This window comes from Muscardinus avellanarius (genome assembly GCF_963383645.1).
Source record: "Muscardinus avellanarius genome assembly, chromosome: 7".
NCBI classification, from domain to species: Eukaryota; Metazoa; Chordata; class Mammalia; order Rodentia; family Gliridae; genus Muscardinus; species Muscardinus avellanarius.
The window spans coordinates 87400402-87463620 of NC_137793.1; the positions used below are offsets into that span (position 1 = coordinate 87400402).

The 63219-nt window shown below is 43.1% G+C and overlaps 2 protein-coding genes across 5 annotated transcripts; both read left to right on the top strand.

Annotated features, from left to right (window-relative positions):
• Positions 1-9197: 9197 nt before the first annotated feature.
• On the top strand, positions 9198-42279 carry KLHL12 (kelch like family member 12; the record flags this gene model as incomplete). 4 transcript variants are annotated; one of them, XM_080698592.1, is made up of 12 exons in its annotated part: positions 9198-9266; positions 11920-12159; positions 17630-17783; positions 21787-22004; positions 28492-28641; positions 31941-32055; positions 34502-34608; positions 36412-36607; positions 37448-37606; positions 38697-38795; positions 41336-41522; positions 42153-42279. In XM_080698592.1, 12 exons carry the CDS (start codon positions 9198-9200, stop codon positions 42277-42279), a joined length of 1821 nt encoding a protein of 606 aa, XP_080554718.1. The 4 variants fall into 4 exon arrangements, with proteins under 4 accessions (XP_080554718.1, XP_080554719.1, XP_080554720.1 ...); XM_080698593.1 differs by lacking the exon at positions 9198-9266 and having other exon boundaries at positions 11965-12159; positions 41417-41522; XM_080698594.1 differs by lacking the exons at positions 9198-9266; positions 34502-34608; positions 36412-36607 and having other exon boundaries at positions 11965-12159.
• Positions 42280-47044: 4765 nt separating this feature from the next.
• On the top strand, positions 47045-60641 carry RABIF (RAB interacting factor; the record flags this gene model as incomplete). The annotated part of the gene is made up of 2 exons (XM_080699389.1): positions 47045-47170; positions 60396-60641. 2 exons carry the CDS (start codon positions 47045-47047, stop codon positions 60639-60641), a joined length of 372 nt encoding a protein of 123 aa, XP_080555515.1.
• Between the last annotated feature and the right edge of the window lie 2578 nt (positions 60642-63219).

Here is a 63219-nt window from a genome sequence, read left to right on the forward strand (position 1 = left end):
AGAACTGCTTGTTCGCAGCAACTATTGCCTTCTTTTTCTGCCTACTTCTGGTTCATTTACTCCCTAAATTTCTGTTTAGGGCCTGCTACTTGCTAGATGCTATAGAATAAATACATGATAACAACACACTGGTGAACTTTGATGAAATAAAGTCCAAGAATAAATGTTAAGAATTTTATTTTACCCCTTTCCTACCAGCAGAGATGTTAATCTCCCTAATTCCTGCTTAGAAAAAATTAGAACTTTAGAAGCATTTAGTAAACCTAGATTATTGCTAAGACCCAGAGAAATTCTTGAATACCCTGTGGGTTAGTCTGGTCCTCAGGAAAGCATTTGCATAGATGAAATGTTCAAGGACTTTATGAGCAGAAATGTTTACATGTAAAGGAAAATAGGAAGGAAGCCAGAGAAGGCTGGAAAAGAAGAAGAGAGAGTAGGGTAAAATGTTCAAGAAGTCCATCCTGCAATCTAAGGAAGATTCAGCCAATCCCTTTGGAGGGAATGCAGGAGGAAGTCCTTTTGTCAACTGACAAGTCCCATCTGCCCTGTAGTGGGCCTGCTTATCTCAGCTGCCTGCAGTTATGGACGCAAACCAGCCCCTGAGAGGTGTGGCCCCAGCCTGAGTGCAAATTCAGGGAATTAATTTCTTTTTTTCTATTTTTCTGTTTTTTTCTTTTTTTTTTTTTTTTTTTTTTTGCAGGTCTGGGGATGAAACCCAGGGGCTTTCAACCTCCGAGCTATACCCCCTGCCCTATTTTTTACTCCTTATTTTGAAACAGGGTCTCACTAAGTTACAGAGTGCCTCACTAAGTAGCTGAGGCTGACCTAGAACCCCCACGATCCTCCTCCTGTCTCAGCCTCCCAAATGCTGGGATTACAAGCATGTGCTGCCACCACGTCCGCCTCAGGGAATGAACTTCTGAGCAGCAGCTGGGCCCCTGTTTGGATTACATGAAGTATCTGAGAGGTGCATTCTCATGCCTGCCACACTGGCAGTGAGAAAATGTGGTTGTAAGCCAGGCATGGTGGCGCACGCTTGTAATCTCAGCATTCAGGAAGCTGAGGCCTGAGGATAGCGCTTCACAAACAGCCTCAGCTACTTAGTGAGGCCCTCTGCAACTCAGTGAGACCCTGTTTCAAAATAAAGAAGCAAAATTGGCAGGGGGTGTAGCTCGGAGGTCATCCCCACACCCGAAGGAAAAAAAAAATGTGGTTGTATTTTGCTTGGCTGGCTTGAATATTTGACCTGCAGTCTATGTACTTGATCTAGAGTTTCAAGGCAAATTCCTTATGTTTCCTCAACTGAAACTGTTCAGTAGCTGTAAACACCCAGAATCACCTCCAGGCATCCAACCATACACATAAGATGACATATGGAAACTGAATGACTAATTGACTCGCCTTATCCAGACCTAGCCCTCAAGACTATACTAAAAAACAGAATAAACATGGCTCATAGAGTATTGGGTCAGATAGCCAATGACGAAATGTACTAGTATAGGAAGAACAGTGTCAAGACCATTATATGTTAGAACCATGTCTTTGTTGTTGTTTTACTGGGACTTAATCCCAGGGGTACCTACCACTGAGCTAAAATCCCCAGCCCTTTTATTTTGAGACGGGATCACGCTAATGTTGACAAGGCTGACCTCAAATTTGGGATCCTCCTGTCTCAACCTCCCAAGTACTAGGATTACAGTTGTGCCCTACTGCATCCATTTAGGACTACACCCTTGAAGACAGAAGCCTGAATTATTTCAGCGTGTTGACTTCATGCTAACAGCTGCTCCATCTTTTATTCTTTAAAAAGAGTGGGCAAGCCGGGCGTAGTGGCGCACGCTTGCAATCCCTGTGTTTAGGAGGCTGAGACAGGAGGATCACACGGGTTCGAAGCCAGCCTCAGCTACTTAGGCTTTCAGCAACTTAGTGAGACCCTGTTTCCAAATAAAATATAAAAAAGGTCTGGGAGTATAGCCCGGAGGTAGAAAGACTCTGGGGTCCACCCTCAGTACCACCAAAAATAAATAAATAAATAAATAAATAAATAAATAAATAAAGTGGGCATACTTTAAACAAAGTTTCTTACTAAGTTCCCTTATATGCATGTAAAAATCTTTAACAGGCAGAAATAGAACAATATCATTAAAGTTTTACTTTGTATCCAGAAAATAGGATTTTTTTTTTCCCTGCAGTAATGGAGATGGAACCCAGGGGCATTATGCCTCCAAGCTACACCCCCAGCCCTATTTTATCTTTTATTTTGAAACAGGGTCTCACTGAATTGCGGAGGGCCTTACTAAGTAGTAGCTGAGGCTGGCCACATGCAGGATCCTCCTGTCTCAGCCTCCCAAATGCTGGAATTACAAGCATGTGCCATCACGCCCGGCTGGAATTACTTTTACTTTTAAAGTATACATATTTGGCCGGGCGTGGTGGCGCACGCTTGTAATCCCCGCTCTTGGGAGGCAGAGACAGGAGGATCGCGCAGGTTCGAAGCCAGCCGCGCGCGCTGGCTTGGGAGACCCTGTTTCCAAATGAAAATGTAAAAATAGGTCTGGGAGTGTAGCCCGGAGGTAGAAGGGCTTCCAGGAACCCCAGTACCACCAAAAAAAAAAAAAAAAAAGTATACATATTTGTATTACTAATTTACTTGTTTATTTTTTGGTACCGGGGAATGAACCCAGGAGCCTTTTACCTTTAAGCTATATGCTCAGCCCCCAACCCCCTTTTGTGGTACTGGGAATGGAACCCAGGGACATTTTACCTTTGAACTACACTCCCAGCCCTATTTTTTATTCTTTTACTTTGAAACAGGGTCTCACTGAGTTGCAAAGGGCCTCAATAAGTAGCTGAAGTTGTCCTAGAACCGAGATCCTTATGTCTCAGCCTCCCAAATGCTGGGATTACAAACGTGTACCACCATGCCCAGCTTCTCCAGCCCTTTTATATATTATTTTTTTGTTTGTTTGGAACAGGGTCTAGATGCATGCCTAAAAGTCTGTGCTGCTGAGGCTGACCTCAAAACTGTGAGCCTCCTGGGGATAGAACCAGGAGCATTCTACCTTTAAGCTACATTCCCAGACCTATTTTTTTATTTTTTATTTTGAAACAGGGTCTCACTGGGTTGCAAAGGGCCTCACTAAGTAATTGAGGCTGTCCACGAACCCTGATCCTCCTGTTACAGCCTCCCAAATGTGATTACAAGCGGGTGCCACCACACTGGCAAGTGTACCTTTTTTTTGTGTGTGTGTGGGTCTGGGGATGGAACCCAGGGGCATTCGACCTCTGAGCTACACCCCCTGCCCTATTTTTCTTTTTATTTTTTTGAAACCGGGTCTCACTGAGTTGCAGAGAGCCTCACTTAGTAGCTGAGGCTGTCCGCGAACCGCGATCCCCTGGTCTCAGCCTCCCAAATGCTGGGATTACAAGTGTGCTCCACCACGCCCGGCTAAGTGTACCTTTTTTTTTAACTCACATGATGCAAAATTCAAAAGACATTAAAAAGAGTTGGATGTGGTGGTGCATGCCTATAATCCCTACTTGGTAGGCGGAGATAGAATTGCAGGTTCGAAGCCAGTCTTCGCAATTTAGCTACACTCTCAGCAACTTAGCAAGACCCTGTTTCCAGATAAGAAAATCAAGCTGGGGGTGTGGTTTGGAGATAGATGCATCTGGGACAGTTCCCAGTTCCCCCCCACACACATACAAGACATTAAAAGCTATAAGATAGCTGGGCGTGGTGGTGCACATGTGTAATCCCAACATTCAGGAGGCTGAGACCAGAGGATCACTGTTTGCAGATAGCCTCAGGTACTTATCGAGGCCCTCCACAACTCAATGAGACCCTGTTTTAAAAATAAAAATACTAAGCCAGGCGTGGTGGTGCACGCTTGTAATCCCAGCATTCGGGAGGCTGAGACTGAAGGATTGCAGTTCGTGGACAGCCTCAGCTACTTAGTGTGGTCCTCTGCAACTCAGACCCAGTTTCAAAATAAAGAGTAAAAAATAGGGCAGAAGGTGTAGCTTGAAGTTTGAATGCCCCTGGGTATTCAAACCATCCCCAGACCTACACACAAAAAAATTTAAAAATGAATAAAAATACAAAAAAATAGGGATGGTGTGTAAAAATACTAAAATATCGGGCTGGGGGTATAGCTCGGAGGTGCAATGCACCTGGGTTCCACCCCCAGTACAGAAAAAAAAAAAAAAATACAGGGGAAGCTGGGCATGGTGGCGAACACTTGTAATCCCAGCAAGTGGGAGGCTGAGACAGGGGGATCAAGGTTTGCAAACAGCTACTTAGTGAGGCCCTTTGCAACTCAGTGAGACCCTGTTTCAAAATAAAGAATTAAAAATGGGGCTGGGGATGTAGCTCGGAGGTAGAATGACCCTGAGTTCCATCCCTGGTAACACACACACACACACACACACACACACACACACACACACACACTAAAAAAAAAAGATACAGGGAGAGAAGGGCCAGTACTTGGGAGGATCTCCTCCTGTGACAGGAGAATTACAGGTTTGTGGCCTCAGAAACGTAGTCAAGTCCTCTACAACTTAGGGAGACCCTTGTTTCAAAATAAAATAGGGCTGGGAGTATAGCTCAGAGGTAGAATGCCCCCGGGTTCAATCCCCAGTACTAACACACACACACACACACACACACACACACACACACACACACAGGATATAGGGGAGGAAATATCCAGTTCATTCTGTTTCAGAAACAACTAATTCCTCTCTTTCAAAAAAAGAAGCTATCACTTTGTATCTTTTCAAGTACATTTTATTCATATTCAAATAAATATGAATATATTTTCCTACCTTTTTTAAGTGGTACTGAGGATGGAACCCAGGGACATTCTACCTCGGAGCTACACCCCCAGCCCTATTTTTTTTTTTTTAAGATTTAAAGAAGTTTATTAGGAAGATAGAAATACAGAGCCGGGCGTGGTGGCACATGCTTGTAATCCCTGTGCTTGGGAGGCTGAGACAGGAGGATCACACAGGTTCAAAGCCAGCCTCAAAGCCGGGCATGGTGGCGCACGCTTGTAATCCCCACGCTTGGGAGGCAGAGACAGGAGGATCGCGCAGGTTCGAAGCCAGCCGCGTGCGCTGGCTTAGGAGACCCTGTTTCCAAATAAAAATATAAAAATAGGTCTGGGAGTGTAGCCCGGAGGTAGAAGGGCTTCCAGGAACCCCAGTACCACCAAAAAAAAAAAAAAAAAAAAAAACAAAGCCAGCCTCAATTACTTAGTGAGGCTCTCAGCAACTTAGTGAGACCCTGTTTCCAAATAAAGTATAAAATAGGTCTGGGAGTATAGCCTGGAGGTAGAAAGCCTCTGGGCTCCACCCCAGTATCACCAAAAAAAAAAAAAAAAAAAAAAGAAAGAAATACAGAAAATAGAAATACAGCTCCATACCAGACTAGCATGGAGGGGTGACTCAAAATGAATACACCCCCCAGCCCTATTTTTTATTCTTTTTTTTTTTTTTTTGCGAGTTTGGTGATGAAATCCAAGGGCATTTGACCTCCAAGCATCACCCCCTGCCCTATTTTTTATTTATTTTTAATTTTTAATTTTTTTATTTTTGGTGGTACTGTCATTCCTGGAAGCCCTTCTACTTCTTGGCTACACTCCCAGACCTAATTATACACACACACACACACACACACACACACACGCACGCACGCACACGCACACACATATATTTTGTGTGGGGGGGGGGGTGGGTCTGGGTCTGGAACCCAGAGAACCCAGAGGCATTTGACCTCCAAGCTACAACCCCTGGCCTATTTTTTATTCTTTATTTTGAAACAGGGTCTCACTGAGTTGCGAAGGGCCTCACTAAGGAGCTGAGGCTGTCCCCGAACCGTGATCCTCTGGTATCAGCCTCCCAAATGCTGGGATTATAAGCACGCGCCACAACGCCGGCTTTTATTTTTTTGTTTTGTTTTGTTTTTTGTTTTGTTTTGGGGGGGGGGGTTGGTGGTACTGAGGTTCCTGGAAGCCCTTCTACCTCTGGGCTACACTCCCAGACCTATTTTATATTTTTAAATTTGGAAACAGGGTCTCTTAAGCCAGCAAGGCTGGCTCTGAACCAGCGCAATCCTCCTGTCTCTGCCTCCCAAGCGCGAGGATTACAAGCATGCGCCACCATGCCTGGCTTTATTTTTGAAACAGGTCTAAGTTGCAGAGGGCCTAAGTAGCTGAAGCTGTCTGCGAACCGCAATCCTCCTGTCTCAGTCTCCCGAATGCTGGGATTACAAACGTGTACCACCACACCTGGCCTTTTCCTACCTTTTTATACAAAAAATAGGCCACACACAGTGTTCACAGCTATACAGTATTAGATTGTGTGGATTGTACCACATGTCATTGACTTGGTCCTCTGGACACTTAATGTTGTACATACATCATTTTACATAAGCACGAGTATATACGAAGGATAATTTTATAAAAGAAGTAAATACATATTTCCAAATGTCCCAACAGAATTTATATTAGTTCTGCTGGGCTTGGTGGTGCAGGTCTGTAATCCCAGTACTTGGGAGGTGAGACAGGAGGATTGTAGTTTGAGGACAGCCTCAGCAAGTAGTGAGACACTCTTCAGCCTAGTGAGACCCTGTTTCAAAATAAAAGTAAGAGCTGGTGTGGTGGCGCATGCTTGTAATCCCAGCATTTGGGAGGCTGAGACAGGAAGATCACGGTAAGCCTCAGCTACTTAGTGAGACCCTTTGCAACTCAGTGAGACCCTGTTTCAAAATAAAGAATAAAAAATGGGGCTGGGGGCCGGGCGTGGTGGCGCACGCTTGTAATCCCCGCGCTTGGGAGGCAGAGACAGGAGGATCGCGCAGGTTCGAAGCTAGCCCCGCGCGCTGGCTTAGGAGACCCTGTTTCCAAATAAAAAAAATGCAAAAATAGGTCTGGGAGTGTAGCCCGGAGGTAAAAGGGCTTCCAGGAACCCCAGTACCACCAAAAAAAAAAAAAAATGGGGCTGGGGTTGTAGCTCGGAGGTAGAATGCCCCTGGGTCCCATCCCCAGTAATATAAAAATTAATTAAAATAAAATAAAAATAAGGCTGGGGGTGTAGCTCGAAGGTAGAATGCCTCTTAGTTCAGTCCCCAATGCCCCCCCACATATATCAATCCTGCATTCCCATTCATAATATGTAAATGTGAGAAACAGTTTTTTTTTTAAATTCTTTTATTGGTGCATTGTATTCCTACATCATAGTGGGGTAAAAAACTTGTGTAGAGCCGGGTGTGGTGGCGCACGCTTGTAATCCCTGCACTTGGGAGACAGGAGGAACGCCCAGGTTCGAAGCCAGCCGCGCTGACTTAAGAGACCCTGTTTTTATTTATTTTTTATTTTTATTTTTTTGGTGGTACTGGGGTTCCTGGAAACCCTTCTATTTCCGGGTTACACTCCCAGACCTATTTTATATTTTATTTGGAAACAGGGTCTCTTAAGCCAGCAAGGCTGGCTTTGAACCAGCCCGATCCTCCTTGTCTCTGCCTCCCGAGCACGGGGATTACAAGCTTGCACCACCAGGCCTGGCAAGAGACCTTGTTTTTAAATAAAAAGTATAAAATAGGTCTGGGAGTGTAGCCCAGAGGTAGAAAGGTTTCCAGGAACCCCAGTACCACAAAAAACAAGAACAAAAAAAACTTGTGTGTACATACATGCACACATCACCCAGTTAGCCCCTACCCAATCCTCACCCCATTCCCTCCCCATCTCTCCTTCCCATGCTTGGCTTAGTGGTTGACTTCGATATGTTAAAGTACATCATGTGCTTTAGAGAGTTTCCTTCTTCCCCCCTCCCATCTCCTCATTTAGGTTGTCTTGTTTGCTTCTCTGTAGAATTTCCTTTTTCATCTAGAGTTCCTCCTATGACCCATTTCTCCTTAGCTTTCATATATTAGGGAAAGCATCTGATTTCTTATTTTTTGTGACTGACTAATCTCACTTAGCACAATGTCCTCCAGTTCCATCCATTTCCCTGAAAATGATGTAATTGAGTTTTTTTTAATGGCTGAGTAAAATTCCATTTTGTACATATCCCAGTGTTGTAATCCATTCATCTATTGATGGACCTCTTGGCTGATTCCATAGTTTGGCTATGGTGAATTGTGCAGCTATAAACATAGATATACATGCGTTAGTTTGGTAGTTTGGTTTCTTTTCTTTTGGGTAGATACCCAGAAGTGGTATTGGTGGATCAAATAGTAAATTTGTTCCCATTCTTCTGAGGATTCTCCATACTGTTTTCCAAAGTGGTTGCACTAATTTGCAATCCCACCAACAGTGTTTTAGAGTTCCCTCTTCTCTACGTCCTCGCCAGCATTTGTTGTTTGTGTTTTGAATGATTGCCATTCTAGTTGGAGTTAGGTGAAATCTAAGGGTAATTTTGATTTGCATCTCTCTGATTGCCAATGATGTTGAGCAGTTTTTCATACACTTATTGGCCATTTGAATTTCTTCTTTCATGAAGTGTCTATTTAGTTTGCTTGCCCATTTTTTGATTGGATTTTTTTTTAGTGTTGAGTTTGAGTTCTCTGTACATTCTAGATATTAGTCCTCTATCAGAGGAGTAGATGGAAAAAAATCTCCCATTCTGTTGGCTCTCGATTGAGAAACAGTTTTAGATCAGGAATATATATATATATATATATATATATATATATATATATATGTGTGTGTGTGTGTGTGTGTGTGTGTGTGTGTGTGTGTAAAACCAAAATGCTGCCCACTTTATTATCCTCAGTAATCAAAGGGTTCACAGAGTGAAACTATAACTAAAAACAATTAGTTTAAACATTCACATAAGCTGAGCAAAGAAACATTTTCCCTTCTCAGCCACTAAGATTAGTGCACTAAAATCAATGAGAAGAGAAATTCCTAAAGGATCCTCAGCATCAATGACTTGGTGCGAAGTCGGAAGAGGATAGGAGTTAAGGACCGTCGAGGGCCTAAGAAGATCCTTTACAATGTTTCCTCAGTGTCCAGCCTCTGGGGCTACAACTTCCTCCTACTTAATTGTCTTGGAGTGGAAGAAGGAAGATGGCCTGAGTGGCGGGGCCAGGCGCATTATGATGCAGAGAATGCTGAGGCCGGTGGACCGCAGCACTCAGACGGAAGGCTTTCGCCACAGCGGCGGGCAGCCCGAAAAGGCCATTCTGGACTATGGACCTGAAGAAATTTGGAGCTTCCGTGGGTTTCGTCGATGTGCGAGGATTCTTGAATACCTCCCAGGTAAAACCTACTCTACACTCAGATCTCAGCAGAGGAAGCCTTAGGACCCTCGGTCTGCCCAGATGCGTGAGTCCTGCAGGGCAACTCAGGCTCGGCCAATCGCCGAGCTGTCAAACCACGCAGCCCGCTCCCCGCCAGACCTCCTCGGCCCCCACCTCTCTCTTTTCCGCCTTCTCCAAGTGTGCTAAAAGCCAGGTTCGCCGGCTCGGGGGTCACGTGATGCGGGCCGCGGAGGGGGGCGGGCCGCGAGCGGTACGTCATCACGTCGCGCAGGGCGGGCCGCGAGCGGTACGTCATCACGTCGCGCGGCCGGGAGACCCGAGCCGGCCGAGCGGGTGGCGGCGGCGCTCCGGCCCCCGCTGAGCCGCCTGCTGGCCCCGCGCCCAGCCCACTCCCGGGCGGGGACGGGCCGCGGGCTGGGTGGGCCCGGCAGCCAGGTGAGTTGCGCGGGGTGGCGGCAGCCCGCCGGTCCCTTCCCACTCCTCAACCCCGGCTGTCCCTTCCCCCAGTCTTCTTCTCCCTCGCGGGTGGAATGGGAGAGACCCCGGGAGCGGGTGCTGGGGCGTCGGGCCTCCAGCCACCGCCTCTCGTCTCCCTGCACTGTATACCTCCACCTGGCTCAGCCGGCTGTACGGCTGGTGCTGGGCGGCGGGGGTCGAGCCCCTTTCCTTCTCTGGAATTGAACCTTCCAGGATGGGAAAACCTTACCCTGCCCCAGGTCTCCGCTGGTGGAACCCCTCTATTCAGGTGTTAGAGTTCTAGAATAGACCACTTCCGAAAAGGTGAAGGATGTACGGAGACTAATTGCGGAGCCTGGATTCCCCAATTAGAAAGACCACTCCTCAGCAAGGCTGCCCTTGGATTGGACACTCCACTGTCAAGCCCAGTTGCAGGCTGAGCCCTGTGGTAACGCCCCAGAAAACCGACACAGTTGACTTAAGGAAAATAGTATATGTTTGGATGCGTCGCCTCCTTTTCTGTAAAATGGATACTGCAGCGTGGTTGAAGAGAGTATCCGGAATGCTTATAGAGTCGTCCAAAGACAGAAGTAGATGAGAAGTTAAGATCTCTGTTTTTCTGCTATTCAAAAACTGGTTGTGGCCGGGTGTGGTAGCACTTGCCTTTAATCCCAGTACTTGGGAGCCAGAGATAGGACGGTCACAGGTTCAAGGACAGCCTCAGCCACGTAGGACTGTCCACACACTAGCAAGATCCTGTTTCAAAACAGAAGTAAAGGGCTGAGGGCGTTAGAACGCCCCTGGATTCAATTCCCAGTACTGGAACAAAAACAAAAAAAAAGATCGTAGGTTGTTTGCTTTTTTTTTTTTTTTTTTTTTTTTTTTTGAGATACTAGGATGGAACCCAGGGGCATTCTACCACGGAGTTATACCCCCAGCCCTCTTTTTTTCTTTATTTTGAAACAGGGTCTCACTGAGTTGCAAAAAGCCTCTCTAAGTAGTAGCTGAGGCTGTCCCTGAATGAGAGCCTCCTGTACCAGCCTCCCAAATACTGGAGTTACAAGCGTGCGCCACCATGCCTGGCAGTTGTGGACTTTTGAATACCACATTTTGATGTTTTGTTTTGTTTGGCTCATTTCAGAAAGTCTTGGATGCCAAGTAAAAGACTATCTAAATAACCACCTCCATTTAATTCCCGAGAAATTGTCCCTAAGGCAAATATATATATATATTATTACTAAAGTCTAATGACAGTGAAGAAACTCCTTATGTTGATTTTCCTATATGTAATTTGTTAATGAGTTCACTTAATTGATTCATACACGTGAACTTTTCAAGTACAATCAGCCCTTGGTATCCACAGGAGATTGGTTCCAGGAATCCCTGCAGATACCAAATACTGAGAATGCTGAAGTCTCATAGGACATTCATCATATTTTCATACTACGAACGTCTTTCTGTATGCTTGAAATCATCTCTAGGCTACCTATAATACCTACTACAATGAAAATGTTATGTCAGGCCGGGCGTGGTGGGGTACGCTTGTAATCCCCGCACTTGGGAGGCTGAGACAGGAGGATCGCACGGGTTCGAAACCAGCCTCAGCTAAAGCCTCTGGGTTCCACCCCCAGTACCACCAAAAAAAAAAAGAAAAGAAAATGCTATGTCAGTGGTTTTACTGTATTGTGTAGGGAATAATAACAAGAAAAAGCCTGTACATGTTCAGTACAAATTCTTTTTAATATATTTTTTATTAAACCCAAGGATGCAGAACTATAGGAATTTAGAGGAAGAAGAGGCAACTTTTACTAGGTAACTTTGACTATGTGCCAGGGATAGGAATGTTCTCTATTTGTACTTCTGTATGCTTGCTCATTCTGTCTTGTAATTTATTTTTGGTATGGGAATTGAACCCAGGGGCATTCAAACTCTAAGCTACACCCTCCAACCTTTTTTATTTTGAAACAGGGTCTAACTAGGTTGCTGAGATTAGATCTCTCTAGGTTGTTCACTAAGTTGCTGGAGCTAGGCTCAAACCTGAAAGCACCCCCTTCTCAGGCTTCTAAGTACTGGGATTACAGGTGTGCACCACCATACTTGGCTGAGGAAGCCTTTGTTAATTTCTTAATTTATAAAGCTAATCATGTATGTTCCGTTTCCCCATTTTTTCAAATATACTATTTTTTCCCCTCTAGTCGCAGATTCCAGGGACCCCACTTGTTCTTTCTTCATATCACTTGATGGGAGGCATTATGGCCCCCAAAGACATAATGACAAACACTCATGCTAAGTCCATCCTCAACTCAATGAACTCCCTCAGGAAGAGCAACACCCTCTGTGACGTGACGTTGAGAGTAGAGCAGAAAGACTTCCCTGCCCATCGGATTGTGCTGGCTGCCTGCAGCGACTACTTCTGTGCCATGTTCACTAGTGAGGTAAGTGAGATGGCACCACACAAATGACACTTCTATGTAATGTAGTTATCTCATTTCAGTGAGTAAAATAGTAGAAGGTTGATATAATATTGGATTTTTGTGAGGTGATGGTTAGATAGGCAGGCTCCAGATAAGACATGCTTTGGTTTTTTTTTTATCTCTAAATTAGGGACAATACTAATATAAACACATGATTATTGTGCAGATTATTTTAGCTTACATATAAAATGTTAGAACAGTCTCCAGAGTGTAGTAAAGCACCAAAAAATATTGCATTTTATTTCCAATTTTTTAAATTTGCCTTTCTGTTTTCTCCTAAAGTTTAAAAAATTTAAATGAAAAACAGGGAGATAGGGAGGGAAAAAGCAAAGCGGAGAAGTGGGATTCAGACCTAATTCAACGTCTCCTAACAATATGTAAAGAAAGTTAGTATTCAGCCGGGAATGGTGGCGCACGCTTGTAATCCCAGCATTTGGGAGGCTGAGACCAGAGGATCGTGGTTTGCAGACAGCCTCAGCTACTTAGCGAGGCCCTGTGCAACTCAGTGAGACCTGGTTTCAAAATAAGGAATAAAAAATGGGGCAGGGGGTGTAGCTCGGAGGTCAAATGCCCCTGGGTTCCATCTCCAGACCCGCAATATGTGTGTGTGTGTGTAGTTACTATTCATTTTACCAATGTAGATTTTAGGGTGATTTCAAATGAGGGGGAGAAGAAAATTTAATGAATGGCTATGCAGAAATAAAAAGTAAAACTTGGAAAGAATATGCTAACTCAGGAATATACACAAGTAACCGGGAATTGAGAAAAGGTTGTCTTGACAAGAAAAAAAGGTGCTGCTCATAAATTATTAGGAAAGCCTACTGGGCTGGTTGTATAGGTCAATTGGAGAACAAGTGCCTATTATGTGTAAGGCCCTGGATTCTATCTCCAGCACTGCAAAACGAAGAAAAAAAAAAGACTATTTAGTAATTGCCTGATGGACACTTGAAATGTTAGAACACTTGAAATGCAAAGTAAGACTGTTGACGATACTGTGAGATCTCTTAGAAAGCCACACTGCAGACTTTTTGTTTTCAAAGATACCACATCTGATTTTTAAAATAGATTTAAATAAATTATATTGAACTTGAATTTTTCTTTAACCTTAATGTTGTTATGTCATTGTTTATTATACCTAGATGTGTACTTAAAATATTCCATTATAAAACAGACTTTATTTATTTATTTCTTTTGGGTTTTTTCCCTGAAGATTTAAATGAGTTTATTAAAAAGATAGAAATACAGAAGACAGTTACAGCCCCATTCCATTCAGGAGTGGCATGGAGGGAAGGTTTTCGAATGAATTCACCCTATTTATTGTTTTTTTTTTGTTTGTTTTGTTTTGTTTTGTTTTGTTTTTTTGCGGGTCTGGGAATGGAACTCAGGGGCATTTGACCTCTGAGCTACATCCTCTGCCTATTTTTTTTTATTCTTTATTTTGAAACCGGGTCTCACTGAGTTGCAGAGGGCCTCACTAAGTAGCTGAGGCTGTCCGCGAACCACGATCTTCCAGATCTCAGCCTCCCAAATGCTGGGATTACAAGTGTGTGCCACCACGCCCAGCTATTTATTGTTGTTTAAAAAATTTTTTTTTTCAGAACCAGGGGTTGAACCCAGGCACATTCTATATCTGAGCTACACTCCCCAGCCCTATTTTATTCTTTATTTTGAAACAGGGTCTCTCTCACTAAGTTGCAGAGGGCCTCACTAAGTAGCTGAGGCTGGCTACAAACCTGCAATCCTCCTGTCTCAGCCTCACAAATACTGGGATTACAAGCATGCATGACCATGCCCAGCTCTACAATCTAATTTTAAAGCCATTGTATGGTTTATGATGCTGTGAGCCAATGCTCAATCATATGACTGGTAGGAAAAACCGAAACCTGACAGGTCATTTCAGCTAATCCAGGCTAATTTTAAGATGATCTTGTGTAATATAACATTACAGATCCTTCTCCTATACTTATGTCCACAGTATCTGTCCAAGAGTATCAGAAGCGTTTGGCATTTAACTGGGTACAGAGAGTGTCACCCAGCAGCCACTGAGGATAAAATAGCCTAAAGATTGCTGGCTGCTAATTATATATTATGTTTTTTGTCAGCTTGAACAAAATTTGTCTACACTAAATTTTTCACATTTAGAAATTAGTGTGTAATTTTATAATTTTTTTTTTTTTTTTTTTTTTTTTTGGTGGTACTGGGGGTGGAACCCAGAGGCTTTCTACCTCCGGGCTATACTCCCAGACCTATTTTATATTTTATTTGGAAACAGGGTCTCACTAAGTTGCTGAGAGCCTCACTAAGTAGCTGAGGCTGGCTTTGAACCTGCATGATCCTCCTGTCTCAGCCTCCCAAGTGCAGGGATTACAAGCGTGCGCCACCACGCCCGGCTCGCTGTCTGTCTGTCTGTCTGTCTCTCTTTCTTTTTCTTTTTTCCGGTACTGAGGATGGAACCCAGGGGCATTCGACCTCTGAGCTACACCCCCATGGCCTATTTTTTATTCTTTATTTTGAAACCGGGTCTCACTGAGTTGCAAAGGGCCTCACTAAGTAGCTGAGGCTGTCTGCAAACCACGATCCTCCAGGTCTCAGCCTCCCGAATGCTGGGATTACAAGCGTGCGCCACCATGCCCGGCTAAATTCTGTATGTTTTTAAGCCAAGTTTAGATCCTTTATTTCTTAAGTGGCAATAATATCAGACCTAACTACTGGTTGCTGTAAGAATCCGATGAAATAATTGTAAATGAGAAGCATGGTGACAAGTTGTAAGGTAAAATATAAATGTGAAATGTTTTTAGCTTTTACATACATGAAATAATCTCCATATTTAAACTATTCGATTTTTGGAAATATAGCTTATTTATTGGATGAGAAACTTCTGGAATATATGTACTTATATATTTTACTATCATTAGTATTAAATATATTTAATGTGTTGATAGTAATTGCTTATATACCAGTACAGTGTTAAATATAAATAGACATAATACTTTTTTTTTTTTCAAAATAATGTACAGTGATTTATTTTATGTTGGTGATTGATTTAGGTTTGGGTTTGATAAAGAGTTTATTTCTATTTTTGGTGGTATTAGAGATTGAATTTAGGGTCATTCTACCTCTGAGCTACACCCCCAGCCCTTTTTTATTTTTGGTTTGAAAAGGGCTTCACTAGTTTGCTGAGAGTGTGCTAAGTTGCTGAAGCTAGTCTCAAACCTACAGTCCTCCCATCATAGCCTCTCAAGTACTGGGATTATGGACATGTCTGTTTTCTTTTCTTCTTTTTATATACTTTTATAATCTCACATCATACTGTAAGTCATAGTGATAGTGGTATACATGCACCTAGCACTTGCCATGCCTGTCTTTTTTTTGTGTGTGTGTGTGTGTGGTACTGGGGGTGAAACCCAGACCTACTTTATACTTTATTTGGAAACAGGGTCTCACTAAGTTGCTGAGAGCCTCACTAAGTAGCTGAGGCTGGCTTCAAACCTGTGCGATCCTCCTGTCTCAGCCTCCCAAGCAGTGGGATTACAAGCATGTGCCACCAAGCCTGGCACCATGTCTGTCTTAAAGAATGCTTTTTGAGTATCTGGGCTAATGGAAAAAATTAAAGATGATAAAGCCATTTAGTTCATAATAGAACTATACTAGAGTTTTATGGGTAATATGATTTTTTTTTTTTTTTTTTTTTTGGTATTACAGATTGAACCCAGGGGCATTCTACTTCTGGGCTACAGCCCAGCCCTATTTTTTTTTTTTTTTTTTTTAATTTTGAAAGAGGGTTTCACTAAATTGCAGAAAGCCTTGCTAAATTGCTGAAACTGGCCACAAACCTGCATTCCTCCTGTTTTAGCTGTCCAAGTACTAGGATTGCAACCATGTGCCACCACACTCAGCTTCAACCTTTTATCTTAAAAGCTTATAGCCAGCCGGGTGTGGTGGCACATGGGAGGCTGAGACTGGAGGATTACAGTTCGTGGCCAGCCTCAGCTATTTAGTGAGGCCCTCCACAACTTAGTGAGACCCTTTCTCAAAATAAAGAATAAAAAATAGGGCAGGGGGTGTAGCTTGGAGGTTGAATGCCCCTTGGTTCCATCCTCAAACCTGCAAATAAATAAATAAATAAATAAATAAATGCTTATAGCCAGCCAGGCATGGTGGCGCAGTACTTGGGAGGCTGAGACAAAAAAATTGCAGGTTAAAGGCCAGCCTCAGCAATTTAGCAAGACCTTGTTTCAAAATACAAAAAAATAAATAAATAAATAAACCCAGGCGTGGTGTTGCACACTTGCAATCCCAATACTTGAGAGACTGAGACAGAAGGATCACAGGTTCACAGCCAGCTACAGCAACTTAATGAGCCCCTGTGCAACTTAGTGAGACCCGTGTGTGTGTGTGTGTGTGTGTGTGTGTGTGTGTGTGTGTGTGTGGTACCGGGGATGGAACCCAGGGGCATTTTACCTTTGAGCTAGACCCCAGCCTTGTTTTTAATTCTTTATTTTGAAACAGGGTCTCTCTGAGTTGTAAAGGGCCTCACTAAGTAGCTGAGGCTGGCTGCGAACCACGATCCTCCAGTGGATCCTCCTGTGCCACGATCCACGAGGCACACTTGTAATCCCAGCTGCCTCCCAAAGGCTGGGGCTACGCATGTGCCACATGCCTGGCTGAGACTCTCTTTCAAAATAAAAAATAAAATAGGGCCAGGTATGTAGCTCAGAGACAGAATGCCCCTGGATTCAATCTCCAGCATCAAAAAAAAAAAAAGGCCATAATAATATATTTGTGGAACTTTTGCATTTTCAGTACTGGGGATGGAACCCAGGGGCATTCTACCTCTGAGCTACACCCCCCAGCCCTGTTTTTTATTCTTTATTTTGAAACAGGGTCTCACTGAATTGCAGAGGGCCTCACTAAATAACTGAGGCTGTCCGCGAACCTCAGTCCTCCTGTCTCAACCTCCCAAATGCTGGGATTACAAGCCTGTGCCACCACGCAGGGCTTTATTCTTTATTTTGAAACAGGGTTTCACTAAGTTGGAAAGGGCCTCACTAAGTAGCTGGGGCTTGTGAACAGTGATCCTCCTGTCTCAGCCTCCCAAATGCTGGGATTACAAGTGTGCGTGACCACATCTGGCTGCATTCTGTTCTTTAATATATCTATGTTTGTTTTAGTATAGAATCAGGACTTTAAATTATTCACTTATAAAATTGATATTTCCCCTCTGTATATTCCTAGGGGTACAAATAACTGCCTACTTCATTTGAAAATCTAAATATATACCATGTTTTCTTTATACAAATCTAATAAAGTAGACTATAATTTTTCAAAGATGTTTATTTAATATTAATATCCCTTGAAATTCTTGGATTTGAGGTTCTGCCTTTATCTTATGGAATAATAACCACTCTTCTTTCATACACTGAATTTTCAGCTTTCAGAGAAAGGGAAACCTTATGTTGATATCCAGGGTTTAACTTCCTCTACCATGGAAATCCTGTTGGACTTTGTGTACACAGAAACGGTACATGTGACAGTGGAAAATGTACAAGAACTGCTTCCTGCAGCCTGTCTACTTCAGCTGAAAGGTATAGACATTAAAAGTTGTTATTGTTCATGCCAAAGTGTCCTGGAAATGTTTAAAAATTGATGTAAACTTAACCATGAAACTTACAGAGACCAGACTATGGGCGCTTATGTTGACTGCCCATGGCTTTTGAGTCTCTGAGCAATGAAAGACCAGATGTCAGTAACAGTGCAAGGGGAGGAGAGGGAGGATCAGTGAAGGAATCCTCCCATGGTTGTCGTACATATGTGAGAATACACTGTCAATCTCGATACCCTGTGTGGGGAAGGGGGGAAGTGGGGAGGGAGCTGAGGACAAGCCCACCAAATGCCGTGAGCGTGCATGTCACTTACTGTGAACTTCGTTATGATGTGAGACTATAATGCACCAAGAAAGTAAAAAGAAAAAACAATATAAGGGAACTTCTCCAAATGTGAGTATTTAGCTCTTTTAAAGAAGGCATTTACACCTCTTTTGTTATTAAGAAAGTGAGAGTGGATAATATCTGAATTTTTACGTATATGATTCACTACTATAAAAATTTTCTGAGTCAGATGGGCGCGGTGGTGCACGCTTGTAATCCCCGCGCTTGGGAGGCTGAGACAGGAGGATCGCACAGGTTCGAAGCCAGCCTCAGCTACTTAGTGAGGCTCTCAGCAACTTAGTGAGACCCTGTTTCCAAAATAAAATATAAATGGGTCTGGGAGTATAGCCCGGAGATAGAAAGCCTCTGGGTTCCACCCCCAGTACCACCAAAATAAATAAATAAATAAATAAAATAAAATAAAAATTTTCTGAGTCAAGGAGAGGTGATAGTATTCATTGCCTACATGGAAATAACTCAGTGAAACAAGGTCTCACTGAATTGCAGAGGGCCTCACTAAGTAGCTGAGGCTGTCCCCAAACTGCAATCCTCCTGTCTCAGCCTCCCAAATGCTGGGGTTACAAGCCTGCGCCACCACGCTTGGCTCCTTTGTGTATATTTCTGAGCTATTAAAATACCTATTAGCTGGGAGTGGTAGCACACACTTGTAATCCCAGTACTTGAAAAGCTGAGATAGAAAGATTGTAGGTTTGAGGCCAGCCTCAGTTACGAAGGCCCTCTGCAACTCAGTGAGACCCTGTTTCAAAATAAAGAATAGGGCTTGATGTATAGCATGGAGGTAGAATACCCCTGAGTTCAATCCCTAGTACTGCAAAAAATATATATTATATAAAATAAATAAAATACCTATTGAAGCCAGGCATGGTGGCACACACCTGTAATCCTAGTATTTGGGAGGCCGAGACAGGAGGATCACAGGTTTGAGGCCAGCCGCAGCTACCTAGTGAGGCCCTCGTCAACTTAGTGAAGACCCTGTTTTAAAATAAAACATAAGCCGGGTGTGGTGGCGCACGCTCCTAATCCCAGCATGAGGGAGGCAGAGACCCGAGGATCACAATTCACAGACAGCCTCAGCTACTTAGTGAGGCCCTGTGCAACTTAGTGAGACCCTGTTTCAAAATAAAGAATATAGCCGGGTATAGTGGCGCACGCTTGTAATCCCTGCAATTGGGAGGCTGAGACAGGAGGATCGAATAGGTTCGAAGCCAGCCTCAGCTACTTAGTGAGACCCTGTTTATAAATAAAATATAAAATAGGTCTGAGAGTATAGCCCAGAGGTAGAAAGCCCCTGGGTTCCACCCATACTACCACAAAAAAAAAGTAAAAATAAGAAATAAAAAAAGAATAAAAAATAGGGTTGAGGTGTAGCTAGGAGGTAGAATGACCCTAGTTTCCATTCCCAGTATGGCCAAAATTAATTAATTAATTAATTAATTAAGCCAGGCATGGTGTTACATGCTTGTAATCCCAATACTTGGGAGGCTAAGACAGGAGGATCGAGATTCAAGGACAGCCTTAGCTACTTAGTGAGGCCCTCTATAACTTACTGAGACCCTGTTTCAAAATAAAAGAATAAAAAATAGGGTTGGAGGTGTAGCTCAGAGGTAGAATGCCCCTGGGTTCCATCATCAGTACTGCAAAAATAAATAAATTTTAAATTAATACATAAAAATTAAACTATAAAGTTTTCACAGAATTAGAGATGCTGTCCTAATTTCTAATCTGTTTTTTGAAACATTTTTCTTGTGTATCTGTGTGTGCGTATGTGTGGTACTGGGAATTGAACCCAGGGCATTCTACCTCTGAATGTTTTATTTGTTTAAGCTGCTGAGGCTTAACCCTATTGACCTCTTTTCTCTGCCTCCCAAGTACTGGGATTCCAAGCATGCACCATCATGCCCAGATAACATTTTTCATTTTCATATTTCAAGGTTGAAATAGTGTGATAGTTTGCATTAGTGCAAAGTTATGAAATTAAGTTTATACTCTCAACTTGTGTGTGTGTGTGGCAGGGGTGCTGGCCATGGAAAAGCATTAGATTGTTTATAGTATCTTCTATGTTTTTCTTTACAAGAGCCTATTTATAAATTTTGATGAAGAGTATAAAATATAGGTATATCATGCTAAACTAGAAATTGGTTTTATAGCTTGGTTCCCAAGAGTTATAGTGTTCATTTATTTGCCCTAGGGTCTCTCTAGATTCATCTTGCTATACTCATTTGGAAGATAAAGCAGAAGCCGGGCGTGGTGGCACACTCTTGTAATCTCAGCATTTGGGAGACTGAGACAAGAGGATCTGTTTGAGGACAGCCTCTGCTACTTGGGCTCTTTTTTTTTTTTTTTTTTTTTATGATACTGGGATTCCATCCTTCTACCTCCGGGCTACACTTCCAGACCTATTTTATATTTTTATTTGGAAGCAGTGTCTCTTAAGCCAGCTGAGGCTGGCTTCGAACCTGCGCGCTCCTCCTGTCTCCGCCTCCCAAGCGCAGGGATTACAAGCCTGTGCCACCACGCCCAGCACTTGGGCTCTTTACAACTCAGTGAGACCCTGTTTCTAAATAAGGAATAAAAAATAGGGCTGGGGGGTATATCTCAGAGGTAGAATGCCCCTAGGTTCCATCCCCAGAACTGCAAAAGAAAAAGAAAGAAAGAAAAATGAAACACATAAATATAACACACAAATATGAAGGTCTTATTGAAAGTGACACAAGCTGGGCATGGTGATGCATGCCTGTAATCCCAGTACTTACTTGGGAGGCTGAGACAGGAGGATCACAGACCAGCCTCATCAACTAATTTCTCAAGACCCTTTTTTTTTTTTTTTTTTTTTTTTTCAGGTCTGGAGATGGAACCCAGGTGCATTTGTCCTGCGAGCTATACCCCTGCCTATTTTTTATTCTTTTTATTTTGAAACAGGGTCTCACTAAGTTGCAAAGGGCCTCACTAAGTAGTGGAGTCTGTCTGCGAACCGCTATCCTCTGGTCTCTGCCTCCCGAATGCTGGGATTACAAGTGTGCACCACCACACCCAGCTAAGACCCTTTTCAACATAAAAAATAACAAGGCTTGGGAGTGTAAACCTGGAGGTATAGAATGCCTCTCTAGGTTTAACCCCCAGTACAATGAGGGAGGGAGGGAGGGAGGGGAAAAGAGGAAGGAAGGAAGGAAGGAAGGAAGGAAGGAAGGAAGGAAGGGAGGGAGGGAGGGAGGGAGGGAGGGGAGAAGTGGTAGTGATACAGTACATTAGACTGAAATAAGATTTAAATTTCTTAAGCATATAATTTGTAATCTGCTAGATGTTGAATTAAGGTTTCTCTAATAACATAGAGATATGTTGAGGTTTAAGAATATAAGACTTAGTTGGGCATGGTAGTACACGCTTGTAATCCTAGTACTTGGAAGGCTGTTACAGGAAAATAGCAAGTTCAAGGCCAGCCTCCACAACCTAGCAAGACTCCCAGCAACCTAGCAAGACCCTGTTTTGAAACAAAAATATAATATAGGGCTGAAAGTGTAGCTTAGAGGTAGAGTGCTGTTGGGTTCTATTCCATATCACCACCACCAAAAAAAAAAAAAAAAGGCCAATTTACACCTGGCCCCATATCCTGAAGTATATTAATTGCCTGTGTTTGTCCTAGGTGTGAAGCAAGCCTGCTGTGAGTTCTTAGAAAGTCAGTTGGACCCTTCTAATTGCCTGGGTATCAGAGATTTTGCTGAAACTCACAATTGTGTTGACCTGATGCAAGCAGCTGAGGTTTTCAGCCAGAAGCATTTTCCTGAAGTGGTACAGCATGAAGAGTTCATTCTTCTAAGTCAAGGAGAGGTGGAAAAGCTGATCAAGTGTGATGAAATTCAGGTATGGATTTGTCTTAGTAGTTTCAAAACTGGGCCATTAAACACTTAGCCAGTCACAAAAAAATAAGAAATCAGATACTTTCCCTAATATGTGAGAGCTAAGGAGAAATGGGTCATAGGAGGAACTCTAGATGAAAAATGAAATACTATAGAGGAGCAAACAGGACAACTTAAAGGAGGAAAAAGGAGGGGGGAAGAAGGAAAATCTCTAAAACACACTTAAACATATCGAAGTCAACCACTAAGCCAAGCAAGGGAAGGAAAGATGGAGAGGGAATGGGGTGGGAATTGGGTAGGGGTTAAATCAGTGATGTGTACATGTATGTACACACAAGTTTTTTACCCCAATGTGATGTATGAATATAATGCACCAATAAAAAATTAAAAATAAAAAACTTAGCCAGGCGTGGTGGTGCACGCCTGTAATCCCGGCATTCACAAGGCTGAGACCAGAGGATCATGGTTTGTGGACAACCTCATGTACTTAGGCCCTCCGCAACTTAGTGAGACCCTGTTTCAAAATAAAGAATAAAAAATAGGACAGGAAGTATAGCTCTGAGGTCAAATGCCCCTGGGTTCCATCCCCAGACCCACAAAAACAAAACAAAACAAAGAAAACTTGCAAAGCAAAGCTGAGCGTGGTGGTGTATACTTGTAATTCCAGAATTTGGGAGGCTGAGACAGGAAGATCGTGGTTCAAGGCTAGCCTCAGCTACTTGTTGAGGTCCTTTGCAACTCAGTGAGACCTTGTTTCAAAATAAAGAATAAAAATATAGGGCTGGGAGTGTAACTTGGAGGTAGAATGCCCCTGGGTTCCATCCCTAGTACCACACACACACATACACACACAAATTGATTAGGGTACATTCATGACATTGTTTCTAATTAAAGAGGAATTATTTTCGAACTTGACATACTGTTTCATATTAGCCCAAATAGGCTGTTTTTACAAATGCTACTGAGTCAAGAATTTGCTGTAATCTTAATTTACACCCTCATGGTATGCTGATGTGCCAGATAGGACCGAAAGAATTTTCAGATTTAGAAACTGGTAAACATTGGATGTGAAGGCAATCTTGCTGCAACATCTGTCACCCCATTGATGGCCAAGGTTGATTCCGCTGATCTGGGTGGGTGTCCCCTTCCTTACTGCTCCATGTGCGTCCCTCCCTCCCTCACAAAGCTGTGCCCTCGGTCGAAAAGGATGACCTTCCCCAAATAGAGGAGGACCGGTCTTTGGTCGAGGGAATATGATTAGCTGCGCTCCCCTGCTAGAACCTCCAAACAAGCTCTCAAGAGACTGGTAAACTGCTTGATTATTTTTCTGGATTCGTCCTGTAATAGAAAATACAGAGCCAGACACAGTGGCACACACTTGTAATCCCAGTAGTTGGAAGGCTAAGACAGGAGGATTGCAGGTTTGCAGCCCCCTTCAGCAACTTAGTGAGGCCCTTCACAATCTAGTGAGACCCTGTTTCAAAAAAAAAAAAAAAAAAAATAGGCTGATAGGGCTGTAGCCCAGAGGTAGAGCACCCCGGGGTTCAATCACAATACCACACACATACAATAAATAAAGTGAATATATTGAGAACTACAGATGTAAAGTTCACTGAATATAATAAAATAGCTAGTTCTCATGCAGTATTTATGTTGGTTTATTTACTAGATATTGAGCACATACTCTGTACTCAGAATAATTCCAGGTACTGGAATCTGATTGTGAACAAAATAGGCTTCCCTGTCCCCTGGAACTTCCATTCTAGTGACACCATTCTTAGCTTTTTTTTTTTTTAATCCCAGTACTGAGGATTGAACCCAGGGGCATTTTATCTTTGAGCTATACTCCACTCCCAGCCCTATTTTTTTATTCTTTATTTTGAAACAGGATCTCACTGAGTTGCAAAGGGCCTCACTATGTAACTGGGCTGTAATCAGCTTGTAATCAAATACTGAGATTACAAGCATGTGCCTCCAAGTCCAGCTTACTATTCTTGGCATTTTAATCTTATACCTCCATATTCAGAAGAAGAAACTGGCTCAGAAATTAGCCATCATACCACAGCTACTAAATACAGTCAGGATTCAGATTCATGTGATCTGGCTCCAGAGTTGGTCTCTTAGCCACTAAGCTATGAGCGTATCTTGTAGTCAGGAGCAGTTCTAGAAATCATTTATTTTGGAACCAAGTAAAGCAAATGACTAACCTTCCTTCCTTTCCAGAAATCATTTATTTTGGAGCTATGTAGAACAAATAACTAACCCTATTCAGAAGTTAAGATGAAAAAAGTTTGAGAGTTCTTAAGTGTGTGTTAAAGACTGGCCTTTCTTTTTATCTGGAAAGACAGTAAATGGATTTTTTTGGTTTTATATACCAGCCAAAAATAGGAACCAGATGTCTGACTCCCACTTGCTAATACTTCCTCTTATTAAAAACAATAGTGCTTAAAACAGTGGGAAGTAAGCCAGGCGTGGGGGCACACACTTGTAATTCCAGCATTTGGGAGGCTGAGACAGGAGGATCGAGGTTCCGGACATTCTTAGCTACTTAGCGAGGCCCTCTGCAACTCAGTGAGACCTTGTTTCAAAATGTGGAATAAAAAATAGGGCTGGGGGTATAGCTTGGAGGTAAAATGCCCCTGGGTTCTATTCCTAGTATCTTAAAAAAAACAAAAATGGAAGGACTTCTGGGAAGAAGGCGACGGAGGAAAGCGGGGCTTAGGAGCCCCGCTAACAACCAATCTCTATTACCACAAAATCAGCGCCTTTCATAGCCAGAAAACACCATCAGCAGAGAAACAAAAAAATGTAATTACAAGGGACAGAGAAAAAGAGGGCTGGAAAAACGAGACACCAGAAAGAAACCGGACCACAGTGCTGCAGCTGGAGCCGGCGCGGAACGGCGCGGGCGCCATCTTTTCTTGCAGCACCAGGCCCCAGAGAGGAGGGGAATTCAGAACGGAGCCCAGAGTCACAGAGGAGATACGCCGGCCTCACGCCCGAGAACGTGGCAGCAGTGCCTTACTGCCGGCGGCAGCGGCGAATTCACTGGATGGCTCCAGACCAAGGAACTCAACAGCCCACCAGGCTCCAGAGAGGAGCGGCGAACAGCGAACTGAGGGACTCAGAGCGGAGCTCAAAACCAGAGAAGAAATATGCCAGCCTCGTGGCTGAGGGAGTGACAGCTGCGCCATATTGTCACTGGCGGCGGCAGCAGCGAATTCACCGAGTCCACTACAGCTACATCTGCGCACTCAACAACAGTAAGTCAAATTGCGGGCCCTGGAGGAGAAATCCCAGTACTGTACTCCCAGGAACTTGACCCAGTGGGGGAGTGGCAGTGGCAGACATATCACACCATAGGAGAACGTCCAACCTGGCACCCCCCATGGTCTAAAGCAGCCTCGATTGACTCCCTGGGTCTGAGACTCTGAGATACAACCCAGTAAAGGAGTAGTGGGGACTGAGATACTCCACAGACTCGAGATCCAGAGCACCTTAAGTGAAGTCATAGTGACCCAAGGGAAGAACACAGAGAAGGCACAAACTTCCGAAATCATGGGAAAGAGGAATAACAATGGAGCAATGAATGCCCACAACCCCACAACATCAGAACCTGATAAAACAGAAATTCAGAGATTTCTAGAAGATCAAATCAGGAAAATAACTGTAGAAATAATAGAGGTGTTTCGAAAAGAATTCAGAGAGAGTCAAAAAGAGATAAAGGATGCAATTAATGAAGTAAAGGCCTCAATTCAAAGTACAAACAACCGACTAGACCACATGGAGAATAGAATCTTGATCTTAGAAGAAGATCATTCAAAAAATGAATGCATAGTTTCTAATTTAGAAAAAAAAATCCGACAGCAGGAATCTGACATAGAAGAAATATGGGCCCATTTTAAGAGAGCTAACCTAAGAATAATTGGAATAGAGGAGGTAAAAGAAGGTGAAACCAAAGGGATAAGTAATATCTTCAAAGAAATAATAGCAGAAAATTTTCCAAACATAGAGCAAGAGGTTGATACACAGGTCCAGGAAACTTATAGAACTCCCTTTAGACAGGATCGGAGAAGAGGATCCCCATGCCACATAATTGTCAAAATGACCAATGTGGAAGCCAAGCAGAGAATCTTAAAGGCAACAAAAGCAAAGGGCCAAGTGACATTCAGAGGCAAACCAATTAGAATCACTCCAGACTTCCCAAACCAAGTCAGGAGAGCCAGAAGGGCTTGGAGTAACATATTCCAAACTCTGAAAGAAAATAACTTACAGCCAAAAATTTCCTACCCAGCAAAACTTTCTATCAAATTAGATGGGGAAATAAGAAGCTTCCACGACAAACAGAAACTGAAGGAATTTATGTCTTCAAAACCAGCGCTAGAGAAAATACTCAAAGAGATTAACTCCAAAGAAGAAATAGGTAACTTACACACACCAGAACCAGAGAAACAAGATTTTCCATCCAACAGACAACAAGATTGGTTATCTGTGGAAATTCATTTATGTTAGTCTTTTACCTATCTCTAAATTGTATTGTTTGCTTTTATTGTTGCTAATTTTTAGGATTTCTAGTTGGAATACTAATATACCTTCAGATATAGCATTTGGAAATATTTTATCCCATTCTATCAGTAACTTTTAACTCTGTTTACATTGTCTTTGGATATACAATATGCTTTTATTTTTTAGGGAGTTTGTTTACCCTTCTGTTGCCTGTGCCATTGAAATCATATCCAAGAAATCACTGCCAATTTCAGTGTTGTGAGGTTTTATGACCCAGATTTTCTTCTAAAAGTTTATAGTCTTAAGATTTATATTTAGGTCTTTTATCTATTTTGAGTTAATATTTGTATGTGGTGTTAGGTAAGGGTCCAATTTTATTCTTTTTCATGTAATTATTATTTTTCAGCACTATTTAGTTAAAAGATAATTATTTCCTCCACCAAATGTTTGTGGAAACCTTGTCAAAAATAACTTGACAATATATGGAAGAATTTATCTCTAGGCTTTTATTTAACTCTAATGGTTTATATATCTGCCTTTATAACAGTACTACACTGTTTCAATTATTGTAGCTTTATATGGTTTGAAATCAGAAAATATACATCTTCTAGCTTTGTTCTTTTCGAGATCGTTTTGGGTATCTAGAGTCCATATTCCATATTAGGATAGATTTTTTTGTGAAAAATAAATAAATAAATATATGATAGTTTCACCTTAAAAAAGAAAAAGAAAGAAATATTCTCTGGTAAGAAAGAAAGCAAAAAGAAATATTGAAATGTTATCTTTAAGTCATCAAAGCATGGTATCAGACAAATGAAACTGTTATGTGAGATTATCAACGTTAATATTGGATAAATTGCTATAATACTAGATGTCAACCACTAAGCCAAGCATGGGAAGGATGGATGGGGAGGGAACGGGGTGGGGATCAGGTAGGGGCTGACTGGTCGATGTGTACATGTACGTCTACAAAAGTATTATTTTTATCCCATTATGATGTATGAATACAGTGCACCAATAAAATTTTTAAAAAACGGAAGTAGCATATTATTTATTTTTATTATCTTTTTTTTTTTGCGGAGACTTTTTGTGTGTGTGTGTGGTACTGGGGTTCCTGGAAACTCTCCTACCTTCGGGATATACTTTCAGACACCTATTTTTTATATTTTTATTTAGAAACAGGATCTCTTAAGCCAGCAAGGCTGGCTTCGAACCTACACAATCCTCCTGTCTTTGCCTCTCAAGCGTGGGGATTACAAGTGTGTGCCACCACACCTGGCCCTTTTTTTTTTTTTTTTTTTAATGAGACTCTCATCAACCTAGCAATATTCTGTTTCAGCCAGCCGTGATGGCATACACTTGTAATTCCAGCATTTGAGCATTTGGAAGGCTGAGACAGGAGGATCTCGGATAGCTCAGCTATGTAGTGAGGCCCTTTGCAACTCAGTGAGACCCTGTTTCAAAATAAGGAATAAAAAATAGGGCTGGGGGTATAGCTCAGAGGTAGAATGGCCCTGGGTTCCATCCCCAGTACCTAAAAAATAATAATAATAATTCTGTTTCAAAATAAAAATAAAAAATAGAGCTGGGGTTTAGCTTGGAAGTAGAATGCCCCTAAGTTCAATCCCCAGCACACACATAATAAAGAGCCAGGTTTTATTAGAGCAGCATATTTCCTCCACTCCTAACGTTTCAGAAATAACTAGACAAAAATCCAGGAATGGGAAAAATTCTGAAGGGAAGGCTAACACGTGACTGATGGCTTATTAGGTACTTAGATATTTTTTTTAAGCCAATTTAACTCTAATTCTTTTCCTGTGTCTGAGAAGACTTTTCTGGCAGCCTTGTTATTTCTGGAAGATGGGAAATAATGGTGGTGGGTGACAGAGAGCAGCAAGGAGAAAGTAAACATGAAAGTAAGTTACTTTTTGAGATTGTAAGCTAATTGGAAAAGCAGAAATTCATGTGCAATTGTACATTTACAGGTGGATTCTGAAGAGCCAGTCTTTGAGGCCGTCATCAATTGGGTTAAGCATGCCAAGAAGGAGCGAGAAGAATCCTTGCCTGACTTGCTACAGTATGTGCGGATGCCCCTGCTGACCCCCAGGTACATCACAGATGTAATAGATGCTGAGGTAAGTCCTGCAAGACACCCAGGGTCTAAAACCTTGACCGTAGCTTTTGTAGCTAGTATTGTGTACTCATTTTAGTCATTTTAATGTAGACACAGTTCCTTGGTTTGGCTCTCTAGGAATGGTGCTGAGTACTCCCCAGGTACATTTCTAAGAAAACTTGTTGCTTGTCTAGCCAGTCATAAAACACAATATTTTATTTATTTATTTATTTACTTACTTACTTATTTACTTATTTATTTAGCGTTACGGGTAATGGAACCCAGGGGCATTCTACTTCTGAGCTACACCCCCCAGCCCTATTTTTTATTCTTTATTTTGAAATAGGGTCTAATTAAGTTGCAGAGGGCCTCACTAAGTAGCTAAGGCTGGCCATGAACCTGTGATCCTCCTGTCTCAGCCTCCAAAGTACTGGGATTATAAGCATGCACCACCATGCCCAGCTACAAAATTTAAAATAAATTAAAGCACAAAATTAATTTTGTATTTTGTTGTCTTTTTTGTTTTACATGCCCTATGGGCTTTATTTAAACAATATCAGAGTATAAACTTGGTTTGCTTTTTATTTAACACAAAGTGTTACAAGTTCCCCTTAAAAGAAAGGCAGAAAGCCAGTGTGGTGGCGCACACTTGTAATTCCAGCATTTGGGAGGCTGAGACCTGAGGATCGCAGTTTGCGGCTCAGCTACTTAACAAGGCCCTCTGCAACTCAGTGAGACCCAGTTTCAAAATAAAGAATAAAAAATAGGGCAGGGGGTGTAACTTGGAAGTCGAATGCCCCGGGTTCCATCCCCAGACCTGCAAAAAGAAAAAGAAAAAGGCAGAAGTGCTTTGCTTAACAGCCTCTATTTTTCACCACTATCAGAACTAGCAGGATGCAATTATTATCGACTTTGGTCAAATGTTAAGCTTACTTATAAAGAAATGTTTCTCCAACTTAAGTTCTTTGTGATGTGTTTTCATAATTTTACCATACATACCACCTGGATCATACTCTGGAAGAACATTCATTTATAACATATAGGTAAGGCCCAGGTTAGTGCATGAGTTTTCTCTGCTCACCGGCCCTGAATCTTTGTGGGTGTTAAGTATAAAAACAGTTTTTCAATTGTTCACTTAGAAAAGCTACAGGCTGGCTGGGCATGGTGGTGCACATTTGTAATCCCAGCATTTGGGAGGCTGAGACAAGAGGTTCATGGACAGCCTCAGCTACTTAGTGAGTCCCTTTGCAATTCAGTGAGACCCTCTACAATTTAGTGGGACCCTGTTTCAAAACAAAGAATAAAAAATAGGGAAGAGGGGTATAGCTCAGAGGTTGAATGCCCCTGGGTTCCATCCCCAGATCCGCAAAAAATAAAGAATAAAAAATTGAGCTGGGGCATAGCTTGGCAGTAGAATGTCCTGGGTTCCATCCCCAGTACTGAAAAAAAAAGAGACAGAGATGGAAGCTGAAGGCCCACACACACCTGTAATCCTAGAACTTGAGACTGAGACAGAAGGATTGCAGGTTCAAGGATAGCCCCAGCAAGTGGCTAGACTCTTAGAATCTATCAAGACCCTGTTTCAAAAATAAAAAGGTTTGGGGGAGTAGCTTGAAGGTAGAACATCTGAGGTTCAATCCCCAGCACCACAAAAAGAGAAGAAAAAGAACAGTTGCAGGCTTGTTAGCCTTCCATTTCAAACATTTTTTCTTCTATTTGTATTTTCTTTCTTGCAACTCATTCTCATATCTCTTGTGTTCAGTATTTTTCTTTTCCAGTACTAGGTATTGAATCCAAGGGTGCTCTGCCACTCAACTACATCCCCAGCCCTTTTTACTTTTTATTTTGAAACAGGGAAGGTCTGAGTTTCCCAGGCTGGACTTGGACTTAATATTCTTACTTGTGAGTCCCTGAGATTACATACGTGCACCACTATACCCTTGTGTTCAGTTCTTCACATTGTGGTTAGGCACACAGACTCTGGAGCCAGGGAGCTAAAATCCCAAACCAAGAACTTACTGTGTGAACCTTAGGCAGATTGTGTATCTATAATACAGTAATAAGTCAGTATGAGCCGGGCATGGTGCCGCACGCTTGTAATCCCAGTACTTGGGAGGCTGAGACAGGAAGGATCCCACGTTCACGGCCAGCTTCAGCTATTTAGTGAGGCCCTCCGCAACTTAGTGAGACCCTGTTTCCAAATGAAGAAAGAAAAAAAAAAAACAATAGGGCTGGGTGTGTAGCTCAAAGGCAGAGCACCCCCGGGTTCAATTCCTAGCACCTCCCACCTCAAAAAAGAAAGAGACATGGACATTGTGATGGTGTTATAAACCAAGGGTAAAGTATTTAAATAGACTAGATATATTTTTCCTTGTCACCCCAGAAAATGACAGAAGCCTTTTGGTTTTTCTTTAAATTTTTACTAATTATTATATACTTGTATTTGCATAATTTCTAGAAGGATGTAAAAACTAATAAAAGTAATTGCATATAAATGCTGAGAATAAATAAATCTGATTGGGAATATTTCTCAACATATCGTTTTATGTTATTTAGGTTTATTTCTCCCCCCTTTCTTTGGTGTCAGAGATTGAATTCAGACACAATCTTGAACATATACCCAACCCACTATCATTTGATTTTCAAACCATGTAATGTATTATCTATTTTTAAAATAAAATGCATTTTAAAAATCATTTCTGGAAGTCGGGCGTGGTGGCGCACGCTTGTAATCTCAGCATTTGGGAAGCTGAGACAGGAGGATTGCGCAGGTTCAAAGCCAACCAAAGATACTTAGTGAGGCCCTTACAACTCAGTGAGACCCTGTTTCAAAAAAAAAAGAATTAAGAGCCGGGCGTGGTGGCGCACGCTTGTAATCCCAGCATTCGGGAGGCTGAGACCTGGAGGATCGCGGTTCGCGGACAGCCTCAGCTACTTAGTGAGGCCCTCTGCAACTCAGTGAGACCCGGTTTCAAAATAAAGAATAAAAAATAGGGCAGGGGGTGTAGCCCGGAGGTCAAATGCCCCTGGGTTCCATCCCCAGACCCGCAAAAAAAAAAAAAAAAAAAAAAAAGAATTAAAAAAAAATAGGGCTGGGGGTGTTGCTGGGAGGTAGAATGCCCCCGTGTTCCATCCCCAGTACCAAAAAAAAAAAAAAAATCATTTTTGGAGATGTACAGCTTGGTTATTACCAACAGTCCTCCTGGAATAACAGGCCTTTAGAACCAGGTTTTCTATATTAAATTATTAGTAAATGTCATTTTACTCATACAGTATTAGAAATGGACTGTGTGGCTCATGCTACTATCTGCTGTATTTCAGCCTTTCATCCGCTGTAGTTTACAGTGCAGGGATCTAGTCGATGAAGCAAAGAAGTTTCATCTGAGGCCTGAACTTCGCAGTCAGATGCAGGGACCCAGGACAAGGGCTCGTCTAGGTAAGCTGGCCTCGTGGCACAATGAGGGCATATTTCCCAACTGCATCTTGCAGGTGGCATAATGTAGTTGGAAAGAATATTCAATACAAGTACAAAGACTTCATTTCAGACTTGCTTTTAATCTTTTATTGTGTCATCTCAGACAAGTCACTGCCAACCTAAGCTTTCATTTGTAGAAACCAAGAATATCTTCCTTTTGTATTTTACATAACTATTTGGAAAGAAAGTGTAGAAGCACTTTATAAATTGTCTAGTATAATGTGCTGTGTTACCATTTATTTCAGGTTTTTTTTTTTTTTTTTTGTGATACTAGGAATTGAACCCAGAGGCATTGTACATCCAAGCTACACTCCTGGCATTTTATCAATATTTTGAAACAGGGACTTGATAGTTTGATGAGAATCTCACTACTTGCTGAGACTGTTCTCAAACCTGAGATCCTCCTGTCTTATCCTCTAGGGTACTGGGATTATAAGTGTACACTGCCACGCCAGAATGAAAGACTATTTTGTTTGGTTTTTTGTGGTACTAGGGGTGGAATCCAGGGGCTTTTCTACCTCCAGGATATACTCCCAGACCTATTTTATACTTTATTTGGAAACAGGGTCTCACTAAGTTGCTCAGAGCCTCACTAAGTAGCTGAGGCTGGCTTTGAACCTGTGTGATCCTCCTGTCTCAGCCTCCCAAGCGCTGGGATTACAAGCATGCACCACCACTCCCGATGAAAGACTATTTTTTTTTTTTTCCAGGTCTGGGGATGGAACCCAGGGGCATTCAACCTCCGAGCTACACCCCCTGCCCTCTTTTTTATTCTTTATTTTGAAACCGGGTCTCACTAAGTTGCGGAGGGCCTCACTAAGTAGCTGAGGCTGTCCGTGAACCACGATCCTCCTGTCTCAGCCTCCTAAATTTTGGGATTACAAGCATGCACCACCATGCCCGGCAAAAGACTTTTTTTTTTTTTTTTTTTTGGTGGTACTGGGGTTCCTGGAAGCCCTTCTACCTCTGGGCTACACTCCCAGACCTGTTTTTTATACTTTTTTTTATTTGGAAACAGGGTCTCCTAAACCAGCACAGCTGGCTTCGAACCTGCGCGATCCTCCTGTCTCCGCCTCCCAAGCGCGGGGATTACAAGCGTGTGCCACCACACCTGGCCAAAAGACTATTTTGAATGTCATGTAGTAAGTGGAATACTCCCACCTGCTTCTCCCATTCCCCTTATGTATTCTTTTCCATTCTAGAAGGAATAAAGGAAGAAAAGGGGGCCCAATATAGTAGAAAATATTTCTACTATTAAAAGAACCCATATAAGTTGGGTGTGGTGGCACATGCTTGTAATCCCAGGGCTTGGGAGGCTGAGACAGGAGGATTGTACAGGTTCGAAGCCAGCCTCAGCTACTTACTGAGGCTCTCAGCAACTTAGTGAGACCCTGTTTCCAAATAAAGTATAAAATAGGTCTGGGATTATAGCTCGGAGGTAGAAAAGCCCCTGGGTTCCACCCCCAGTACCACCAAAAGAATAGAAAATGGGCAAAAAAAGATATACAGATGGCATACAGAACAAGAAATACAAGTGACCAATAAACATTTAAAAATATACATCACAGGCTGGCCACCCTTATAACATCCATCCTCCCTCCCTCCCGCTCTCCCTCCCTCCTTCCCTTTCTTTCTTTCTTTCTTTCTTTCTTTCTTTCTTTCTTTCTTTCTTTCTTTCTTTGTTGGCTTCAAAACGAAATATTTGCTGGGTGTAGTGGCACACACTTATAATTCCAGTACTAGGGAAGCTGAGGCAGGAGGATCTCAGGTTTGAAGTCAGCCGCAGCAACTTAGGCTCTCTGCAACCTAGTGAGACCCCGTTTCCAAATAAAAAAATAAAATGGGCTGTGGAGATAGTTCAGAGATAGAATGCCTCTGAGTTCAATCCTTAGTGTCACATACAAAAAAACTACCTTTATCAGTGCATTATAATTCTACATAACAGAGCGATTCAGAGTGATGTATTCGTACATGCACATGACATTTGGTCTGTTTCCTCCCTCCTGCCTCCCTTCCCTCTCCTCCTCCCTTCCACAGTGCTGCTCGCCTGTTTTCATGGAATCCCTTTCCTTGCCTTTTTTCTCTATAGCTTCCACATATGAGAAAGAAACGTGCAACCTTTGATTTTCTTAGTCTGACTTACCTCACTTAGCATGATCTTCTCCAATTCCATTCATTTTCCTACAAATGATGTGATTTTACTTTTATTTATGACTAAATAAAACTCCATTATATATATGCCACATTTCCTTTATCCTAGGTGTCTGTCAACAGATGCATGTCCTATTTTTGATTGCTTTTCTTGGGTACATAAAATTAAGATATCTTAGAACTTTTTATTTATACTTCTCTGAGTAATTGCCCAGCCAGGGATAGTGAAGTAACCTTTTTCTGCCTTTATCCTTAGGAGCCAATGAAGTACTTCTGGTCGTTGGGGGCTTTGGAAGCCAGCAGTCTCCCATCGATGTGGTAGAGAAATATGACCCCAAGACTCAGGAGTGGAGCTTTTTGCCAGTAAGTAATGGTAAAATCATTCATGGGCAGAAAGTTTAAATGTCCTCAGTCCTTGACTCTAGATCATAACTAATCACTAATCCAGCCCTAATAGTAAAAAACCAAATAGTAGCCAGGTGTAGTGGTGCACACTTGTAATTCCAGCACTTGGGAGGCTGAGACTGGAGGATCTTGGTTTGCGGCCAGCCTCAGCTACTTAGTGAGGCCCTTTGCAACTCAGTGAGATCTTGTTTCAAAATAAAGAATAAAAAATAGGGCTAGGTGTAGCTTGGAAGTAGTATGCCCCTGGGTTTAATCCCTAGCACTACAAAAAAGTAATAGTATAATGTAGATACTTAATAAATGGTTTTATTTTTTTCATTTTGTTTTTTCTGTTGTTGTGCTAGGGATGCAGTAAACAGTTTTTGATTTTTTAAATTAGATTTGACTCGAGCTGAGTGAGGTGGCACACATTTAATCTCAGTATTTAGGAGGCTAAGACAGGAAGATTTCAGGTTCAAGGCAATTTAGACCCTGTGTAAGTGACCTTGTGTCAAATTAAATTCAGCTCACCACACTCTTTAGGCCCTCAGCAAGCGCCCTTAGTCATGTTGTATTAAACTGCACTCAAAATTAATTTCATCTGTGTTTGTATCTTTCTCACTCAGTATATGTCTCTATTCAGTGCTGAATGAACAATAATAATTTGTAAGGTGTTTTTTTTTTTTTTTTTTTGGTGTGTATGTGTGTGTGTGAGTCTGGGGATGGAACCCAGGGGTATTCAACCTCTGAGCTACACTGCTTGCCCTACTTTTTATTCTTTATTTTGAAACAGGGTCTCACTAAGTTGCGGAGGGCCTCACTAAGTAGCTGAGACTGTCTGCAAACCGCGATCCTCAGTTCTCAGCCTCCCAAATGTTGGGATTACAAGCGTACGCCACCACGCCCTTTTGAAACAGGATCTCATTAGTTACCATGTGCTAGCATGTGCCACTCTACCTGACTAAACATGGAAATTTTTTTTTCAATCTTCCTACCTTTTAGAGTTTTTAATTCTGGCTTTTTGATTAGCAAGGTATAAATACTTTTCTTTTTTTTTGGTGGTACTGGGATTCCTGGAAGCCCTTCTACGTCCGGTCTACACTCCCAGACCTATTTTTACATTTTTATTTGGAAACAGGGTCTCCTAAGCCAGCGCATGCGGCTGGCTTTGAACCTGCGTGATCCTCCTGTCTCTGCCTCCCAAGCGCGGGGATTACAAGCGTGCGCCACCACGCCTGGCCGAAATACTTTTCTATTTTAAGGAAGAATATCAGTCTCTTAGCCCCAGTGCTTCATAGAAAAGAAAGGAGTCAGATACCTGATAGCAGAAAGCCAGGAAATCTTTTGGAAGCCATGGAAAGAGGCAAGCATGCAAAGGTGTGTGTCTTGTACAGCACCACAACAAGCACTCAGCTGGAGGCCACTTAAGAAACCGCTGCCTCACGGAGAGTTTATGCCAACAGGAAAAGAAGCAGTGGGGAAGGAGCTGGGCATGGCAGCACACATCTGTAATCCCAGTACTTGGGAGGCTGAGACAGGAGGATTGCAGATTCAAAGCCAGCCTCAGTAATTTAGGCCCTCTACAACTTAGACCATGTTTCAAAATAAAAAGTAAAATAGGGCCGGAGGTGTAGGTCAGAATGCCCCTAGATTCAATCCCCAGCTCCATACACTCACAGAGAAGCAGCAGCAGGGTAGATAAAAACAGGAAGGATAGCAAAAGGTAAGGCCTCAGAGTTGCCTGAATGAAATATTCTGGACCTCTCCTCTCTCAAATCATAGAGCATCACTCGCAAGAGACGTTATGTAGCTTCAGTGTCCCTTCATGACCGGATCTATGTAATTGGTGGCTATGATGGCCGTTCTCGCCTCAGTTCAGTGGAATGTCTAGACTACACAGCAGATGAGGATGGGGTCTGGTATTCTGTGGCCCCTATGAATGTCCGACGAGGCCTTGCTGGAGCTACCACCCTGGGAGGTAAGTAGGCTCAGTTTACAGTGTTTTCCATCTTACTGTAGCTGGATCATTGTTCTTAACTCTTCACTTGTCTGGCAGAAAATATGGAGGATAAATTGGTAAGGTTAAATCCCCTTTTTTGCTTTCAGAAATATCAGTGATCCAGAAACTTAAGTATTCGTGGAATGTTCAACACTGACTACAAAGTTAGTATTCAAGTTCTGTTGTGCTAGGTGAGAACTGGCACTAGTTGTATTTTTACAACCTCTCCTGTAGTCTTGAATGTTTTTAAGGATTTTATCCCTTTTTTTTCTTTTTTTCTTTTTTTGTTGTTGTACTGGGGGTGGAACCTAAGGGCTTTTCTACCTCCGGGCTATACTTCCAGACCTATTTATTTTATATATTTTTTGAAACAGAGTCTCACTAAGTTGCTAAGAGCCTCACTAAGTAGCTGAGGCTGGCTTCGAACCTGTGCGATCCCCCTTTCTCAGCCTCCAAGCACTGGGATTACAAGTGTGTGCCACCACGACTGGCTTCCTAGCTCTATATTTTATTCTTTACTTTGAAACAGGATCTCACTGAGTTGCAAAGGGCCTCACTAAGTAGCTGGGGCTGTCTGCAAACCATGATCCTCTTGTCAGCCTCCCAAATGCTAGGATTACAAGCGTATGCAACCACGCCTGGCTAGGATTTCATCTTATGCCATTTTTTTTAATGTTTTAGTTGTGCTTGACTTGTATCTGAGATTTAATTGACTTATCCTATTTTTTTAAAATACTATTTTTTTTTCTTCCAGACATCTGAAAGATTTTGTAGAAATTCTCATTCCACAATCATCTGTGATTTGTTTATTCTGAACAGATATGATATATGTGTCTGGAGGTTTTGATGGAAGCCGACGTCATACCAGTATGGAGCGATATGACCCAAACATTGACCAGTGGAGCATGCTAGGGGATATGCAGACAGCTCGAGAGGGTGCTGGGCTAGTAGTGGCCAGCGGAGTGATCTACTGTCTAGGTATTCAGTCTGGGATGTGGGATTGGAGAGAACTCAATGGTTGGCAGACTCTGGGTGGAATCCTTTTTTACCAGAATTAAGTTAATTTAACAAAAACTTCGGTCTATTTTAGTATATTTTCTGTTAACTAGGATTATCTTTTTCTTGTAAACAAAAAATAGGATACTATGAGATTTTACTTTGGGTTATTAGAACTCTGTGTGAGAACTGCAACTAAAAGAATTAGTCAAAGTCCAGCGTGGTGGTTCACCCTTGTAATCCCAGCATTTGGGAGGCTGAGATTGGAGGATTGTGGTTTGCAGACAGCCTCAGCTACTTAGTGAGGCCCTTTGCAACTCAGTGAGACCCTATTTCAAAATAAAGAATAAAAAATAGGGCTAGGGGTGTAGCTCGAAGGTAGAGTGCCCATGGGTTCCATCCCCAGTACCGCCAAAAAAAAAATAGTCAAGCCCAGCATGGTGGCACACACTTTAATTCCAGTACTTGGGAGGCTGAGAGACAGGAGGATACAGCTTCGTGGTCAGCCTTAGCTACATAGTGAGTCCCTCTACAACTTATGAAACCCTATTTCAAAATAAAGAATAAAAAATAGGGCTGAGGTGTGGCTTGAAGGTAGAACGCAGCTGGGTTCAATCCCCAGTACTGCAAAAGTAAAAATAAGAATTAGCCAGGTGTGGTGGCACATGCCTATAGTCCTAATTCTTGTGAGATTGAGACAGGAAGATCACAGGTTCAAGGTCAGCCTCAGCAATTTACAAGGCCCTATACAACTTAGTGAGACCCTATCTCAAAATATGAAATAAAATAAGGTGTAGTTTATTTTATTTTTATTTTTTTAAACAGGGTCTCACTGAGTTGTGAAGGGCCTTGCTAAGTAGCTGAGGCTGTCAACTAACTGTGATCCTCAGGTCTCTGCCTCCCAAATGCTGGGATTACAAGTGTGCGCCACCACGCCTGGCCTTGGCAGTGTAGTTTAGAGGTAGAAAACCCCTGGGTTTAATCCCCAGTACCACAAAAAGGGGGGGGGGGGTGCTGGGAAGAGGCCTGAGGATTTGCCTTTTTTTTTTTCTTATGTGATCTCTTCTTCCAGGAGGATATGATGGCTTGAACATCTTAAATTCAGTTGAGAAATATGATCCCCATACAGGACATTGGACTAATGTTACACCAATGGCTACAAAACGTTCAGGTAAGAACAGTCAGATCTGAGGGAGGGGACAGTAGACAGTACCATCTAGTCTTTAAAGCATTAGTAGTTTAGTCACAGGACAGTATATCAGTACATCAGGCTTGCAGTTCTGCTTCACTATAGACTTTTTTTTTTTTTTTATGGTGCTGGGGGTGGAACCCAGAGGCTTTCTACCTCCGGGCTATACTCCCAGACCTATTTTATATTTTATTTGGAAACAGGGACTCACTAGGTTGCTGAGAGCTTCACTAAGTAGTTGAGGCTGGATTTAAACCTGTGCGATCCTCCTTTCTTACCCTCCCAAGCACGGGGATTACAAGCATGCAAGCATGCGCCACCACACCCAGCTTCACTGTAGACTTAATGTAAGTATGAGTCAGGTTCCACTCTCCTCTTAGCATGTTATCTTTAAATATGACTGAGGAGCCAGGCGTGGTGGCACACACTTGTAATCCCAGTACTTGGAAAATAGAGACAGGTGAATCGCAGGTTCAAAACCAGCCTCAATAACTTAGCAAGACTGTTTACAAATAAAAAATAAAATAGAGCTGGGCGTGGTGGCACACGCTTGTAATCCCAGCATTTGGGAGGCTGAGACAGGAGGATCGCGGTTCACGGACAGCCTCAGCTACTTAGTGAGGCCCTCTGCAACTCAGTGAGACCCTGTTTCTTTTTTTTTTTCTTCTTCTTTTTTCTTTTATTGCGGGTCTGGGGATAGAAACCAGGGGCATTCTATCTCCGAGCTACACCCCCTGCCCTATTTTTTATTCTTTATTTTGAAACAGGGTCTCACTAAGTTACAGAGGGTCTCACTAAGTTACAGAGGGCCTCACTAAGTAGCCCGGCTGAGACCCTGTTTCAAAACAAAGAATAAAAAAATAGGCCAGGTGTGGTGGTGCATGCTTGTAATCCCCGCGCTTGGGAGGCGGAGACAGGAGGATCGCGCAGGTTCGAAGCCAGCCACGCTGGCTTAAGAGACCCTTTTTCCAGATTTAAAAAAAATATAAAAAAATAGGTCTGGGAGTGTAAAACGGAGGTAGAAGGGCTTCCAGAAACCCCAGTACCACCATCAAAAATTAAAAAATAGGGCAGGGGGTATAACTCAGAGATAGAATGTCCCTGGGTTCCATCCCCAGACCCACATACACACACACAAAAAAAAAAGTAAATAAAAGAAAACAGTCTGGGGGTGTAGCTCACCAGCACCAAGTAAATAAATAAACAAATATCACTGAGGATAAAAATAACTTAAACTTTCAACTAGATTATAAATTGAAAGATAAAAGCCTTATTTTACTTATTATTTTACTTATTCTCTAATGTCTTTGTTCCCTTCCTGCATGTTGTACAATTTTGTGCATGTTAAAAGAATGTTTGTTAAATAAAATCTCTGATGCATAAGGACAAAAGAGTAGCTTTTACCTTCCCTGATAGTTTCTTGAAGTGGGCTAGACTAGGATATAAGAAAGGAAAAAAAAGTTGTTCTCTTCCAGTTTTCTTCCTCTGGATAAATAATGTACAGATCAATCACTAAGCCAAGCAAGGGAGGGAGGGACGGGGAGGGAATGGGGTGGGATTTGGGTAGGGGTTAAATCAGCAATGAGTACATGTTTGTACACACAAGTTTTTTACCCCAATAAGTTGTATGAATATAATGCACCAATAAAAAAAATTAAGAAAAAAAATAATGTACAGAACTGTACTCATAACTCCTTTCCTTTCTTTCACCTTTATTACCACCATCTTTTCAGTTTCTTTTTTTTTTTTTTTCCCCTACTGAAGAGTAGTACACTCACCAAATGTTGTGGTACACATCTGTAATCCCGGTACTGGGGAGACTGCGACAGGAGGATTGCAAGTCCAAGGCTAGCCTCAGCAACGTAGCAAGACCCTTTTCAAAATAAAATAGCACTGGCAGGGGTTGTGGCGCACACTTGGAATCCCAGCATTCAGGAGGCTGAGACTGGAAGATTGTGGTTTGCAGGCAGCCTCAGCTACTTAGGCCCTCTGCAACTCAGTGAGACCCTGTTTCAAAATAAAGAATAAAAAATAGAGCTGAGGGTGTAGCTTGGAGGTAGAATGCCCCTGGGTTTCATCCCCAGTACGGGGGGGGCGGACTTAATACATTCTAAATTAATGAAAAATGAAAGCGAACCCCCCCCCCCCCAGGGGCATTCTACCTCTGGGCTACATCCCCAGCTCTCTTTTTTATTCTTTATTTTGAAACAAGGTCTTAAGTTGCAGAGGGTATAAGTGGCTGAGGCTAGCCGCGAAGCTGCTATCCTGCTGTCTCAGTCTCCTGCACCACCATGCCCAGCTAAAGAGAACCATTTCACCTTTTCTTTTATCATTTTAAGTCGTAGTCAGAGTGCTTACAGGTGGAAAACCTTGCTGCACTAGATTATTCTAGACCTGTCTGGGGCATGTCCACATACCTTGTTTACCCTAGAATTCAGCTAGCCATTAATGATTATGTGTTGTTTCTAGAATTCAAATTCTAGGTTTAGTACCATTCATTTGCTGATATCTTTTTCCCCCAGGTGCTGGAGTAGCCCTCCTGAATGACCATATTTATGTGGTAGGGGGCTTTGATGGTACAGCCCACCTTTCTTCTGTTGAAGCATACAACATTCGCACTGACTCCTGGACAACTGTCACTAGTATGACCACTCCACGATGCTATGTAGGGGCCACAGTGCTTCGGGGGAGACTTTATGCAATTGCAGGGTGAGAAACTAGAAACCTGGGTAGAACTGGGCATGGTGGTGCATGATTATAATCCCAGTACTTGGGAGGCTGAGACAAGAGGATCCCAGGTTTGTTGCCAGCCTCAGCTACTTAATGACGCCCTCTGCAACTTAGTGAGACCTGTTTCAAAATAAAGAATAAAGCCAGGCATGGTGGCACACGCTTGTAATCCCGGCGCTTGGGAGGCTGAGACAGGAGGATCGCACAGGTTCGAAGCCAGCCTCGGCTACTTAGTGAGGCTCTCAGCAACTTAGTGAGACCCTGTTTCCAAATAAAATATAAAATAGGTCTGGGAGTATAGTCCGGAGGGAGAAAGCTTCTGGGTTCCACCCCCAGTACCACCAAAAAAATAAAAAATAAAAGCCGGGTGTGGTGACACACGCTTGTAATCCCAGCATTTGGGAGGCTAAGACAGGAAGTTCGAGGACAGTCTCAGCTACTTAGGTCCTTTGTAACCTAGTGAGACCCTGTTTCAAAATAAAGAAAAGAATAGGGCTGGGGTGTAGCTCGGAGGTAGAATGCCTCTGGGTTCCATCCCCAGTACTGAAAAAAAAATAGGAAGCTTTTAGAATAGGAAGCTTATTTCTTCTTTTGTTTTTCCCCATTCAGATATGATGGGAATTCCCTGCTAAGTAGCATTGAATGCTATGACCCTATCATCGACAGCTGGGAAGTTGTGACATCCATGGGAACCCAGCGCTGTGATGCTGGCGTGTGTGTTCTTCGTGAGAAGTGACTGTTGTTGGAGCAGCACCCAGAGCTAGTCACCAGCCCAAGGGACAGTTTTGGGGAGAGTTAAGGATCCTTTCCAGAATGTCTCGTTCTCACTGTGTGCACAGGGTGATTACAGGCACCAGTGCAGTGATGATTGTACTTATTTGCTGGTAACGTCCCACAGAAGGGTGGGTATAGATACCCAAGGGAAGAGAGCGCACATTGAGTGGGTGTGAGACACCAGGTCACCTCTCCCGCTGGTCTGGGGCACACTTTATCGTTTCTAGTCTCCGTGTACTTGGGAGTATGTGTATGCTGTGCCTCATATTGAAGAGAACAAAGGTGAGTATGGCGTATTAGATGTGGATAGCATCTAACCCAACGACTGGAAGGATTCCAGCGAGAGCGACTTTGTAAATCCAAGTCTTTTGTTTTTTTCCCCAGGATCAAATATCTTTTCTAATCTGCAAGTAGCTAGGGACACCGCAGTTCGATTCAGGAGGAAAACAAGTAGGAGACCCCTATTAAAACTTTGGGGGCCAATGGGAGAGATTAATGTGAACTGAGTTTGATAGAATGTCAATGAATCCAAAGCAGCACTGAAGATTAGCCTACAAGATGAGAAGGATATATTATTTGAAGCATCTTTTTATTTACCCATGATCTTTTTGAAGTAGAGTGTTGTACATCTGGCACTGGATACTGAGAGAATAATTGGGTGGAAAAATGTTAGGATGAGAGGAGATAAATGTGGGAGTTCAGTATACCTGGGGTAAACTAGAAGTACCTGTGATTTGATAATTGTCTTATTCCCTGCCAGGGCTTGTGTAGCCATGGCAGTGTTTGTCTTGAATGGGTGAGAGACTATCTTTCTTTGTTGAATCAAATACTGCTACACTGTTACACTTCCACACTATTTATTTGGGGACGGGGTGGGGTAGCAGCAGCTCTCCGACTCCTGCCCCATGTTTTTCAGGATGCACTTCTGCTAAGGAGTGCTTTGTACTGCTGTGTTTGGTACGTTTAGTCCTCTTCCCGCTCTGAGTTTCTCTTACCTGTCTTTAGAGTGAATTTTATTCACACTAAGACAGAAAAATCAAGGACAACCAAAATTCTTTTGTTAGTTCCAGTACCTCTGCGATCACACTTTCTGAGCTACAGTTCAAAGCCCCTGTGTGTCATGAAGTTCTTTGTGTCTGAAGTTCTTGCTTCATGCGTATCAGGAGTGTGGGAATCTGATAACCTAAACAAGGGTACACTTTCCCTTTGCTCTGGAATTCCACTTTGTCTTCTTTCCCTGAGTTGTATTGACCTACAGAGTTAATTTCCTTTGTATTTTTTTAAGAAAATATTAAAAACCAACTGTCTCAAATGCCTTTAAGAGAATTTGTGGCTAACCAGCTCAGCCTTCAGCAAACATTTTGGGGGACAAGCATAGGGGCCAGTTGTAGGTCCTGTCTCTACACCCTGTTCACTTTGCTTGCTTGCCAATGACCTCTGCAATTTCTCTGTAAACAAAGGTAAAAGGTAGCACTTTATCACACCGGAGAGTCTCATCAATGAAGTTAATTCGCATTTGCCATATTTATTGGCAAATCTTTAGTACAAAAAATCTTCAGTAAAAAAAATCTTCAGTAACTTGAGCTGGGCATGGTGGTACACGCTTGTGATCCCCACACTTGGGAGGCAGAGACAGGAGGATCACGCAGGTTCGAAGCCAGCACCCTGTTTCCAAAAATAAAATAGGTCTGGGAGTGTATCCCGAAGGTAGAAGGGCTTCCAGGAACCCCAGTACCACCAAAAACAAAAAAAAACAAACCCAGTTGAATTTTAGGGTTTCAATTACCTATCTTTTTGTCATTGCCTGTGAGTTGTTTGCTTGCAGTACTGGGGATTGAACCCAGGCCTTGTGCATTCCAGGTAAGCTGTATACGACTGAGCTACATTCACAGCTGTTTTTGTTTTTAATTTGGGACAGGGCCCTGCTCAGTTGCCAAGCTGGCCTTATACTTGGAATCCCTCCTGCCTCAGCTTCCCAAGTAGCTGGAACAATAGGCATGTGCCACTGCATTCAGTACCCCAAGTCTTTTTTGTTTGCTTCAGCTTATGATACATGATATAAACAGCTGTGGAGAAGAAGGCCCACAAAACTGCAGAAACATCTGGTGTTCCCAGAGCAAAAAGAAGAAGCCATACAGAAAGTGATTTTCAGTTAAGTGGCTCTCCAACCTTTCTTTAGCCAGATGGGTTGTGCCTGCTAATTGAACCACAACTTGAAACCTGGCTGTTCTGTCTTCGGAAGAGATCCAGGGGAGGATGCAGGGAGGCAGAGAGGTGGTAAAGGATGGCTCCTAGGCTGCCTCCAGTGCTAACTTCTGAGTTTAAGGCCAAATGCATAGTAAATCCCTACTATACAGAAGCCACTGCTGAATATTTAACAGGGAAATCAACATGCAAAACTCATTCCTTTTCTATTCCCAATTTACACACCTTCACATGCTCACACGTGTACAGAGATCCCCCTACCTTGGTGATTCCACCTATTTTCTCACTCCTATAATTGGCAAGCAGGCAGTTATCAACCCCATATTTCCATTCCTTTGTGACCAGATAGTTCAGGCCTTTAGGTTTTATTTGGTGGTACTGAGGTTCCTGGAAGCCCTTCTACCTCCGGGCTACACTCCAAGACCAATTTTTATATTATTTTTATTTGGAAACAGGGTCTCTTAAGCCAGCGCGGCTGGCTTTGAACCTCTGGCTCCCAAGCATGGGGATTACAAGCATGTGCCACCACGCCCGGCTGTTTTTTTGTTGTTGTTGTTTGTTTGTTTTTTTTAATGGTCTCACTGAGTTGCAAAGGGCCTCACTAAATAGTTGAGGCTGTCCACAAATCACAATCCTCCACTCTCAGCCTCCCAAATGCTAGGATTACAAGTGTACACCACCACACCCAGCTCTTTACTATCTCTTAATATGTCTTCTTATTGTTATTTCCTCTGTTTTGTTATTTGTGTGTGTGGTACTGAGGGTGGAACCCAGGGGATTTTCTACCTCCGGGCTACACTCACGGACCTATTTTATACTTTATTTGGAAACAGGGTGTCACTAAGTTGCTGAGAGACTCACTCAGTAGCCGAGGCTGGCTTTGAACCTGTGCAATCCTCCTGTCTCAGCCTCCCAAGCGCAGAAATCACAAGCGTGCGCCACCACACAGCTTTTGTTATCTTTTTAAAGCGCAGATGTGATCTAGTAGTTCACAGCAAGTTATCAGTAACTGTTGAACAGTTATTACTGATCTAAAATTCCATAGATCCCCATTGTCGATAAGGTTCAGATCTCTTAGCATGTTAGACCCTTGATCTGATCTGGACCCACTCTACCTTTCCTTCTTTACCCACTGCTGCCCCACGGCCTTCCACCCCCACACAATGTGTTGCAGTAACCAGTCTGCTCATCATTCCTAGATTTGGTCCCACTTTGGCTCATGTATTATACTATTTTCTGTCGTCTGAAATCTTGCTTTCCTGACAATCCTAGCTACCTATCTTAATGTCTAATTAAAAAGTTACGAAGGAGCTAGTCGCGGCGGGGCACTCTTGTTATTCTGGCATTCGGGAGGGTAAGACTGGAGGGTTGCAGTTCGCAGACAGCCTCAGCTACTTATTGAGGCCCTCTGCAACTTAGCTCCTGTTTCAAAATAAAGAATAAAAGATAGGGCAGGGGGTGTAGCTCGGCGGTCGAATGCCCCTGGGTTCCATCCCCAGACCCGGGAAGAAAAAAAAAAAAAAAAGTTACCTAGGTAAAGCCTTTCCCAGTTCCTAAGACAATTATTCCTAATCAGGTGCCTCCTGTTCCCCCCACCATCACCACCCATTTCAGGAAAACCATGGCTTGTGGCACTACTTGTAATCCCAGCATTCAGGAAGCTGAGACAGGAGGATGGCTGTTGGTGGACAGCCTCAGCTACTTATGCCCTTTGCAACTCCATGAGGCCCTGTTTCAAAATAAAGAAAAAAAATAGGGCTGGGGTTGTAGCTCAGAGGTAGAATGCCCCTGGGTTTCATCCCCAGTACCACGAAAAAAAAAAAAAAAAAGTTGGAGATTTAAAGACTAGGTGGAATAAGACAATACCGTGTAATAACTAGTAGTAGGGACTTTAGAGCTTCACATGGATCTGTGGGCCCTGGGAAGTCGCCTAATCTTCACTATCCTTGTGCACTAGGGATAACGAGTGCCAGTCCCATAAGTAACAAGTTATTAAAACTGCTTTGCTGTCTAGTAAATGGTAACTATTAGAACAATGACTAACAAAGCATTCGTGCATCTTTTTCCAACACCAAAAAAGTATATATCCCTCTCAGTTACTTCCTATAGAAGAAGCTAATGTGGTTAAATCTTGAGTCCAACTCAGATTCCAACTCTACCCCCAGTAATGCCCCTATCCGTTCACGAGACATCTGGAATCTCAGGTAAAGCCACCCTTGATGACTTGTGTAGCTCTTAATACCAAAGGCAGCGCGATGACCAGATGGGCTGCAGAGTAAGGACCTGCCACTGGTCTCAGGAGATGCCCGTCACAAAGGCTGACCCACAGCCACTCGGGGTGGGCAGTGCGCGAGGGCGCTTGCGCAGCAGAGCCCAGCGCGGGGAGCAGACGCCTGCGCAGAGAGGGGGTGACCATGCGCTCCCGCCCCGCCTCCGCCGAGCCGCGCCAGCGCAGTAAAGAACGAGCCAGGCGAGACAGCGCCTGCGCGGTCGTGGCCGGGGAGGCTGCGGCGGTAGCGGCGATGGAACCCGCGGGGCAGCAGAACGAGCTAGTGTCAGCCGAGGGCCGAAACCGGAAGGCGGTGCTGTGCCAACGCTGTGGGTCCCGGGTGCTGCAGCCAGGGACCGCTCTCTTCTCCCGCCGACAGGTAGGAAGGCAGGCCAGAGGCCGCCCAGTCGGTGCCCTCCCGGAGGGGCCGAAGCCGTAGGACGCTGGAGTCCCGGCGCCTCGGTTTCCGGAGACCGCGCCCCTCCTCGCGCGTCCCGAGGCCCCGCCCCCGAGCTCGAGGCCCCGCCCACCGGCTTTCCCCGCGAGGCTCCGCCCCGTCGCCGCCCGACTTGGGCGGCTGAACCACCCAGAACACCGCGACTTCCTCCCGCGCAGGACCGTACCCTGTGGCCTTGCACTTGGCGGCGACCGGCCTGCTTCCAGATTCTGGACCCTGCCGTGCGGGCCCTTCTGCGCCCCAGACCGCTGCAACCTAGAGCTCTGGTCCACCTCCCGGGCCCGCCTGCGCGTCTTCGCGGCCCCTCTGTGGCGTGGACCCGGGGCGCCTGAGTGCAGTAGGATTCCCACAGCAGCCCCCTCCCGCTCCGCTGCTAACTCACCGCCCCATTCCAGTGAAGCTAGCGCCTGTCTGCTCCCTAGAGGAGCTCCAGAAACAACTTTGATGTAGGAAATACTGGGATAACTCGTGGTGCACGCTTTTCAAGGCACTGCAAGCCGAATTTACAACATGAATCATATTTCAAGTGAAATAGATATTTGAGGTCCCGAAAATAAATTTCGAAGGAAGACTTGATTTTTTTTTTTTCAGGTTAGGACTTTGAATGCCTTTGACACCACGATCATTCCAAGTGAGAAAGTTGGGGAAAAAAATTTTTTTTCATATTGGTAAACTTTTTACTGAAAATGGAGCCTAAGGCAGAAGCATAGCAGATTCCAGGCCAGCCTGAGCAACATAGTGAGACCCTGTCTTAAAACGAGTTGGTGACACCTAGCCGGGCATGGTGACGCACACTTGTAATCCCAGCATTTGGGAGGCTGAGACAGGAGGATCTCAGTTCGATGACAGCCTCGGTTACTTAGTGGGGTCCTTTGCAATTCAGTGAGACCCTCTTTGAAAGTAAAAAATAAAAATGGGGCTGGGGGTGTAGCTCGGAGGTCTGTCCCTGCATTCCATCCCCAGTACCACAGCAAAAAAGAAAAAAAGTGATGTACCTCTGTTGTAAAGTTCACCTGATTTCAAACCCTAGTGGGGGGGGGGGGCAAAATCTAATTTATCCTTTGTAAGTCCAAGATGTTTCAACTGTATGCGGATCCTGTCACTTAAAATGATAGTTAAAAATGTGTAGACCCTTTCATTACTTTGTGTGGTTGAAGAATGGTGAAGTATAATGTCCAGTATACGAGCAAGAAGTGCCTATTCCTCCAATAGCCAAGCCCTTTGACTTAAAGGAGGGGAAAGAATCAGTGTATTCCTTGTTCTGTTGGGTTTTGAGACTTCCAGTTTACAGAAGGGTGTAGTTCCCTCTTCTCTTGGTAAGACTTTTGGGAGTAGTTTGCAATTTATTATACCAAGTTTCTGGCATCATGGAGAGGTGAGTCTTGGAATTGAATCCTAACCTTATCTTTCATTAACATATGAAGAGTTACCCTGGGCATGGTGGTGCACACTTGTAATCTCAGCATTTGGGGGGCCCTTTGCAACTCAGTGAAACCCTTTTTCTGGTTTTTTTTTTTTTCTTTTTTCTTTTTTTTTTTTTTTTGCGGTCTGGGGATGATGGAACCCAGGGACATTTGGCCTCTGAGCTACACCCCCTGCCCTATTTTTTATTCTTTATTTTGAAACCAGGTCTCTGAGTTGCGGAGGGCCTCACTAAGTAGCTGAGGCTGTCCGTGAACCGCGATCCTCCGGTCTCAGCCTCCCAAATGCTGGGATTACAAGCATGTACCACCATGCCCAGCTAAACCCTCTTTCAAAATAAAGAATATCCAGGTGTGGTGGCACATGCTTGTAATCCCAGCATTTGGGAGGCTGAGACAGGAGGATCATGGTTCGAGGACAACCTCAGCTTACTTTAGTGAGGCCCTTTGCAACTCAGACCCTGTTTTAAAATAAAGAATAAAAAATAGGGCTGGGGTTGTAGCTTGGTGGTAGAATGCCCCTGGGTTCCACATCCAGTATGACAAAAAAAAAAATTAAGAATAAAAAGTGAGCCAGGCGTGGTGGCGCACGCTTGTAATCCCCGCGCTTGGGAGGCTGAGACAGGAGGATCGCACAGGTTTGAAGCCAGCCTCAGATACTTAGTGAGGCTTTCAGCAACTTAGTGAGACCCTGTTTCCAAAATAAAATATAAATGGGTCTGGGAGTATAGCCCGGAGGTAGAAAGCATCTGGGTTCCACCCCCAGTACCACCAAAAAAAAAAAAAAGGAATAAAAAGTGAGGCTGAGGGTGTAGTTCAGAGATAGAATACTACTGGGTTCCATCCTCAGGTCCGGGAAAATATATATATATGAAGAGTTATCCAACCTCCAAGAGCTTCTAGTTGCTCATTTTGAAAAATGATAGTCGGCGGTGGTATAGTATAGATTGGAGGTAGAATGCCCTGGGTTCCCTCACCAGTACCAAAAAAAAGAAAAGAAAAATGAAGATATGGGGATCCAGGTGCAGTGGTGCACACTTGTAATCTCAGTACTTGGGATTATAAATTCTTTTTTTTTTTTTCTGGTTCTGGGGTTCCTGGAAGCCCTTCTACCTCCGGGCTACACTCCCAGACCTATTTTTACATTTTCATTTTTGGAAACAGGGTCTCCTAAGCCAGCGCACGCGGCTGGCTTCGATCCTCCTGTCTCTGCCTCCCAAGCGCGGGGATTACAAGCGTGCGCCACCACGCCCAGCGGGATTATAAATTCTAAATTCTAGCAGGGTGTGGTGGCGCATGCCTGTAATCCCAGTACCTGGGAGGCTGACAGGAGGGTCGCAGATTGAAGGACAGCCTCAGCAAGTAGTGAGACTCTCATCAACCTAGCAAGACCCTGTTTCAAAATAAAAATTTAAAAATTGTGCTAGGAGTGTAGCTCAGAGGTAGAATATTCCTGGGTTCAATCACCAGTATCAATAAATAAATTCTTAATTCTTATTTGATATATTTTATTATAAATTGGTGTTGCCAAAAATTGTGTGAGCAAAGAGCCAGGCGTGGTGGCTCACGCTTGTAATCCCAGCGCTTGGGAGGCTGAGACAGGAGGATCATCACACAGGTTCAAAGCCAGCCTCAGCTACTTAGTGAAGCTCTCAGCAACTTTTCCAAATAAAGTATAAAATAGGTCTGGGAGTATAGCCCGGAGGTAGAAAGCCTCTGGGTTCCACCCCCAGTACCACAAAAAATAAAATAAATTGTGTGAGCAGGTTAAATTACATATGTCATATTTCCTTTTATGTTTCACAACAGAGTAGCTGCTAGACTAGAAAAGAGCCAAGGAATTGTTAACATGTTTTGATTTTATTTAACCTTTTTTTTGTGTGTGTGTGTGGTACTGGGGGTAGAACTGAGGAGCTTTTCTACCTCCAGGCTATACTCCCAGACCTATTTTATACTTTATTTGGAAACAGGGTTGCACTAAGTTGCTGACAGCCTCACTAAATAGCTAGGCTGGCTTCGAACCTGTGTGATCCTCCTGTCTCAGCTTCTCAAGCACTGGGATTACAGGCGTGCGCCACCATGCCGGGCTTTTTTCCCCTCTTTAAAAAAGACCTACGCTGGGCGTGGTGGCGCACGCCTGTAATCCCAGTGCTTGGGAGGCTGAGACAGGAGGATCGCAAGGGTTCGAAGCCAGCCTCACCTACTCAGTGAGGCTTCCAGCAACTTAGTGAGACCCTGTTTCCAAATAAAATATAAAAAAGGTCTGGGAGTATAGCCCGGATGTAGAAAGCCTCTGGGTTCCACCCCCAGTACCACCAAAAAAAAAAAAAAGAAAGAAAGAAAAGAAAAATGACCTAAAACCTGGCATGGTAGCACATGCCTGTAATACCAGTACTTGGGAGGCTAAGATTGCAGGTTCAAGGACAACTCAACAGTTAATGAGACTGGCGGCTGGGGTGTGGTGGTGTACACTCGTAATCCCCATACTTGGGAGGCTGAGACAAGAGGCCAGCCTCAGATGTTTAGGACCTCTGCAATTTAGCAAGACCCTGCTTCAAAATAAGGAATAAAAAATAGGGCTGGGAGTGTAGCTTATGCCCCTGAATTCAATCCCCAGTACCACACACACACACACACACACACACACACACAGTAGTGCTAGGAATGTAAGGGTTGACTGGCTATGCAGGTGTCCTGGGAGGTATTTCATGGTGAATCAGAGAGCCATCTTGAAAAATTTCCCCCCATATCAATGCCTGGAGCCTAGAAAATCCAAACCCCTGAGCACTGGCACAGGTTTTGGGGGCATCTGTGTTGTTCCATGGATCTCTATAGTGTCTCTCCATAAGACACCCGCAGAGTAGCTAGGCTTCTACCACAGGGACTGAAGGCTCCAGAACAAGTGTCCCGAGAGAAACAGCCAAAGTTAATGACCAGGAAGAGGGGAGTGGGAGGGGCTCGCCAACTGCTCTGTGCGTGCATGTCGTCGTCACTATTTACTACACGATGATGTGCGGCTATAAGACTAATGCAGCAGTAAAGGATAAAAAAAGAAAAAGTTTCATTCTTTTTTTTTTTTTTTGCAGTACTGGGGATGGAACCCAGGGGCATTCTACCTCCAAGATACACCCCCAGCCCTATTTTTTTTTTTTTTTTTTTTTTTGTGTATGTGTGTGTGTGTGTGTGTGTGTTACTGGGGGTGGAACCCAGGGGCTTTCTACCTCCGGGCTATACTCCTAGACCTATTTTATATTTTATTTGGCTGAGGCTGGCTTTGAACCTGTGCGATCCTCCTGTCTCAGCCTCCCAAGCGCGGGGATTACAAGCGTGCGCCACCATGTCTGGCCACAGCCCTATTTTTTATTTTTATTTTGAAACAGGGTTTCACTGAGTAGTAGCTGAGTAGTAGCTGAGGCTGTCCTCAAACTGCGATCCAACTATCTCAGCCTCCTAAATGCTGGGATTACAGGCATGCGCCACCATTCCCTTTTTTTTTTTTTTTTTTTTTTGCAGTATTGGGGAATGGAACCCAGGGGGAATGGAACCCAGGGGTATTCTACCTCCAAGCTATACCCCAGGCCTAATTTTTACTCTTTATTTTTGAAACAAGGTCTCACTGACTTGCAAAGGACCTCACTAAGTAGCTGAAGCTGTCTGGGAACCATGATCCTCCTGTCTCAGCCTCCCAAATGCTGCGATTACAAACGTGCACCACCGCACCCTGCTTTTCCATTCCCTTTTTTTTTCTTTTCTTTTCTTTTTCTCTTTTTTTTTTTTTTTTTTTTTTTTTTTTTTTGTGGTACTGGGGGTGGAACCCAGAGGCTTTCTACCTCCAGGCTATACTCCCAGACCTATTTTTTACTTTATTTGGAAGCAGGATCTCACTAAGTTGCTGAGAGCCTCACTAAGTGGCTAAGGCTGGCTTCAAACCTGCGCGATCCTCCTGTCTCAGCCTCCCAAGCGCAAGGATTACAAGCGTGCGCCACCACGCCCGGCTTTTTCCATTCCCTTTTCTAACCTAGCCTGTCACTCACCTCCTCGTAGTTTCCTTAGCCTGCTCATGCTCAAGAGAAGGGAAATAGATGCCACCTCCTGGTGGAAAGGTTGTCACAGAATTTATGGATGTGTTTTAAAATGACTGCAAGCCAGGCATGGTGGTGCATGCACACTTGTAATCCCAGCATTTGGGAGGCTGAGACAGGAGGATTGCAGTTCCCAGACAGCCTCAGCTACTTAATGAGGCCCTTTGCAATTCAGTGAGACTATGTTTCAAAATAAAGAATAAAAAATAGTGCTAAGGGTGTATAGCTCAGAGGTAAAATGCCCCTGGGTTCCATCCCCAGTACCACAAGAAAAAAAAAAAAAAAAAAGACTGCAAGAACTAGTACTGGCAAAAAGGGATACTTACATAAAAGTTTTCTCTGGCTGGGTGTGGTGGCACACGCTTGTAATCCCCGCGCTTGGGAGGCAGAGACAGGAGGATCGCGCAGTTTCGAGGCCAGCTGTGCTGGCTTAAGAGACCCTGTTTCCAAATTTAAAAAAAAAAAAAAGTATAAAAATAGGTTTCAGAGTGTAGCCCAGAGGTAGAAACATTCCATCCCCAGTACCACAAAAATAAAAAAGTTTTCTCTGTATTGAAACTTTTTATTCTCATCTAAATTGTAGCATTCTTGACAGTTTTCTAGGAGAATATATTTTTACAGTGAGAAAGGAAATAATTTTTTTTAAAGGCAACTAAACAAGATCCTGTTTCAAAATAAAAAGGGCACACGCTTTTAATCCCAGCATTTGGGAGGCTGAGACAGGAGGATCGTGGTTTGCAGACAGCCTCAGCTACTTAGTGAGGCCATTTGCAACTCAGTGAGACCCTGTTTCAAAATAAAAATAAAAATAGGTGTGGGGGTATAACTCAGAGGTAGAATGCCCCTGAGTTCCTTCCCCAGTACCCCCCAAGAAAGGGGGGGGGCTAGGGATATATCTCTGAGGTAGAACACCACTGGGTTCAATACCTTGTAAAACACACGCTGCCAGACATGGTGGCATGTGCTTGTAATCCTAATCCCAGTATTTGGGAGGCTGAGACAGAAGAATTGCAGGTTTGTGGCCAGCCTCAGCTACTTAGTGAGCCCTCTGCAACTTAGTGAGACCCTATTTCAAAATAAAGAATAAAAATAGGGGACTTCCGGGAAGATGGCGACCGAGAAAAGCGGGGCTTAAGAGCCCCGCTAACAACAAATCCCCATTACCACAAAATCAGCGCCTTTCATAGCCAGAAAACACCATCACCAGTGAAACAAAAAATCACCAGGCTCCAGAGAGAAAGCGGACTGAGAACAGAGCCACAGAGAAGATACACTGGCCTCGCGCCTAAGGACGCGGCAGAAGCAGCAGCAGCGCCATACTGCCAGCGGCACTGGTGAATTCACGGGACGGCTACAGCAAGCTGAGGTGAGCCACTGTGGAACAGCTAGGCGGGATTTCTCCGCGCAGAGAGCATCTAAAGCTCCCAATGGCCGAGCTCAGCACACGCTGCAGGGAATCAGAGTAGAAATCAAAATCAAGAAGAAAAACGCCAGCCCCACAGCCGAGGGCGTAGCAGCGGCGCCATATTGCCACCGGCAGCAGCAGCACCGAATTCAGTGAGGCCAGTACAGCTACATCTGCGTACTCAAGAACAGTGAGTCAAATTGCGGGCCACAGAGGAGAAATCCCAGTACTGTACTCCCTGGGACTTGACCCAATGGGGGAGGGGTGGTGGCAGAGATATCACACCATAGGAGAACTTGCAACCTGGCACCACCCATAGTCTAAAGCAGCCTGTATCAACTCTCTGGGTCGGAGACTCTGTGAAAAAACCCAGTAAAGGAGTAGTGGGGTCTGAGATACTACTGACTCGAAATCCAGAACACCTTAAAGGAAGTCATAGTGACCCAAGGGAAGAACCCAGAGAAGGCACAAACATCCAAAATCATGGGAAAGAGGAATAATACTGGAGCAATTAATGCCCACAACCCCACAACATCAGAACCCGATAAAACAGAAAATCAGATTTCTAGAAGATCAAATCAGGAAAATAACTGTAGAAATAATAGAGGTGCTTCGAAAAGAACTCAGAGCCAAAAAGAGATAAAGGATGCAATTAATGAAGTAAAGGCCTCAATTCAAAGCACAAACAACCGATTAGAACACATGGAGAACAGAATCTCGCTCTTAGAAGATGAGCAATCCAAAAATGAACTCATAGTTTCTAATCTAGAAAAAAATATCCGACAGCAGGAATCTGATATTGAAGAAATATGGGCCCATTTTAGGAGAGCTAACCTAAGAATAATTGGAATAGAGGAGGGAAAAGAAAGTGAAACCAAAGGGATCAACAATATCTTCAAGGAAGTAATAGCAGAAAATTTTCCAAACATAGAGCAAGAGGTTGATACAAAGGTCCAGGAAACTTATAGAACTCCCTTTAGACAGGATTGAAGAAGAGGATCCCCACGCCACATAATTGTCAAAATGACCAATGTGGAAGCCAAGCAGAGAATCTTAAAGGCAACAAAAGCAAAGGGCCAAGTGACGTTCAGAGGCAAACCAATTAGAATCACTCCAGACTTCCCAAACCAAGTTATGAGAGCCAGAAGGGCTTGGAGTAACATATTCCAAACTCTGAAAGAAAACAACTTCCAGCCAAAAATTTCCTACCCAGCAAAACTTTCTATCAAATTAGATGGAGAAATAAGAAGCTTCCATGACAAACAGAAACTGAAGGAATTTATGTCTTCAAAACCAGCACTAGAGAAAATACTCAAAGAGATTAACTACAAAGAAGAAATAGGTAACACTCCAGAACTAGAGAAACAAGATTTTCCATCCAACAGACAACTAAGATTGGTTATCTGTGGAGATTCATTATTTATGTTAGTCTTTTACCTATCTCTAAAGGGTATTGTTTGCCTTTATTGTTGTTAATTTTTAGGATTTTTAGTTGGAATATTAATATACCTTCAGATATAGCAATTGGAAATATTTTATCCCATTCTATTAGTAACTGTTAACTCTGTTTACATTGTCTTTGGATATACAATATTTTTTTTTTTTTAGGGAGTTTGTATACTCCTCTGTTGCCTGTGCCATTGAAATCATAACCAAGAAATCACTGCCAATTTCAATGTTGTGAGGTTTAATGACCCAGATTTTCTCCTAAAAGTTTATAGTCTTAAGATTTATATTTAGGTCTATTATCTATTTTGAGTTAATATTTGTATATGTGTTAGGTAAGGGTCCAATTTTATTCTTTTCCATGTAATTATTATTTTTTAACAATATTTAGTTAAAAGATTATTATTTCCACCACCAAATGTTCGTGGAAACCTTGTCAAAAATAACTCGACAATATAGGGAAGAATTTAGCTCTAGGCTTTTATTTAACTCCAATAGTTTATATATCTGCCTTTAGAATAGTACTACACTGTTTCAATTATTGTAGCTTTATATGGTTTGAAATCAGAAAATATATATCTTCTAGCTTTGTTCTTTTTCAAGATCGTTTTGGGTACCTAGAGTCCATATTCCATATTAGGATAGATTTTTTTCTGAAAAATAAATATATAAATATATGATAGTTTCACCTAAAAAATAGAAAAAAAATATTCTCTGGTAAGAAAGAAAGCAAAAAGAAATATTGAAATGTTATCTTTAAGTCATCAAAAGCTTGGTATCAGAGAAATGAAACTGTTATGTGAGATTATCATTTTAAATTTTAGATAAATTGCCATAATACTAGATGTCAACTACTAAGCCAAGCATGGGAGGGAGGGATAGGGAGAGAATGGGGTGGGGACTGGGTGGGGGCTGACTGGGAAAAGTGTGCATGTAAGTCTACAAAAGTATGTATCCTACTATGATGTATGAATACAGTGCACCAATTAAAAAAAAAATACCAAAAAAAAAAAAAGAAAGGGGCTGTTACTAAGTGATGAAAGAAATCTAGTTCTCCAAATACACATGCTAGTTGTTAAGTTCACTTTTAAAGTTTTCACTTTACTAAAAGATTTGGTTGAAATAAAACCAGCTATTAATCAACCTGGAAGGCATCTGTGAGGGTAGCCCATGGCAAAACACCTGTCAGTTGTTTCTTAGGTCATTTAATTTTCCACTAGATTATGTATCCTTTAGCAATACTAGCTGTTTAAATCCTAAACTCTCAGAAAGACTACTAAGAAAAACAAATAAATAAAAAAATAAACTATGAAAAAAAAGAATAAAAATAGGTCTGGAGATGTAGCTCAGAAGTAGAATGCCCCTGGGTTCAATCCCCAGTATGCAAAACACACACACAGTGGAGGTGGGATACTGTGGATAGTATATCAGCAGAGGCCCACTGAGTTGAGGTCTTCTATTCTGAAGAGCCTGTCTAGGATCAGGCCTACTAACTAGCTGCAGCTCTAACAGTGCAGATAACCTACCTGCCCGGGATCTATCTGGCGACTTTGGCCTCCGAGGCATCTTTCTCAAATTAATTTTTTTTTTTTTTTTTTTTTACTTCCAGTAGTGAATCCAGAAAGCAGTCTTATTATGTTCAAAACCAGTCACCTGTCCCTAGCAGATGTTTTTGGCATTGTGATGAATAAGTTAAGGTCCAGGCCTAGACACACATACCCCTACATCTGTATGTAGGTATACCCTTACCCACATATGTGAAGATCTAAATAAAAATGGGCCAGGCGTGGTGGCGCACGCTTGTAATCCCCATGCTCGGGAGGCTGAGACAGCGGGATCGCACAGGTTTGAAGCCAGCCTCAGCTACTTAGTGAGGCTCTCAGCAACTTAGTGAGACCCTGTTTCCAAATAAAATAGAAAATAGGTCTGGGAGTATAGCCTGGAGGTAGAAAGCCTCTGAGTTCCACCCCTAGTATCACCAAATGAATGAATGAATGAATGAATGAATGAATGAATGAATGAATGAATGAGCCAGGCATGGTGGCTCACGCTTGTAATCCCCGCGTTTGGAAGGCTGAGACAGGAGGATCGCACAGGTTCGAAGCCAGCCTCAGCTACTTAGTGAGGCTCTCAGCAACTTAGTGAGACCCTGTTTCCAGATAAAATATAAAATAGGTCTGGGAACATAGCCTAGAAGTAGAAAAGCCCCTGGGTTCCACCCCTAGTACCACAAAAAATAAAAAATAAAAATAAAAATAACGGGAATGTGGAAGAGGGTACAGGGCCCATGCAATGCCTGTGTGGCACTTAACTATAGCAGCACCCTTCCTTGCTGTGAAGACCGCAGAGCAGAGCTCGGTACTTCTGTACTGGAAATCAGGAGGGGAGCTGGCCCGCCTTTGTGGGGCCCCCAAGGGCTCTTTGTTTCACTGGGCACACTGAATTCTGGGTTGGTCTTAACTAGTTAACAGAGTTCTACTCTGCTTCTGTTAAGCTGTGACTTCACATCTGCAATATAGAGAGACAGGCCAGAATATTTTTAGGGAAATTGAGGCTCACTGAAAGTTAAAGGAAGGGCTAGAATCCAGGTCTCCTGATTCCTGAGTTTTGATTCCCAACCTTTTTCTCTTCCTGTTCCCATTTTCATTTGAGATTTAAAAAAAAAAAAAAAGCTTTAGGGACATATTTAATCATCAGATAAGGCAGAAAGAATGACTGGAATGACAGTAATAGCTTTTTTTGTGTGGTTCTGGAGATTGAACCTAGAGGCATTTTTCCTTCACGCTATACCCACAGCCCAATTTCATTTCTTATTTGGAAACAGGGTCTCACAAGGTTGATGAGTCTCACTACTTGATGAGGCTATCCTCAAAACTGTGATCCTCCTCTCCTGTCTCAGCCTCCCAAGTACAAGGATTACAGGTGTAATGCCACCATGCCGGGCTTTGTTGTTTGTTTGTTTGTTTTGTTTAGTACAGATTGAACCCAAGGGCATTCTACCTCTGAGCTACACCCCCATTCCTATTTTAGTTTTTATTTTGATACAGGGTCTCGCTAGTTACTGAGGCTGGCCATGAACTTACAATTCTCCTATCTCAGGCTCCCAAGTACTGGATTTCAAGCTCGCAGCTACCATGCTTAGCCACCAAAAAGCTATGTTGTCTTGATTGTGGAAATGGTGTTACCAGTGCATACATGTACCAAAAATGTATCAAGCTGTACAGTAAAGATGTGCAGTTTATGTATCAATTGTGCCTCACTTAAACTCTTTTTCTTTATTTTTTCTTTTTTTCTTTTTTTGTAGTACTGAGGATTGAACCCAGGACATTCTATCTCTGAGCTATACCCCCAGCCCAATTTTTTATTTTTTATTTTGAAACAAGGTCTAAGTTGCAGCGGATCTCACTAAGTAGCTGAGGCTGGCCAAGAACCTATTAACCTCCAGTCTCAGCCTCCCAAGTACTGGGATTACAAGTTTGCACCATCATTTAAGTAGCTCCAGGCTACTTAAACTCTTTAACTTTTGTTTTATTGTTGATGCTAGGAATTGAGCCCAAGGACATCTACCCCTTGAGCTACACCCCTATTTTCTTTTTTATTTGGAAACAGAGTCTCACTAAGTTGCTAAGGGCCCTGCTAAATTACTGAGGCTGAATTCAACTTAAGATCCTTCTATCTCAGCCTCCCAAGTACTAGAATTACAGGCTTGCAGCACTGTGCCTTGGCAATGACGGTTTTTTTTTTCTTTTCTTCAGTACCAGGAATTGAACCCTGGGATATTCTACCTCTGAGCTACACCAGGCCTATTTTTTATTCTATTTATTTATTTATTTATTTGTACTGGGGATGGAACCTAGGGTCATTCTACCTCTGAGCTATACCCCAGCCCTATATTTTTATTCTTTATTTTGAAACAGGGTCTTACTGAGTTGCAGAGGGCCTTAGTAAGTAGTAGCTGAGGCTCTCCGCAAACCTCCAATCCTCCTGTCTCAGCCTCCCAAATGCTGGAATTACAAGTGTGCACCACCACGCCCAGTTTGTATTCTTTATTTTGAAACAGGATCTCACTAAGTTGTGGAGGGCCCCACTAAGTACATTGCGGTTGGCCACAAACCTGCAATCCTCCTATTTCAACTTTCCAAGTACTAGGATTACAAGCGTGTGCCACCACACCTGCTTTAAGATCTTTTTTTAAAAAAGTACATTAGGCAGTATGGAAAGTGAATTCAGACTGCTTATGTAGAGGGACTTCCTGACAAAGTTATATTTGAACTGAATAACAAGAAGATGTTGGCCACACCAAGTTCTGAGGGTAGAGCCAACTGAAGCTGGTTAAGGGAACGAGAAAGCCAGTGTGGCTGAAGTCTGGTGAGCCAGGGAGAGATGAGGGCCAGGTCAGTCTTGCAGGCCATGCAAGTGTAGCAGGGAAGCCACCAACTGAGGCTTCTCTTCTACATCTCCTAAGAACCGGACACGCTTGTAATCCCCGCGCTTGGGAGGCAGAGACAGGAGAATCGCACAGGTTCAAAGCCAGCCTCGCTGGCTTAAGAGACCCTGTTTCCAAAAAAAAATGTAAAATAGGTCTGGGAGTGTAGCCCAGAGGTAGAAGGGTTTCCAGGAACCCCAGTACCACCAAAAAAAAGAAAAAGGAATAAAAAATGGAGCTGGGGGTGTAGCTCGGAGGTAGAATGCCCCTGGGTTCCATCCCTTTACCACACACACACACAAAAAAAAATCTCTGGTGTGAAAAAAAATCGCTCAGCTGACTCTTCCTGTGTTCCCTTCCACTGCAGCTTTTCCTTCCGTCCATGAGAAAGAAGCCAGCTCTGGCCGACGGCAGCAATCCTGACGGCGACCTCCTGCAGGAGCACTGGCTGGTCGATGACATGTTTATCTTTGAGAATGTGGGCTTCACCAAGGACGTGGGCAACATCAAGTTTCTGGTCTGCGCTGACTGTGAAATCGGACCCATTGGCTGGCATTGCCTAGAAGACAAGAACAGTTTCTATGTGGCCTTAGAGCGGGTTTCCCATGAATAACGGAGGGGACGGGGCTTCTGCTCCACCCCCAGCCATAAAAGCTGTCCCCACAAGAAGTGGCATTTAGCCTGGTATCGCCGTTGTGCCGCCTTCTCTGTATTCACGTAAATGACGAGCACCCACATGTCCCCTTGAACAGGCAGAGGGCCAGTCCTCTTCCTTCAAGCTCCCCAGTGCATGCTGGAGCCTGGCTTACTTTGCGTCACAGCAGTCCTCATCCCTTTACGCCCGCTTTGGGGCACTCTTGAACTCCTATAAAATTAGTTGCATCCCTGCCTAGGCTGGATTTTACCCAGGGTTCCCTGTTTTTCTAACTCTAGAAGAGCAGTATTCAACTTTTGAGTCATGATGACGTGAGAAAAGATGCTCATGTGCTCGTGTGCTGAGAGTTGGAACTCCACCTTTTTTCCTGTCATTCAAAAAAAGCATAAAAGCTAGGCATGATGGCACATTCATGTAATCCTAGTACTTGGGAGGCTGAGACAGGAGAATCACAGGTTTGAGACCAGCCTCGACTTCAAAGAAAAAAAAAAGGGCTGAGGATGTAACTCAAGTAGAATATGCCTGGGTTCAATCACTAGTACTACAAAAAAAAAAAAGAAGAAGAAAGGAAGCATACAATTACCTGAAACTGACTTTGTTGTATTGCTAACTTGTCATCTCCAGTAACTTATTCTTTCTAAAATTAAAACCTCAAAGCCACTGTGATGGCACAGGCCTATAATCCCAGTACTTTCAAGGCTGAGACAGGAGGATCTGCAGATTCGGGGCCAGTCTCAGCAACTTAGGCCCTCTGCAAGGCAGTGAGACCTTGTTTCAAAATAAAAAATAAAATATGGCTGGGGTTTGCTCAGAGGTAGAATGCTTTCGGGTTCAATCTCTAGTACTAAAAAAAAAAAAAAAAAATTACAGACTTCAATACTTAAACCCCTGATGAGAAACACATTACTTTGCATACATCTCTACTACCATGCTTGAGAGCCCTTGCTCTGGGTTGCTACTGACATTTTATTGCAAAGATGAATGTGACCACCCTTCCTTCCAATCTAGACGTGGTCTCTCTCTCTCCTTGGCTCCTCATATCTACAGCCTGCACATTGAACATCAGATTGTCAGCCCCATCTGACAGCTTCAAGGGAAGCATCCCTAGCTGTAGCCAGGCTCTCTTGAGTCAGAGTGGAGGGTGCAGGAAATACTAGAGTTAAGCTTTTGCAAAAGTATATCTACATTTATTGGCTCAGCACAGCTGGACGGGTAAAGTTCTTCCTTTGTTCTTAGGAAAGACATCTCTAATGGATAGTATCATTTACTGGACATACTAGGCATGGTCCTCAGGGTTTGGGGATCTATGATAACCCAGAATACAAACTTTTTTCTTCACAAAAATGCCACTATTTCTATTGCTACGGGGTTGCTCCAACCATTTGATGTTAGCAAATGTATTACGTCTTCAACATGATTTCCAATTATTCTGTCATTTCTTCTCACGTTTCAGCATTCATTGTCCCAGTATCCCCACTTCCCGGAAGCCTAAGATTGAAGTTAGGACTAAGTAGAGATCTTACCATTCAAATTCCCTTCCATTGCATCTCCCTCTGGTTGCTTCCTCAGAATTTCCTAAAGGCTCTCCCACTAAAGTGCAGGCTTTAGGCTCGCTTTTGCAAGCAACCTGCTTGCCTAGAAAGGTGGCTTTGTTCCCCAATCAGCCTGAATGAGCCCCAGCAGAGAGAACTTATGTTTTCTAGGCAATGGTCAAATATTCATCATCATGGCATTTGCAGAAAAGCGACTGCAATTACCCACTCAAGTCAGAAGGAACAAAATCAAGTAGATGCTTTCAGGGTCACAGGGCCTCTCTCTTCACGAGCTATTATAAGTACATAAAAATTAGGCTTAAAGCCGGGCGTGGTGGTGCACGCTTGTAATCCCCGCGCTTGGGAGGCTGAGATAGGAGGATCTCAGGTTCGAATCCAGCCTTGGCTACCTAGGCTCTCAGCAACTTAGTGAGACCCTGTTTCAAAAATAAAGAATAAAAAATAAGGCAGAGGGTGTAGCTTGGAGGTCAAATGCCCCTGGGTTCCATCCTCAAACCCGCAAAAAAAAAAAAAAAAAAAAATAGGGCTGAGGATATAGCCCGGAGGTAGAGAGCCCCTGGGTTTCACCCCTCAGTACCACAAAAATAAATAAATAACAAAAAATTGAGCTAGGAGTGCAGCCCTGAGGTAGAATGCCACTGGGGTTCAACCTCCAGCACTGCAAAAAGTGTTTCACCAGGGACTGACAAGGGTAATGTATATCCTTTTCGGTGTCTTTTTATATGTGTATCTAAACATGTACAGTTTATAAAACAAATATGAGATCGTACTGTACTCTTTTGTAATGCCCCTTTTTTAATTTAATAAAATAGGGTAAACATCTTCCCCTGTCAGGAAGTATCCATTCATATTATACACCATTATTACAAGTATTCCATTGTATCACTCTACTATATTTTTTTATTTTTGGTGGTACTGGGGATGGACCCAGAGCCTTTCTATCTCTGGGCTATTCTCCCAGATCTATTTTATATTTTATTTGG